This window comes from Salvelinus sp. IW2-2015, unplaced genomic scaffold (genome assembly GCF_002910315.2).
Source record: "Salvelinus sp. IW2-2015 unplaced genomic scaffold, ASM291031v2 Un_scaffold3634, whole genome shotgun sequence".
NCBI classification, from domain to species: Eukaryota; Metazoa; Chordata; class Actinopteri; order Salmoniformes; family Salmonidae; genus Salvelinus; species Salvelinus sp. IW2-2015.
In genome coordinates, this window is record NW_019944911.1 from 31,470 (window position 1) to 89,127 (window position 57,658).

Sequence of the window (57,658 nt, forward strand, 5' to 3'; positions counted from 1 at the left end):
GAGAAGATCCCCAGCTACGATGAATGCCAGCCTCAGTGGTAGTGGTTTCCAGTTACAAGATCAGATAAAGTTCGTTCAGCCAATCGATGTTCTGCTTGGGGAATGTATACGCTGTGATTATGATTGACGAGAATTCCTGGTAGATAATCGGCGACATTAGCACCTTGTGAAGGAGTTCTAGATCAGGTGAACAGAACGACTTGAGTCTTGTGTGTTGTTATGATGGTCACACCACTTCTCGTTATATCGGCAGTAGCGCATACCCCATCGCCCCTGCTTCTTACCGGGAAGGCGGAGTGTTTGTTCTGTCGGCGGCGATTCATGAAGAAACCAAGTCACTGTTTATGTGTAGGAATGTTTCCACTCTAAAGTTTCTAAAGTATTTCATTTCCACAGGGGTTCATGGTCAGACACAGACACAGAGTCTGGAACAGTGGTCAAAAAGCCTGGAGAAAAACCAACTGACCTGTACATATGATGGGTATGGTGGAAATATTGATGCAGCTTGGATCAGACAGGCTCCTGGAAAAGGACTGGAGTGGGTTTCCTATAATAGCAGTGGTAGTTGTTCTACTACCCCCAGTTAGTTCAGGGTCGGTTCACCATCTCCAGAGACAACAGCAAGCAGTAGGTGTACAGTGCATTTGGAAAGTATTCAGACCCCTTCCCTTTTTCCACATTTTGTTAAGATTCCTCATCAATCTATACACAATACCCCATAATGACAAAGCAAAAACAGGTTTTTAGAAAATTTTGCAAATGTATTAAAAAAACAAACAGAAATACCTTATTTACACAAGTATTCAGARCCTTTGCTATGAGACTCAAAATTGAGCTCAGGTGCATCCTGTTTCCATTCATCGTCTTTGAGATGTTTCTACAACTTTATTGGAGTCCAGCTGTTGTAAATTCAATTGATTGGACATGATTTGGAAAGACACACAACTGTCTATATAAGGTCCCACAGCTGACAGTGCATGTCAGAGCAAAACCAAGCCATGAGGTCGAAGAAATTGTCCGTAGAGCTCCGTGACAGGATTGTGTCGAGGCACAGATCTGGAGTACAAAAATATTTCTGCAGCATTGAAGCTCTCCAGGAACACAGTGGCCTCCATCATTCTTAAATGGAAGAAGTTTGGAACCACCAAGACTCTTCCCTGAGCTGGCCGCCCGGCAAAATTGAGCAATCGGGGAAGACCAGGGTGTGACCAAGAACCCAATGGTCACTCTGACAAAGCTCTAGTTCCTCTGTGGAGATGGGAGAACCTTCCAGAAGGACAACGATCTCTGCAGCAATCCAACAATCAGGCCTTTATGGTAGAGTGGCCAGACGGAAGCCACTTCTCCGTAAAAGGCACATGACAGCCTGCTTGGAGWTTGTCACAAGGCACCTAAAGACTCTCAGACCATGAGAAACAAGATTCTCTGGTCTAATGAAACCAAGATTGAAATCTTTGGCCTGAATGTCAAGTGTCACGTCTGGAGGAAACCTGGCACCATCCCTACGGTGAAGCATGGTGGTGGCAGCATCATGCTGTGGGGATGTTTTTCAGAGGCAGGGACTGGGAGACTAGTCAGGATGGAGGCAAAGATGAACGACGCAAAGTACAGAGAGATCCTTGATGAAAACCTGCTCCAGAGCACTCAGGACCTTAGACTGGAGCAAGGGCTCACCTTCCAAACGAACAATGACCCTAAGCACACAACCAACACACTGAAGGAGTGGCTTTGGGACAAGTCTCTGAATGTCCTTCAGTGGCCCAGCCAGAGCCCGGACTTGAACCCAATCGAAAATCTCTGGAGAGACCTGAAAATTGCTGTGKAGCAACGCTCCCTATCCAACCTGARAGACTTTGAGAGGATCTGCAGAGAAGAATCAGAGAAACTCCCCAAATACAGGTGTGCCAAGCTTGTAGCGTCATACCCAAGAAGACTGGAGTCTGTAATCGCTGCCAAAGGTGCTTCAACAAAGTACTGAGTAAKTGTTTTATTTTCATAAATTAGCAAACATTTTTATAAACCTGTTTTTGCTTTGTCATTATGGGGTATTGTTTGTAGATTGATGAGGGGAAAAAAACGATTTCATCAATTTAAGAACAAGCTGTAACGTAACAAAATGTGGAAAAAGTCAAGGGGTCTGAAAACTTTCCGAAGGCACTGTACATGAATGCAGAAGTCCATTTCATGCACTTCATTAMCTATTATGTTTTGAGCATCTTTATCTAAAAAAATTATGCAAAGTCGTATGTAACAAGAATGTTGCTATTGTAAGAAATCTAAAAGTTACCACACATGTATAATAACTTGATGTCGTGTTACTGTATTACCTTATGTCTCATGAATATATGTGTTAGTCATCTTAAAGCTGCAAAAGTGGTCTACTCTAATGTTGATTCCATGTCCCTCACCGGTGCGTCAATCTAAGTAACATAATAAAAAAATCRCCATTGAAATCCGTCAGTTTAAGCTAGACCTYWCTTTTTGCATGGGCTGCATCTRAATTCACCACACCCGCCTATGATGGCCTTCTGCATCTGCGGTGGAAGCTGGCRGAGCTAAAGCGGTGTTTGTCAGAACATGAGACAACCCGAAAATTMTTATTTTCGTGAAAACGTTGCGTCCGAACGATTTGGCTAACTAATATGATCAAGTTGACCCCCCCGGACTTGTCTAAAGGTAAGCAACTGGTACCATCGATGTGACATCTTCTGTTGGTAGCATCCGAACTGTTTGGAATACAAACTAATGTTACCCCACTGTGAAAAGGGGAGAATCACATGAACACAATGCTGTTCTCTGTTTTGCTCTGTGACCCCCAAAAGTGTCACGTGACTCGTCTGAAGGTAACCACTACCGGTTTAAAAAATGAATAGAAGTATGGAGGTAGTTTTGTGCCTACACAATAAAATGGGTTCAATATGTGTCCAAAAACATATACATTTTCTGAGCTTTCTTATATCTCCTAGATATAGGACAGACACTTCAAAACCTCATTCCTTATGATTKATTTTTTTACTGCCTTTTTTGCCATTAATGGATGTGTTATTCAATGCATTTCTATGTGCTACAGTAGATACCTAAAGGGGTCCTAAAATTATAAAACAAATAGCTAAATGATCCATGGTACAACCATCTTAAAAKAATTCCATARGTCATCTTAGAACCRTTAGAAAATACTTACCTTTAGTTGAAACTCGAAACATAACTCTATACAAACTATATTTGACTACCTTGAGTATTTTAAATGTTGGTATTTTCAAATAAACTACAACATACAACTCTTTTCTGCCCAGGTCTGAACTCCACAATAGATTCCCAAGAAGGGATGAGCAGTATTTTTTTATTTTATTAGGATCCCCATTAAGTGTTGCGAAAGCAACAGCTGCTCTTCCTAGGGTCCACACAAAACATGAAACATGACATAGTACAGAACATGAATAAACACGAACAGCTCATGGACAGAACTACACACATTTAAAAAAGGCACACATAGCCTACATATCAGTACATACACACAAAGTATTTAGGTCAAATAGGGAAGAGGCSTTGTGCAGGCAGGTGTTGCTTTATCTGTTTTTTCAAACCAGGTTTTCTTTTCATTCGAGCAATATATGATAATGGCTCTATATAATACTGTAAGCATTCTTGAATTTGTTCTGGAATTGGTGACTAAGACATACATCCAATTCAATACTAATGGTACTGTCCCACATAAGGAAATATTCTTGTTGTTGTGCTGTTCAGCATTGCATAAAATACAAAACATATCTAGTGTGAACATRCCATATGAAAAATCTGAACTACAGAGAGCAGAATAAAGAACAGGGAGGAGAGAGAATCAAGGAATAGAGCAGATCTCTCCCACTCAGTCTGTATTTAAACCTCTAGAGGGCGGTCTATGCAAAGTATCCTTACCCTTCAWCCCTTTATAATCAGACACTKAATTCTGGGCTTCTCATTGTAGGCAGCTTGGACTGATATTACAGCCAGTCTGGTACTAACTAATACTGAACCATGAGGACTGTCTGGACTTTAGTACTTATGGTGGTGTCTGTAAAAAGTAAGTGACAATATTATATGTCAACTAAAATGAARGTACCATCATTTTCATGTGTTTAAAAAAAAACTGCTAGAAAGATTGATGGATTTTTTGTAAATGCATTTCCAAAGGTGTTCAGGGTCAGACACTGACTGAATCTGAATCAGTGGTTAAAAAGCCTGGAGATTCCCACAAACTGACCTGTACATATTCTGGGTTTGGTGGCAACTATTGGAATGCTTGGATCAGACAGGCTCCTGGGAAAGGACTGGAGTGGGTTGCAACTATCAGTAATGGTGGTGGCAGCACTTACTACTCTCAGTCTGTTCAGGGTCAGTTCACCATCTCCAGAGACAACAGCAAGCAGCAGGTGTATCTCCAGATGAATAGCCTGAAGACTGAAGACTCTGCTGTTTATTATTGTGCCAGAGACACAGTGACACAAGAGGCTGCAGCACCATACAAAAACTGATCCAGCACTTCTCTTACTGTGAGAGTCTGTGAAACAATTCTAAGCTCCAGTCTCTGTCAACATKAATCCCACGGCCCCACCAACGCTAGGAGAGAGTAAACACATGCTACTCTAAATTATAACCATCATTATTTGAAAAGCATAAAACACACCTGTCACCTGTCATTTGTAAGATAAATACATAAATATCTTTACAGCCATCCAATAATATATGCAGTCAAATTAATTGTCAATCTCTAGCAGCTAAAACCATTTACTTCATGTCTTTCAATTTGGTAAGTTTATCTGAATGAAACCAAATGCCAAATTTCAGCAAACAGAATTAGTACAATATGTAAGGTCAATGAAGGTCAATAATGTTAAGTATAGATGAAACAAGTTTAGATGGAACAAGTTTAGTTGGAACAAGTATATATGGAACAAGTTGGAACAAGTTTAGACGGAACTGATGACTGTCTGGAGTTTAGTTGTCATGGTGATATCCATACACAGTAAGTAAAGCATTACATGGTGACTGAAGAAGGTATCATGGTTAAACTTGAAATCAATGTAAATATCACATCTTCAACTGAATGTTGATACGTTTTTGTTTCACAGGTGTTTGTTGTTATATCAGGCAGGATCAGTCTCCTCCTCAAGTGAAATGACCTGGAGACACTGTTAAATTGTCCTGTAAAATCTCTGGTTTCTCAATGAGCGGCTACTGGATACAATGAATGAGGCAGACGTGATGTAAAGCCCTGGAGTGGATCGGGAGAATGAATAGCAATTCTCCAGTCTACACAAACTCCCTGAAAGGACAGTTCGTCCTGACTGAGGACGTCTCCACAAGTACCCAGTTCTTAGAGGCCAAGAGTCTGAGTTCAGAGGACTCTGAACAACATGGCTAGGTGGTATACTACTTCCTCGTTTTATGTCACAGTAGAATAATACTGAGTATCAATGCTGTAAAGAATACAACAATATCACAAATCACTACACTATGAAAGAGTCCAAACTACACAATCAAATGATCTCTTGCCCTGTCTGATCAAGCTTTTCAATGCCCAGTGCAGTCAAAAAACATGATTTTCTTGTGATTTTATATATATTTCCAAACTATGAGGTTGGAATATTACTGTGAAATATTGAAAATTAATAAGATAATGCCCATTCAGTGTAAGAGCTTTTTGAAAAGACTGCATGAAATGTCAACATCTTTTGGTGGGAGGTAGTTTTGGCGTTCCATTGTGACATCACCATAATAGACCAATAGGAAGGAGAGTTCCAAACCACCTAGCCAATAACAGGACATTATCTGTTTTCCACTTCCCACTCAAACCACTCCCAGACAGTCTTAGCAAAATAATTGCTTGGCAAATCGGGGAAGAAGCTATTTTTGCTTATTTTTGACCATTAAGTGATAATGCCATAGAAGGCGATGTTTGGAGGATATATTGGCATGGGTGTTGTCAGGCCAGAGACAAAGTCGATATATCCTCCAAACACCGACTTCGAGGGCATTATCACTTAATTAAAATGGTCACTTTTATTCAACGGATTACCAACATATTAAAATAATGATTTCAACATTTTAATTAAAAACATTATTTTGATGAATTTATTCATACTATTTCATCCTTCCACAAGATAAAGTTCCGAAACAATTTAAGTATTGCTACCCAAGCTGGCTGGTCATTCGTTCAATCGTTTCGGTTGCTAAAGACGCGACCCAGTCGTTCAGTCTTTTTGTTCTGTATCAATAGATGCGACCCAGTCGTTCGTTCTAAATGTTCCATTGCCATACTGGCTGGCAACGTTCTTATCCCTTGCTTGCTAGCTAAGAAACTACGGCTAACTTACAGTCACGTCAAAAAGTGCAGCCAGAATAACAGTAAAGTACCTGCATTTGTTTAAGCTATTTTCTAGAGACGTTTATTTTGATACATCCATAACAATGGGCTAATGAGGCGCAATTTCGCCTGGCATAGAAGATGTGCCAAAATGTGTTGAAAATTGTTGTTCAGAGGAGCTAGCTAACAACACAGCTAACACAAAACCACTTCAAACTGAAGCTGGAAAGATTGCAAACTAGCGGCACTTAATTTTGTTTGACCTTTTTTCAATTGACATTTCTTTGTATATATCCATAAAAACGATTCCAGCTGATTCATGATTCGGGCTGTCTGAGGAACGCTGCCTGTCTGTCTCGTCCCATCTCCCGACACGTTCATTACTATGGGACAGCTGGAGATCGAATTTGAATATTGAAAAAATTACGCAAATGTCGGAGAGACAGACAGCAAGGTTTACACAAATATCCGCTATTGAAAACTAAATGTTAGTCTAAAAGAAACTTGAGATAATGTCTGGATGCTTTTTATGGTGGAGATCAAGTTTATAAATAGCTTGGCTGTGCTGATGAGACAGTGGATTGCACAGTCAGATGGAACATAGTAAATAGGCATTTTAACATCATAGATTTAGCCAGTGATAACTTGTGGAATAGATCCCGACGCGAATGCGGTTTTAGCCAATCAACATTCAGGATTAGACCCACCCATTGTATAATTGAAAACAATCACAGCATGGTACATAATTGTTACTCTGAAATTATTTCATATTGAGATAAAAATGGCTGCATTCGACTTTTAACAAACTATTCAGATCATATGAACAGTAGTGTTGCGTTGGTAAAATCACTGGAGAAGCCAGAAGAAAAGAAATGCCATATTACAACCTATGTGTTGTGATATTTGCGCTGTTTGCTCTATAACCTGTTAGTTCATATGCCTTGACACCGTGATATATAGGCCTAAAGGCAGAGACAATAGAAGACACTGTGGCAGAATAAATTCAACCACACCTTTGTTTCATCACAAAATCAGAGAGCAACATCTGTCCTGTGGAGACCACAAAGCATATTGCATGTAACAAATAGTTACATGACCAAAAGCATGGTCAAGCAAGTTAATGTTTCCGTCATTTTTAGACCACTAAACGTTAACTAGACCACAGAGTTAACAGGAAAAACAGAAAACAGAAAACAGGAGCTGCCTCCACTATTCCAGCAACATTTCAACATGTCAAAATCATCAAATTACCTATGCTTAATCTAATACAGTGACAACTAAAAGATACCAATTTCTTTTTAGTCCAAGCAATGTACATTAATTACCTAAAGTTGTATTACAAAAGTAGTTTGAAATGTTTTGGCAAAGTTTACAGGTAACCTTTGAAATATTTTGTAGTCACGTTTCACAATTTGGAACCTGTGTTTTTCTGGATCAAACGCGCCAAATAAATGGACATTTTGGATATATATCGACGGAATTAATCGAACAAAAGGACTATTTGTGATGTTTATGGGACATATTGGAGTGCCAACAACAGAAGCTCGTCAAAGGTAAGGCATGAGTTATATTTTTATTTCTGCGTTTTGTGTCGAAAAGCCTTTCGCCGAAAAGCCTATTTGAATTCTGACATGTCGGCTGGATTCACAACCAGTGTAGCTTTAATTTGGTATCTTTCATGTGTGATTTAATGAAAGTTAGATTTTTATAGTAATTTATTTGAATTTGGCACTCTGCATTTTCTCTGGCTTTTGGCCAAGTGAGACAGTAGCGTCCCGCCTAAACTCTAGGTAAAGCTTATCTCACCTCACTGGTCACGATAACAACACCCACTCGTAGCACGCGCTCCAGCAGCTATATCTCACTGGTCATCCCCAAAGCCAACACCTCCTTTGGCCACCTTTACTTCCAGTTCTCTGCTGCCAAGTACTGGAACGAATTGCGAAAATTCGCTGAAGCTGGAGACTTATATTTCCCTCACTAACTTTAAACATCAGCTATCTGAGCAGCTAACCGATCGCTGCAGCTGTACATAGCCCATCTGTAAATTGTTCATCCATTCTACCTACCTCATCCCCATATTGTTTATTTACTTTTCTGCTCTTTTGCACACCAGTATTTCTACTTGCACATCATCAACTGCACATCTATCACTCCAGTGTTAATTTGCTAAATTACAATTACTTCGCTACTATGGCCTATTTATTGCCTTACCTAATGCCATTTGCATACACAGTATATAGACTTTCTTTTTTTCTATTGTGTTATTGACTGTATGCTTGTTTATTCCATGTGTAACTCTGTGTTGTTGTCTAAGTTCAGTTTAGATTTGTGGATTTTATATCCATCCGATTCAGTTAAAATGCCTGTAAGTCCTGTCATTTAAAAATAGCTAAAAGTTTGAGGTGAAACAAAATACATCATTATTTTCACCGTGTGAAAACCACAATCTCATATACATTGAGGTTTATTAGAGGCAATGAATAAACCAATAAAAAATTGGTAGATCAGTACAGTTCTTTATTACAAATTAAGTTATGCAATAGTTATTTCTCTGAGAGTGAGCCGGATATACTGTATATCTTTTTGCAAAAAAACATGATTATTTGTGTCACGATCGTGTGGAGGAGAGACGGACCAAAACGCAGCATGTGGAAAATAAGCCATCTTCTTTTATTTTACTACGAAGATGAACATGAAACGAAACACTATTACAAACTATACAAAAACAACAAACGACCGTGAAGCTATAAACGTAGTGCACACACACAGGCTACAAACGTTCAACATAGACACAGACACAGGAGACAACCACCCACAAACAAACACTGTGAAACTACCTACCTTAATATGATTCTCAATCAGAGGAGATGAAAACCACCTGCCTCTAATTGAGAACCATATTAGGTACCCATTCACCAAAATAGAAACAGAAAACATAGACTGCCCCAAACTCACGTCCTGACCAACTAACACATAAAAACTAACAGAAAACAGGTCAGGAACGTGACATAACCCCCCCCTAAGGTGCGTACTCCGAACGCACCACCAAAAGTCTAGGGGAGGGTCTGGGTGGGCATCTGACCACGGTGGTGGCTCAGGCTCTGGGCGAGGTCCCCACACCACCATAGTCATCCCAGCTTACGTCTCCCCCTTAGAATGACCACTCCTTATTTCCACCTAATTTAAGGGGCAACACCAAGATAAAGGACAGCTCCGGGACAAGGTAGCTCAGGACAGAGAGGTAGCTCAGGACAGAGGGATAGCTCAGGATAGAGAGGTAGCTCAGGATAGAGAGGTAGCTCAGGATAGAGGGGCAACTCCGGACTGAAGGGCAGCTCCGGACAGAGAGACAGCTCTGGACTGAGAGGCAGTTCTGGATGAATGACGGCTCCGGACGCTCATGGCAGGCTGACGGTTCTGGACGCTCATGGCAGGCTGACGGCTCCTGGGCTCATGGCAGGCTGACGGCTCTGGAACGCATCATGGCAGGCTGACGGCTCTGGACGCTCATGGCAGGCTGACGGCTCTGGACGCTCATGGCAGGCTGACGGCTCTGGACGCTCATGGCAGGCTGACGGCTCTAGACGCTCATGGCGCGCCTGACGGCTCTGGCTGCTCATGGCCTCGCTGACGGTTTTTTCTGGCTGCTCATGGCTCACTAACGGCTCTGGACGCTCATGGCTCACTGGCGGCTCTGGCAGATCTGTCTGGCTGGCGGCTCTGGCAGATCCTGTCTGGTTGGCGGCTCTGGCAGATTCTGTCTGGTTTGCGGCTCTGGCAGATCCTGTCTGGTTGCGGCTCTGGCAGATCCTGTCTGGTTGGCGGCTCTGGCAGATTCTGTCTGGTTTGCGGCTCGGCGATCTGTTGGTTGCGGCTCTGGCAGATCCTGTCTGGTTGGCGGCTCTGGCAGATCCTGTCTGGTTGGCGGCTCTGGCAGATCCTGTCTGGTTGGCGGCTCTGGCAGATCCTGTCTGGTTGGCGGCTCTGGCAGATACTGTCTGGTTGGCGGCTCTGGCAGATCCTGACTGACGAACGGCTCTAGCGGCTCTTGACTGACGAACGGCTCTGACGGCTCGGGACAGACGGGCGGCTCTAATGGCTCGGGACAGACGGATGGTCAGACGGACTGGGCAGACGGTGGCTCAGTGGCGTGGGGAGACGGATGGCTCAGATGGCGCTGGGGAGACGGATGGCTTAGATGGCGGCTGGGGAGACGGATGGCTCAGATGGCGCTATGGAGACGGATGGCTCAGATGGCGCTATGGAGACGGATGGCTCAGATGGCGGCTTGCCGGAGACGGATGGCTAAGATGGCGCTGCGGAGACGGATGGCTCTGGCTGATCCTGTCTGGCGGAAGGCTTTGGCTGCTCCTGTCTGGCGGAAGGCTCTAGCGGCTCCTGTCTGGCGGAAGGCTCTAGCGGCTCCTGTCTGGCGGAAGGCTCTGTAGGCTCATGGCAGACGGGCGGCTTTGCAGGCTCATGGCAGACGGGCGGCTTTGAAGGCTCAATAACAGACGGGCAGTTCATGCGGCGCTTGGCAGCCGGACCAGTTCAGGCGCCGTTGGGCAGACGGCAGACTCCGGCCGGTTGAGACGCACTGTAGGCCTGGTACGTGGTGCCGGAACTGGAGGCACCGGACTGGAAGACACGCACTTTCAAGCCTAGTGCGGGGAGCAGGGACAGGGCACACTGACCTCTCGAAGCGCACTATAGGCCTGGTGAGTGGTACCGACACTGGTGGCACGGGCTGAGTGCACGCACATCAGGACGAGTACGGGGGAGAAGGAGTGCGTACAGGGCTTGGAGACGCACAGGAGGCTTAGTGCGTGGTGCCGGAACTGGAGGCACTGGGCTGGAGACACGCACCATAGGAGAAGTGCGTGGAGGAGGAAACAGGGCTCTGAAAACGCACTGGAAGCCTGGTGCGTGGTGTAGGCACTGGTGGTACTGGGCTGGGGCGGGGAGGTAGCCGCGGAAATACCAGACCGTGCAGGCGTACTGGCTCCCTTGAGCACCGAGCCTGCCCAACCTTACCTGGTTGAATACTCCCCGTCCGCCCGACCAGTGCGGGGGAGGTGGATAACCCGCACCGGGCTATGTAGGCGAACCGGGGACACCATGCGTAAGGCTGGTGCCATGTAGCCGGCCCGAGGAGACGCATGGAGACCAGACGCGTTGAGCCGGCCTCATGACAACCTGGCTCAATGCCCAATCTAAGCCCTACCAGTGGCGGGGAGGTGGAATAACCCGCACCAGGCTATGCACACGTACAGGAGACACCGTGCGCTCTACTGCGTAACACGGTGTCTGCCCGTACTCCCGCTCTCCACGGTAAGCCTGGGAAGTGGGCGCAGGTTCTCCTACCTGCCCTTGGCCCACCACCTCTTAGCCCCCCCAAGGAAATGTTTGGGGTTTCTTCTCGGGCTTCCTCGCTAGCCGCGTACCTTCATATCTCCGGTTCCCTTGTCCGGTTGCCTTGCTCTCCTCAGTGCCTCCAGCTGTTCCCATGGGAGGCGATCCCTTCCAGCCAGGATTCCTCCCTGGTGTAGCAACTTGCCGTTTAATACGTCCTCCATGTCCATTCCTGTTTATTAGTCCACTGCTCGAACTTGCGCTGCTTAGTTCTGGATTGTTGGGGAATTTGTCACGATCGTGTGGAGGAGAGACGGACCAAAACGCAGCATGTGGAAATAAGCCATCTTCTTTTATTTTACTACGAAGATGAACATGAAACGAAACACTATTACAAACTATACAAAAACAACAAACGACCGTGAAGCTATAAACGTAGTGCACACACACAGGCTACAAAGTTCAACATAGACACAGACACAGGAGACAACCACCCACAAAACAAACACTGTGAAACTACCTACCTTAATATGATTCTCAATCAGAGGAGATGAAAACCACCTGCCTCTAATGGAGAACCATATTAGGTACCCATTCACCAAATAGAAACAGAAAACATAGACTGCCCACCCAAACTCACGTCCTGACAACTAACACATACAAAACTAACAGAAAACAGGTCAGCGAACGTGACATAACCCCCCCCTCAAGGTGCGTACTCCGAACGCACCACCAAAAGTCTAGGGGAGGGTCTGGGTGGGCATCTGACCACGGTGGTGGCTCAGGCTCTGGGCGAGGTCCCCACCCCACCATAGTCAATCCCAGCTTACGTCTCCCCCTTAGAATGACCACCCTCTTATTTCCCCCACCTAATTTAAGGGGCAACACCAAGATAAAGGACAGCTCCGGGACAAGGTAGCTCAGGACAGAGGGATAGCTCAGGATAGAGAGGTAGCTCAGGATAGAGAGGTAGCTCAGGATAGAGGGGCAACTCACGTCCTGACCAACTAACACATACAAAACTAACAGAAAACAGGTCAGGAACGTGACAATTTGTCTTGAAATGAAACCATCAATTGATAGATTTTAACCTAACAAATATGTGTATGTCATTGAACAACCCCATGATATGATTAGATAGTGAAAAAACACAAAAATATCCTTCATAAGTTCTTCAATTAATAAAAGCTAATTTACCTAAATTTCTGAAAATGTACACTACCGTTCAAAAGTTTGGGGTCACTTAGAAATGTCCTTGTTTTTGAAAGAAAAGCACATTTTCTGTTCATTAAAACTACATCAAATTGATAAGAAATACAGTGTAGACATTGTTAATGTTGTAAATGACTATTGTAGCTGGAAACTGCAGATTTTTTATGGAATATCTGCACAGGCGTACAGAGGCCAGTTATCAGCAACCATTACTCCTGTGTTTCAATGTCACGTTGTGTTAGCTAATCCAAGTTTATCATTTTAAAAAGGCCAATTGATCATTACAAAACCCTTTTGCAATTATGTTAGTACAGCTGAAAACTGTTGTTCTGATTAAAGAATCAATAAAACTAGCCTTCTTTAGACTACTTGAGTATGTGGAGCATCAGCATTTGTGGGTTCGATTACAGGCTCAAAATGGCCAGAAACAAAACACTTTCTTCTGAAACTCGTCCTTCTATTCTTGTTCTGAGAAATGAAGTCTATTCCATGCGAGAAATTGCCAAGAAACTGAAGATCTCGTACAACACTGTGTACTATTCCCTTCACAGAACAGTGCAAACTGTCTCCCTGTCAGGATATTTAAGCATCTAGACTATTGGCTTACGTCGATCCCGGAGCAAACAACAATTATTCCGGAGCTAGCCAGCTGAAGAGTTCCATCAGCCACTCCTGGGCTACAATCACCTATCCGGACCCGTTTTACTGCCAATGCGGAGCCCCACCGGGCCTTCACGACTGGACTACCGACGTTATCTGCCCGAGGGAGTTATCCAACTGGCCCCTTCGTCGCGACGTTACCTGAACGCCCATCTGCGGCCCGTTAATCGTTAGACTTATTCAGATAGCAGCCGACAAGACAGCTATCGGACAATTCTTCTTGGGTCACTATAACTATCTATTTTGCCAATTGGATTGATCCCCTCTACCACACGGAACCCCACTAATCTACCGGCGGAAACGCACGAGGTGGCTAAAAACAGACCTCCATCCTATGCTAGCTTGCTACCGATGGCCCGGATAGCTGTCTGAATCGCCGTGACCCCAACCAACCTCTACTCACTGGACCCTTATGATCACTCGACTAAGCATGCCTCTCCTTAATGTCAATATTCCTTGTCCATTGCTGTTCTGGTTAGTGTTTATTGGCTTATTTCACTGTAGAGCCTCTAGCCCTGCTCATTATACCTTATCCAACCTTTCAGTTCCACCACCCACACATGCGATGACATCACCTGGTTTCAATAATGTTTCTAGAGACAATATCTCTCTCATCATCACTCATTACCTAGGTTTACCTCCACTGTATTCACATCCTACCATACCTTTGTCTGTACATTATACCTTGAAGCTATTTTATCGCCCCCAGAAACCTCCTTTTACTCTCGTTCCAGACGTTCTAGACAAACAATTCTCATAGCTTTTAGTCGTACCCTTATCCTACTCCTCCTCTGTTCCTCTGGTGATGTAGAGGTGAATCCAGGCCCTGCAGTACCTAGCTCCACTCCTATTCCCCAGGCGCTCTCTTTTGATGACTTCTGTAACCGTGATAGCCTTGATTTCATGCATGTTAATTAACATTAGAAGGCTCCTCCCTAAGTTTGTTTTATTCACTGCTTTAGCACACTGTCAACCCAGATGTTCTAGCCGTGTCTGAATCCTGGCTTAGGAAGACCACCAAAAATTCTGACATTTTCATTTTCAGACAAGATAGAACGGCCAAAGGGGGCGGTGTTGCAATCTACTGCAAAGATAGCCTGCAGGGTTCTGTCCTACTATCCATGTCTGTACCCAAAAAGTTTGAACTTCTACTTTTAAAAATCCACCTCTAAAAACAAGTCTCTCACCGTTGCCGCCTGCTATAGACCACCCTCTGCCCCCAGCTGTGCTCTGGACACCATATGTGAACTGATTGCCCCCCATCTATCTTCAGAGCTCGTGCTGCTAGGCGACCTAAACTGGAATATGCTTAACACTCCAGCCATTCTACAATCTAAGCTTGATGCCCTCAATCTCACACAAATTATCAATGAACCTACCAGGTAACACTCCAAAGCCGTAAACACGGGCACCCTCATAGATATCATCCTAACCAACTTTCCCTCTAAATACACCTCTGCTGTTTTCAACCAAGATCTCAGCGATCACTGCCTCATTGCCTGCATACGTAATGGGTCAGCGGTCAAACGACCTCCAATCATCACTGTCAAACGCTCCCTGAAACACTTCAGCGAGCAGGCCTTTCTAATCAACTTGGCCGGGGTATCCTGGAAGGATATTGATCTCATCCCGTCAGTAGAGGATGCCTGTTTTTTTTTTTTTTAAATGCCTTTGTCACCATCTTAAATAGGCATGCCCCATTCAAGACAATTAGAACCAGGAACAGATATAGCCCTTGGTTCTCTCCAGACCTGACTGCCCTTAGCTTCTCTAGGGTATCCACCTCGTCAACAGCCAGTGAAACTGCAGGGCGCCAAATTCAAAACAACAGAAATCCCATAATTTAAATTCCTCAAACATACAAGTATTTTACACCATTTTAAAGATACACTTGTTGTAAATCCAGCCGAAGTGTCCGATTTCAAAAAGGTTTTACGACGAAAGCACACCCAACGATAATGTTAGGTATGAGCCAAGTCACAGAAAAAGACAGCCATTTTTCCAGCCAAAGAGAGGAGTAACAAAAAGCAGAAATAGAGATAAAATGAATCACTAACCTTTGATGATCTTCATCAGATGACACTCATAGGACTTCATGTTACACAATACATGTATGTTTTGTTCGGTAAAGTATATATTTATATCCAAAAATCTGAGTTTAGGCAGGAAGCTACTGTCTCACTTGGCAAAAAGTCTGAGAAAATGCAGAGCGCCAAATTCAAATGAATTACTATGAAAATTACTATAAAATCTAAATTTCATTAAATCACACATGAAAGATACCAAATTAAAGCTACACTGGTTGTGAATCCAGCCAACATGTCAGAATTCAAATAGGCTTTTCGGCGAAAGCATACGATGCTATTATCTGAGGATAGCACCATTGTAAACCAAGGGAGATAAGCATATTCCAACCCTGCAGGCACGACACAAAACGCAGAAATAAAAATATAATTAATGCATTACCTTTGACAAGCTTCTGTTGTTGGCACTCCAATATGTCCCATAAACATCACAAATGGTCCTTTTGTTCGATTAACTCCGTCGATATATATCCCAAATTTGATCCAGAAAAACACAGGTTCCAACTTGCTCAAACGTGACGACAAAATATCTGAAAGGTTACCTGTAAACTTTGCCAAAAAATGTCAAACTACTTTTGTAATACAACTTTAGGTATTTTTTTACGTTAATAATCGATAAAATTGAAGACGGGATGATCTGTGTTCAATACAGGATTAAAACCAACCATAGCATGCCTTCTGGTCATGCACTTCCAGCTCACAGGACACCTAGAGTGACTTGACTTCAAGATGGCCGTATTTCTTCATTACACAAAGGAATAACCTCAACCAATTTCTCTAGACTGTTGACATCCAGTGGAAGCCGTAGGAACTGCAAGCAAGTCGCTTAAAAATCTGGATTCCCAATGAAATCTCATTGAAAAAAGAGTGATCTCAAAAAATAAACTAATCTGAATGGTTTGTCCTCTGGGTTTTGCATGCTAAATAAGTTATGTTATACTCACAGACGTGATTCAAACTGTTTTATAAACTTCAGAGTGTTTTCTATCCAAATCTACTAATAATATGCTTATCTTATTTTCTGCGGAAGCTGGCATTTTAATTTGGGTATGCTTTTCATCCAAACGTGAAAATGCTGCACCCTACCCTAGAGAAGTTAACCAACACAAAAATATTCTATGGCGTTCTGCATTAGCATCGAACAGCCCCCGTGATATACAACTTTTCAGGGAAGCTAGAAACCAATATACACAGGCAGTTAGAAAAGCCAAGGCTAGCTTTTTCAAGCAGAAATTTGCTTCCTGCAACACAAACTCAAAAAAATTCTGGGACACTGTAAAGTCCATGGAGAATAAGAACACCTCCTCCGAGCTGCCCACTGCACTGAAGATAGGAAACACTGTCACCACTGATAAATCCACTACAATTGAGAATTTCAATAAGCATTTTTCAACGGCTGGCCATGCTTTCCACCTGGCTACCCCTTCCCCGGTCAACAGCACTGCACCCCCCACAGCTACTCGCCCAAGCCTTCCCCATTTCTCCTTCTCTCAAATCCAGACAGCTGATGTTCTGAAAGAGCTGCAAAATCTGGACCCCTACAAATCAGCCGGGCTAGATAATCTGGACTCTTTCTTTCTAAAATTATCTGCTGAAATTGTTGCCACCCCTATTACTAGCCTGTTCAACCTCTCTTTCGTGTCGTCTGAGATTCCCAAAGATTGGAAAGCAGCTGCGGTCATCCCCCTCTTCAAAGGGGGGGACACTCTTGACCCAAACTGCTACAGACCTATATCTATCCTACCCTGCCTTTCTAAGGTCTTCGAAAGCCAAGTCAACAAACAGCATTACCGACCATTTCGAATCCCACCCATTACTTCTCCGCTATGCAATCTGGTTCAGAGCTGATCATGCGATGCACCTCAGCCACGCTCAAGGTCCTAAACGATATCATAACCGCCATCGATTAAGAGACATTACTGTGCACTTATTCATCGACCTGGCCAAGGCTTTCGACTCTGTCAATCACCACATCCTCATCGGCAGACTCAATAGCCTTTGGCTTCTCAAATGATTGCCCTCGCCTGTGTTACACCAACTACTTCTCTGATAGAGTTCAGTTTGTAAAATCGGAGGGTCTGTTGTCCGGACTCTGCATCTCTTATGGGGTGCCACAGGGTTCAAATTCTTGGACTGACTCTCTTCTCTGTATACATCAATTGATGTCGCCTCTTGCTGCTTGGTGAGTCTTCCGATCCACCTCTACGCAGACGACACCATTCTGTATTACTTCTGGCCCTTCTTTGGACACTATGTTAACAACCCTCAGGCGAGCTTCAATGCCATAACAACTCTCCTTCCGTGGCCTCCAATTGCTCTTAAATACAAGTAAAACTAAATGCATTGCTCTTCAACCGATCGCTGCCTGCCACCTTGCCCGCCTGTCCAACATCACTACTCTGGATGGCTCTGACTTAGAATATGTGGACAACTACAAATACCTAGGTGTTCTGGTTAGACTGTAAACTCGTCCTTCCAGACTCACATCAAACATCTCCAATCAAAGTTAAATCTAGGAATTGGCTTCCTCTTCCGCAACAAAGCATCCCTTCACTCATGCTGCCAAACATACCCTTGTAAAACTGACCATCCTACCAATCCTCGACTTTCGGTATGTCATTTACAAAATAGGCTCCAAACCCTATCTCAATAAATTGGATGCAGTCTATCACATTGCCATCCGTTTCGTCACCAAAGCCCCATTACTACCCACCACTTGCCACCTGACGCCTCTCGGTCGCCCAAAACCCACTGGCTCCAGGTCATCTACAAGACCCTGCTAGAAGGAAAGTCCCCCCTTTATCTCAGCTCGCTGGTCAGCCATAAGCAGCACCCCACCTGTAGCACGCGCTCCAGGCAGGTATATCTCTTTCTGTCCCCACCCCAAAACCAATTCTTCCTTTGGCCGCCTCTCCTTCCAGTCTCTTGCTGCCAATGACTGGAACGAACTACACAAAAATCTCTGAAACTGGGAACACTAATCTCCCTCACTAGCTTTATAAACCAGCTGTCAGAGCAGCTAGTACATAGCCCAATCTATTAATTTAGCCCAAAAACTACCTCTTCCCTACTGTATATTATTTATTTATTTTGCTCCTTTGCCACCCCATTATTTTTTTCTGTCTTCTACTTTGCCTTTCTTCCACTGCAAACCAACCATTCCAGTGTTTTAGTTTTATTTACTTGCTGTGTTGTATTCACTTCGCCTCCATGGCCTTTTTATATTTTTATTTATTTATACATATATTTGTTTGCCTTCACCTCCCTTATCTCACCTCACTTGCTCACATTGTATATAGACTTTTTTTTTTCACTGTATTATTGACTATATGTTTGTTTTACTCCATGTGTAACTATGTGTTGTTGTATGTGTCGAACTGCTTTGCTTTATCTTGGCCAGGTCGCAATTGTAAATGAGAACGTGTTCTCAATTTGCCTACCTGGTTAAATAAAGGTTAAATAAAAATAAATAAATAAAAGATCATCCCGTCTTAAATTTTATCGATTATTTATGTTAAAAAATACGTAATACCTTGTATTACAAAAGTAGTTTGAAATGTTTGGACAAAGCTTACAGGCTACTTATAATATATTTTGTAGTCACGTTGCCCGAGTTGGAACCAGTGTTTTTCTGAATCAAACGCGCCAAATAAATGGACATTTTGGATATATATCGATGGAATTAATCAAACAAAAGGACCATTTGTGATGTTTATGGGACATATTGGAGTGCCAACAGAAGAAGCTCGTCAAAGGTAAGGCATGAATTATATCTTTATTTCTGCGTTTTGGGTCGCGCCTGGAGGGTTGAAATAGGATTGTCTGTGTTAGTTTGCTGGGGTGCTATCCTCAGATAATAGCATCGTTTGCCTTCGCCGTAAAGCCTTTTTTGAAATCTGACACGTTGGCTGGATTCACAACAAGTGTAGCTTTAATTTGGTATATTGCATGTGTGATTTCATGAAAGTTACATTTTTATAGTAATTTATTTGAATTTGGCGCTCTGCATTTTCACTGGATGTTGGCCGGGACGCTAGCGTCCAACATTTCCCAGAGAGATTAAGTGTCCAAGGACCATTCCCTCATTCTCAAAAGCAGAAACGTTGTTTAATTCTCCAATTTTGGAGATTTAGGTGTCTCCAAGTGAAGTCCGTTGTTCTCTCTCTGTGCTCCCTCTTTCTGCATGACCAGGGGGGGATCAACACCCAGAAAGGGATACGTCATGTCAGTGTTCGTTACCTCGATATGTGGATTGAGAAATCATACGGAACCCTGTTTACAGCTCTGTAGAGAAAATAAACGGAAAGAAATACTCTATTACGTGGGAAGCTTCCACCATGAGCCATTAAAAAAGGACTTCCAAGATGCCAGGTTTCCAGACTGCACCATATATGCCACTCCAGAGAGGACTATCTTGAAAAAGCAGCAGAGATACGCAATGGGTTTCTAAGAGGCTACTCTCCACAATGTGTGGATGAAACTCCTAAATTGGCATTAGGGAAAACAAGATAAATTGCTACAAAAAAGGCCCACTAGAGCGAAAGGACACTGTAACGTTCACCACCACGTATATCGCCCAAAGTGAGAGATGATGTTGAAAAACACTGCAATGTTTTATCATCGGACCATGAATTTAATTAAGAACCAACCACTTATTGTATATAGTAGAGGTAGCAATTATGCAAAAAAATTGTCCATGCCAACTGCCACCCACAAAAGAAAATGAGCCATGCTCTTTTCCGCCCTCTTATGAATGGTAGCTATAAATGCAGAGGCAGCGCACACTGCAGCAATATGAGGTAGAGCAAATATTTCTGCCATACACATACAGGAAAACGGTTCCAAATAAATTACATTATTACGTGCTCCACCACCTATGTTATCTACATGATTAAATATCCATGTGGCTTGTGTGATGCAGGTAAAACCTCTCGTTCTCTCAAACAGAGAATTAGTGAACATAAAAGTTCAAGTTCATCCCATGCATGTTATGTTGTAAATGTGAACATGAACTAATGCTACCACTTCAGCCTACTCTGACATTTTTTCTTGCACTGTACCCAATGATTTATGAAAATTTACTTGATAGTTCGATGTCCTCATTGTGGTTTTAAAGACACGTTTAATACATTTTATGTACACACTTTATTAGAATACTTATGAATTGCAAATTGTTATTAAAAAAAACTCACAAAAGCTCTGACGAAGGCCTTGAGGCCGATAGGTAAAGCTTAATAAAGAGCAGTGTTACTAGCAAGAGCAGTGCGTGGGTTTCTTATTTTTTCTCCACAGTTCTTTGTGAAAAATGTAGTTATTTGTTTTATTTGACTGTGTAAAAACTAGCAGTACTACTTATTTCTCTGAGAGTTAGGCGGATATATAGCGTTTTGCAAAATATGATTATTTTCCTTTCTGAAATGAAACCAAGTGTGAGATTTTAAACAAAAGCAGATCTGTCAATGAACAACACACAATCTCTTTCATAATTTCTTTAACCTCACTAGGGTAGGGGGCCGCATTCAGAATTTTGGATGAAAAGCGTGCCCAAAGTAAACTGCCTGCTACTCTGGTCCAGAAGCTAGGATATGCATATAATTGGTAGATTAGGATAGAAAACACTCTAAAGTTTCCAAAACTGTTAAAATAATGTCTGTGAGTATAACAGAACTGATATGGCAGGCAAAAACCTGAGGAAAATCCATCCAGGAAGTGCCTTTATTTTGAAATGCCTGTTTTTCCATTGAAAGCCTATCCACCATACAAAGACTTATGACCTAGTTCACAATCCCTATGTTGTTGAAGCCATGTGGCCAGTCTTTAGGCATTGTTTCAGGCTTTTACTCTGAAAAATGAGGGAGGAACACCACTTTCAATGAGAGGACAGTGGAAATTTCCAGACATGAGTCCAGCGCATGACCGGGAGTGCATCTTTCTTGTTTTTCCTTTTCTATTGACGAAGCTATTGTCCGGTTGAAATATGATCGATTATTTATGACAAAAACAACTTGAGGATTGATTATAAACATTGTTTGACATGTTTATACAAACTTTTATGGTATTTTTTTGATTTTTCGTCTGTCTGTTGTGACCGCGCTTTGTTCCAATGGATTACTGAAAGAAACGCACCAACAAAACTGAGGTTTTTGAATATAAAGAGGGACATTATCGAACAAAACAAACATTTATTGTGTAACATGGAGTTTTGGGAGTGCAATCATATGAAGATCATCAAAGGTAAGTAATACATTTTATCGCTATTTCTGACTTTTGTTACTCCTCTTCTTGGCTGCTAACTGTTTGTAATGATTTATCTGCTGGGCGCTGTTCTCAGATAATCGCATGGTTTGTTTTCGCTGTAAAGCCTTTTTGAAATCTGACACAGCGGTTGGATTAACAAGAAGTTTATCTGTAAACCGATGTATAACACTTGTATGTTTCATACATTTTTATAATGAGTATTTCTGTTTTTGAATTTGGCGCTCTGCAATTTCACTGGATGTTGGCCAGGTGGGACGGTAGCGTCCCACACCCCCTAGAGGTTAAACAATAACAGCTATTTTACCAACATTTCTGAAAATGGACAGCGTTTTGGAATGAAACTTTTGCATACCAGATGAAAGTCATTCATGTAAACTAAAATCAGTGATGGACCAAGGTTACATCCTTGAGAAACCCCCAAAATGTAATTATGTTCTGATTTAGAGCTGTTCAGTGATTCCTATAACAAAGGAAGTGATAATAGTAATAATATACTGCACATAATATTATGTACTGTAAAGAAATTGACAATCCAATCCAAGTTCATTTTGACTGTTCACAATGTTCACAATAACAGTCTTATCCTTTTATACCAACTCTACATGCAAAGGAGCCTAACACACCACCCCTCTCTGTATAAAAAGTGGTCTGTCTGTCTCAGAGTCAGTTGGAGTAGAGAAGAACAGCTCCCACCAGTTCAGCTTAAGCACAAACCATGTTCCCTGCATCTCTGCTGCTGCTGCTGCGTCCCGTGAGTCTCTCAAGATTTGGGGGAAGGAATGGGTTGAGGCTCAAGAAAATATTATTTTAACAATATCCTTAACAGTCACACTGAGCTATACTATGTAGCATATGACTAATTATGTTTTTTTTCCTTAGATGTGTGCTGTGGTGGTCTTGAACTCAGTCAGCCAAGTGTAATGGTTGTAAAGCCTGGAGAGTCTCTGAGCATCACCTCTAAGGTCTCTGGGTATTTTGCCACAGGTTAGGTTCGAAAGCCTGCAGGGAAAGCAATGGAGTGGATTTCCCATAAATGGGATAATGGAGATATATACAAAAATGATGCACTGAAAAGCAAGTTCAGCATTTCAAGAGATGCCTCCAACAACTCTGTGTCTTTAAAAAGGCAGAGCCTGCAACCTGAAGACACAGCTGTGTATTACTGTGCTCGCTACCCTCCACAGTGATACAAACGAGTACTTGACCTGAACAATTACCCAGATACCCATGTGAGAATGATGCAAGCACAACATAATATAAATGTATCTCAACACCAAGATATCAACATATTTAAGATTAATGCTCAGTCTCAAAAACAGTTAAATTATAATTTGATAAATGAACATTACAAAAATTGTTAAAACCATACATCATTAAAAGCTTTAAATAAACGTAAACCCAAATAAAAATGTTGAACTTTTGTTCCCGATCTTTAACACATCATACTAAAGCCATCATATCTAGTCAACACATCTCATGAGTAAAATATGAACTACAGAGAGCAGAATAAAGGACAGAAAGTAGAGAGAATCAAGGAATAGAGCAGAAGATTTATCCCACTCAGTCTGTATTTAAACCTCTAGAGGGCGGTCTATGCAAAGTCTCCCTCCCCTTCATCCCTTTATAATCAGACACTCAGCTCTGGCCTTCTCATTATAGGCAGCTTGGACTGACATTACAACATTACAAGTCCTGTACTAACTAATACTGAACAATGGAGTTTATGACTGTCTGGAGTTTAGTTCTCATGGTGATGTCCATACATAGTAAGTAAAGCATTACATGACTGAAGAATGTATGAGTATCATGGTTAAACTCAACATGTATGTAAATACCAGATCTTCAACTGAGTGTCAACATTTTTGTTTTGCAGGTGTTTGCTGTGATGAGATGGATCAGTCTCCTTCTCAGGTGAAAAGACCTGAAGACACGTTTAAATTGTCATGCAAAATCTCTGGGTTTGATATGACAGACTACTACATGCACTGGATGAGACAGAAACCAGGCAAAGCTCTGGAGTGGATTGGGAGTATTAACTCTGGTTCAACAGATGCTCCAGACTACTCAGATTCCCTGAAAGGCCAGTTCACCCTGACTGAGGACGTGTCCACAAGCACCCAGTTCTTAGAGGCCAAGAGTCTGAGATCAGAGGACTCTGCTGTTTATTATTGTGCTCGAGAGACACAGTGACTGAAGCTGGTGAAGCAGCTGTACAAAAACCCACCTAACAACATGGCTAGCTGGTGTACTACTTCCTCTCTTTGTGTCACACTAGAATAATACTAAGTATAATTACTGTAAATAATACAACAACAATATCACAAAAGCACTACACAATAAAAGACTCCAGCCTCTAACATTCAAACTATACAAAAATATGATCTCCTGTCCATTCTGGTCAATCTTACTTGTTCCTTACTCTTTTTAGTTTGAGTCTATTTCTGTATGATGATCACATTAATATAATTCTGTCTGATAAAGATGCTCAAAACATAATAGCTAATATGAAGTCTGAGTTGCATAAAATGTACTTCTGTGTTATTGAAAATAGTATGTTTTTCACTGTTTATAATGTGTGTGGATGTTTTATGTGGATAACATTGATATCAGTGGACAGTGTGTTTTCCACTGCTGTTGAGTTGTATATATACAGTGGGGAGAACAAGTATTTGATACACTGCCGATTTTGCCTATTTTCCTACTTACAAAGCATGTAGAGGTCTGTAATTTTTATCATAGGTACACTTCAACTGTGAGAGACGGAATCTAAAACAAAAATCCCAAAAATCACATTCTATGATTTTTAAGTAATTCATTAGCATTTTATTGCATGACATAAGTATTTGATACATCAGAAAAGCAGAACTTAATATTTGGTACAGAATCCTTTGTTTGCAATTACAGAGATCATACGTTTCCTGTAGTTCTTGACGAGGTTTGCACACACTGCAGCGATTTTGCCCACTCCTCCATACAGACCTCTCCAGATCCTTCAGGTTTCGGGGCTGTCGCTGGGCAATACGACTTTCAGCTCCCTCCAAAGATTTCTATTGGTTCAGGTCTGGAGACTGGCTAGGCCACTCCAGACCTTGAGATACTTCTTACGGAGCCACTCCTTAGTTGCCCTGGCTGTGTGTTTCGGGTCGTTGTCATGCTGGAAGACCCAGCCACGACCCAACATCAATGCTCTTACTGAGGGAAGGAGGTTGTTGGCTAAGATCTCGCAATACATGCCCATCCATCCTCCCCTCAATACGGTGCAGTCGTTCCTGTCCCTTTGCAGAAAAGCATCCCCGAAGAATGATGTTTCCACTCCATGCTTCACGGTTGGGATGGTGTTCTTGGGGTTGTACTCATCCTTCTTCCTCCAAACACGGCGAGTGGAGTTTAGACCAAAAAGCTCTATTTTTGAATCATCAGACCACATGACCTTCTCCATTCCTCCTCTGGATCATCCAGATGGTCATTGGCAAACTTCAGACGGCGCCTGACATGCGCCGCTTGAGCAGGGGGACCTTGTGTGCGCTGCAGGATTTTAATCCATGACGGCGTAGTGTGTTACTAATGGTTTTCTTTGAGACTGTGTCCCAGCTCTCTTCAGGTCATGACCAGGTCCTGCCGTGTAGTTCTGGGCTGATCCCTCACCTTCTCATGATCCATTGATGCCCACAGGTGAGGAGTCTTGCGAGTGGAGCCCCAGACCGGGAGAGTTGTTGACCATCATTCGTTGAACTTCTTCTATGTTGTCTTCTATTTGTCCTAATAGATTGCGGCCAACATGTTCCGTGGGCTCGTCACCGAAAGCTGCTTGCCTATTGTACCGTACCCATCCCAGCCTGTGTGCAGGTACTACAAATGTTTACTCCTGAGTCCTGACACAAGCTCTCTGGTCTTGCCATTGTGGAGAGGTTGGATCTGTTTGATTGAGTGTGTGGACAGGTGTCTTTTATTACAGGGTAACGAGTTCAAAACAGTGCAGTTATACAGGTAATGAGCTGGAGAACCAGGAGGGCTTCTTAAAGGAAAAACTAACAGGTCTGTGAGCAGCCGGAATTCTTCCTGGTTGATAGGTGATCAAATACTTATGTCATGCCATAAAATGCAAATGAATTACTGTAAAAATCATAACCAATGTGATTTTTGGAATTTTTGATTAGATTCCTCTCTTCACAGTTGAAGTGTACCTATGATAAAATTACAGACCTCTACATGCTTTGTAAGTAGGAAAACCGCAAAAATCGGCAGTGTATCAAATTACTTCGTTTCCCCACTGTTATATGTGTTGTGCTGTGTGTGTGTGTGTGTGCTGTGTGTTCTGTGTCTGTGTTTAAAAGAACTGGACACGCATCATTGCCCGTTTTCGTCTAAAGAGACCAAACTGAAACGATAATTTATAGCCTTTAAGGCTATCTGACTATGGGTTCTCCTCTTTCAAGTAAAAAGGTTTCTTTGTAATGTTTCCTAAGTTATGATGGTCGTCTATGTAAGTTGAGAGGGTGTATCTTGGCTATAAAATATACAAGAAATTTATTTTGCACTCAGAGATTCATTTAAGACACTGAATTGATCTGAGACTCAAAAGGCTAGGTGAAGCCGTCATTAATTAAAGATGGACTTGTATAATATAACGCTGACTTGTGTTGTGGTTTGCTCTCGTCATCAATTAGAATACAGGAAGATTACCACGACAAGACACCAGGAGCTGCAGTCTGTACAAAACCGTGTCGACACTGATCTTGTTATGAAAGTCTCTAGCGGCCTAATTTTTTGCCCATATCGTGCAGCCCTACGTAGCAGTTGTGAAAATGGTCTCAAATGAGTACAGGAAATTCATAATTCTGATGAAATTGCAGGAATAATTTTGGGTTTGAAGTGAACTGAACAGTATAAAACAATCAGAATAGGAAAGATGCACTCATATCAGTTATTAAAAAAGCAGTATTCCATCTGTCCTTCACTCGCTTTCTACCAGTTTAACACAACACAAACCACTGTTGCCCTACAGCTCTGCTGCTGCTGGCAGCTGCATCCTGTAGTTTACTCTCCATTTGGGGGATATAATACAAAAAAAAAGCTATGATTATTATTTCAAATAGGCCCAACTAATTAGTAATGCTGATTAATTGGACCATCATTCATTGTTTTCTTTTTTCACAGGTGTGCACTGTGGTGTTGAGCTCACCCACAGCAAGCCCAATGTGCCTAGAGCATGACACATCTTTGGACTGTAAGGCTGAGTTTCTTTGATTACATGATAACTATTGCAACACCTTGGATCCAACAGCCAGCAGGGAAAGCACCAGAATGGTATATTTGGGAGTGTTAAATTATTAGATAAAAAATATTTACTGAAAAACAATGTTCAGCATTTCCAAAGCCCCTGCTAGAAGCATAGTGATTTAACAGGTCAAAGTCTGCAGGACTAAAGACACAGCTATAGCATTACTTTGCTCCGCACCCTCCACAGTGACACAATCAGTCCAGAACTTATTATTAAAACCCTCAGCCCCTTTTGAACAATAAAGTAGATGTAGTGTAGCAGCTTAGCACCACATCAACAGTTAATAGCATCCTCTTTTAAAACAGGAGAATGACAAGACGTGAAAATAATTGTTCTCGGTTCGTGACAACTTAACTTAGAATTTATGAACACATTCTCAAAATATCTATTTTGTATTTTTCTTTTGCGTATCAAAAATAACTCACTCACAATAAACCATCTTCACAAACACGTAAAAATACACTTGCGACCTAATTCTTATTTAACCAAATTCACTCCCTACTCATTCATCTCATTAACCCAGTGCCAAGACCTTCACATGCACACTGGGCCTATCCCCACAGCTTAAAACTTTTCATTAACTAGCATACAGGCTAGGCAACACAGTAATATAGCCACTAAACCCTCCCTGAGTAAACAGATGAGCAGCATTCTGTTACAACAACTTCATAAAACCACTAACAGACCAATTAGTAGTATATTTTACGTTACAAATAACGATAAAGCGCATAACTTTATACAGTAATACCGACCTATAAAGAGGAGAAATGAACTGTAAATTAAGATGTCTGGCGTTCAGTGTTGCCAACTCCTCAGTAAGGAAAAGTAGCTATTGGCGTGTCCTATGAAGTTTGCAGAGTCACTTAACATGACTCAGTCGCCTATTTGCATATTGTGCATGTTAATTGTGATGGCGCTGTAGGAAGAGGAATAACGTGTGGGAGAGACAAAAGTGAGTGAAAAACCACCCTGAATGGTTTAGAACTACAAATAAATTGTCTTTCGTCTATTCTTGTTTTTTTATGGTCAACAATTCCACCCTCCTCCTTTATCCGGCTTGGGACTGGCAAAAGTGACCTAAAGAAACACTCTGGAAGTTTACTTAGTTTTTTAAAATATATATTTTATTTTTTATTTTATTTTTCCTTAATTTGGTTTGCGTTTGTTAACCTCATGCGTCCACTTAGTAGCCTAAAACAAGTCACAGTAAAACAGAACATTTTGACCACATATTTTTTGTTACATTTGTTTGTAATACAACCTACATTATCTTCTTATGGCTGCATTCCCGCTACCGGGACGATATGACAGCCAGTGAAGTTGCAGGGCGCCAAATTCAAAACAACAGAATCTTCATGATTAAAATTCCTCAAACATACATGTGTCTTATATCATTTGTAAAGGTAATCTTGTTGTTAATCCACCAAAGTGTCCGATTTCAAATATGCTTTCAGCGAAGCAGCTACAAACATTATGATTAGGTCACCACCAAACCAAAATTAAGCCAGCCATTTTTTGCCAGCAATATAGCAGTCAGAAAAAGCAGAAAGAGAGAATAAAATTTAATCACTAACCTTTGATTATCTTCATTCCAGAGGACACTCATAGACTTCATGTTACAACTACATGCTGTTTGTTTATGAAAGTCATATTTATATAAAAAATCTGAGTTTACAGTTGGCCAGTTACATTCACCAGAGTTCCAAAACACATCAAGTGATGTTAGCATAGCCACATCGTTTCAACAGAAATACTCATCATAAATGGTAGAGTGATAATAAAGGTATACACATCGAATTATAGATTATACCTCTTCCTTAATGCAACCGCTGTGTCCGATTTCAAGAACAACTTTACGGAAAAAGCAAATCATGCAATAAGTCTGAGACGGAGCTCAAACAATAGCCAAATTAGCCGCCATGTTGGGGTCTAACAGAGAACCAGAAAATACATGATAAATGTGTCCCTTACTTTGATGAACTTTCTCAGAATTGCAGTCCTAGGAATCCCAGTCCACAATAAACTTGATTTGTTCGATTAATGTTCGTTATTTATGTCCAATTAGCTACTTGTTAGCGCGTTTGGTAAACAATTCCCAAAGTCAACAAGCGCGTCCACTATAAACGTGACGAAATGTCCAAAAGTTCCGTAACAGTCAGTAGAAACATGTCAAACGATGTCCTGAATCAATATTTAGAATGTTGTTAACATACATCTTGAATAACGTTCCAACCGGAGAATTAGATTGACTTCAGATGAGCGGTGGAACGGAGGTCCTCCTCATGTGAACGCGCATGTGAAAGCATGGTCAGCTCGTGGCAGTGGTGACTAATTCCTGTCTCCTTCGGCCCCCCTTCAATTAGAGTCATCAGACAAAGTTCTATTGACTGTTGACATCTAGTGGAAGCCGTAGGAAGTCATCAATATCTCGCTGTAGTTTCAATGAGAGCTTGGTTGAAAATCTGCCACCTCAGAAAAAATATAAAAAGGAAGTGGAACTTCTCAGGTTTTTGCCCGCCATATGAGTTCTGTTATACTCACAGACATAATTCAAACAGTTTTAGAAACATCAGAGTGTTTTCTATCCAATACGAATAATAATATGCATATATTAGGAACTGGGACTGAACTGGGACTGAGGAGCAGGCAGTTTACTATGGGCACCTCTCTGCACCTTTCATCCAAGCTACTCAATACTGCCCCTGCAGCCATAAGAAGTTTTAAGAACAGATAATGACCAAATGGAATTCACTGTTTCATTGTCAATCTTACACACAGCACAGCAATCATGTAGACAAAATACAGTACAGAACAAAGACAGTACACTTTTCATATCTGGGGAACACACTATGAGTCATTTCAACTGTTGTACAATTCTATTACATCCCCGAGATGGTATTTGACTTGCACATAAGTTTGGCTCTTGTTGCTAATTGTGTAATAATAGGTAAAATCAACCAGCTTTTCAGTATCCACTAACTCAGTGGCCTGTGCAAGGTGTGGGACGTCAACTTGATAAGCCATGACGTTTCTATCAAAGTGTATAGTTTGAAATGGTTGATATTCCAAACAATAAAGCCTGGAATCAACAACAAATATGTTTTTGACAAGTCCAAATTCTGGCATATTACAATTCAGTACTTCGGCAAAGATCAGGGACTTCTTCTGAGTTATGTATTTATTACAATTTAGTACAAGCCATTTGACTGATACAGCATGGTTTACTTAATTGAAACTAAAAAGTCCCTCAAACAATGTTTAGACTCGAACCGCGTACACATATGTTTAACCATTGGACCAAATAACTTTATCTATGATGGCAAATGTATCATATAATGCTGTTTAGGTGTAACATTGCGGTCTGGAAAAAGCTCCTTTCAATGCTTCAAATGATTTTCAATGAGTAACTTCAACCTAGACACAGTCGCAATGGAAAGAACAGGTGCAAATACTATCTGTACCATCTCTATTAGCTCAATTATTAGTTGTATATATGCATTGACTTCCAAACTCTCCAAAACAAATGGCAATATCCTTAGCAGGACAAGCATTTGCACAGACAACTGTTTTAGTTTACCATCACTTGACGTTAATGTACTAACAGAAATTGGGGATGGCCGATCTCTAACATCTAGGGGGGAATAAGGGAAACCAAGAATAGCTGAATTCACTGAGTCCAGATCAATCTGTACTGACACAAATAGATTATTCAAAACACATTTGATTTCCAATGGGGCTATGCCCTCCATAATTACATGCATAATGTCTTTCATAGTTTGTTGTGTAATATCAAAGGCTGGGAATTCAACTAACTTGTTCCTTTTATTGATCACTGTTACACTGCACGCCTCTGTGAAGAGGGAACGCAACACCCTGCTACAACTCAACTCCCTGTGAAGTGAAAAAGGTTTGGGCTGTAGGTGCGAGTAAGGATGACACAAAACGGAATTTACCGTTTACTAGGATTTATTTCCTTACACGGTAATATGGGGAAAAGCGGCTGGACGGAACCAAAGCAAAGAAAGTAAATATCAAAGCTCCCCCTCTCCTATCTAACCTGCCTACCTGCCTACACTTAACTTACCTAACTTAGCACCACCTGGTGCCCTAACTGAAATACAGGGGGTGGTCCGCCCAGGTCTTACCTAGTGTGCCTAGACAGTGAATATACTACGGGTATATGTATGCCCGCGGGCCTCTTGCCTAAGCACTCTCTAGGTGCCTTCCCCTTCCCCCCTGGGAACAAATGAAACAGTGTCACGTCCTGACCATAGTGCTTATGTGTTTTGCTTGTTTTAGTGTTGGTCAGGACGTGAGCTGGGTGGGCATTCTATGTTGTGTGTCTAGTTTGTCTGTTTCTGTGTTCGGCCTAATATGGTTCTCAATCAGAGGCAGCTGTCAATCGTTGTCCCTGATTGAGAATCATATATAGGTGGCTTGTTTTGTGTTGGGATTTTGTGGGTGGTTGTTTCCTGTCTTTGTGTTTTGTCTGCACCAGAAAGGACTGTATCGGTTTGCCACATTTTGTTATTTTGTTTTGTAAGTGTTCACGTTTATTTGTCTTAATTAAACATGTTGAGCACMGGCTACGCTGCGTGTTGGTCCGATCCCTGCTACACTCTCAATTCTTATAGCCTTTAGCCTTACCCTTATCCTACTCCTACTCTGTTCCTCTGGTGATGTAGAGGTTAACCCAGGCCCTGTGTGTCCCCAGGTGCTCTCATTTGTTGACTTCTGTAACTGTAAAAGCCTTGGTTTCATGCATGTTAACATCAGAAGCTCCCCCCTAGTTGCTTTATTCACTGCTTTAGCGGCACTCCGCCAACTCTGAGTGCACTTACCGGGTCCGAATTCCGGCTCAAGAAATTTCCATCCCCAATTACAACATTTCTATCAAGATAGAACTGGCTAAAGGGGCGGAGTTTGCAAAATTACCGTTAGGGGAAGAGGACCTGCAAGGAGTTCGTGCTCCTACTATTCCAGGTCTATACCAAAACAGTTCCGAGGCTTTCTAACTTTTTAAAAAACCATCTCTCCAGATATAAGACTCTCTCACTTGTTGCCCGCCTTGTTTAGACCGCCCTCAAGCTCCCAGCTGCGTCTCTGGGAAAACCTATGGTAAATAAAATTGCCCCCCATCTATTGTAGAGTTCTACTGTTATGGTGACCTAAACTGGATATGCTTAACACCCCCATTCTACAATCGTAAGCCTAGATGCCCTCAATCTCTCAACAAATTATCAAGGAACCTACCAGGTACTACCCCAAATCCGTAAACATTGGGCTACCCTCATATAGATTTCATCCTGACCAACTTGCACCTCTAAATAGCACCATGCTGTTTTCAACCAGGATCCACGATCACTGCCTCATTCCTGCGTCCGTTATGGGCCCGCGGCAACGAGAAGCCCACCCTCATCACTGTCAAACGCTCCCTAAAACCCTTCTGCCGAGCATGCTCTTTCTAGACAAACCTGGCCCGGGTAATATCCTGGAAGGGATATGACCCATCCCTCAGTCGAGGATGCCTGGTGGTTATTCAAAAGTGCCTTTCCCAAGCATTGCCCCTTTCAAAAAAATGGTAGAACTTAAGGAACAGATATAGCCCCTTGGTTCACTCCAGACTTGACTGTCCTTGACAAGCCACAAAAACATCCTGTGGCGCAACTGCACTAGCTGAATAGTTTCTTTCAGGAAGAAGTCAGGAACCAATATACACAGCAGTTAGGAAAAGCAAAGGTAAAGCTGTTTCAAGCAGAGAAATTTGCATCCCTGGCCACACTAATTCCAAAAAGGTTTTGGGACACTGTAAAGTCCATGGAAATAAGAGCACCTCCTCTCAGCTGCCCACTGCCACTTGAGGCTAGGAAACACTGTCCACCACGCGATAAATCCACGATAACTTGAGAATTCATAAGCACTTCCCTACGGCAAGCACTTCCCTACGGCTGGCCACGCTTACACCTGGCTACCCCAACCCCGCCCAGCAGCTTTGCACCGCCCACAGCAGCTTGTCCCAAGCCCCCCCCCCCCCCCCCCCCCCCCCCCCCCCCACCCCCCCCCCCCCCCCCCCCCCCCCCACCCCCCCCCCCCCCCCCCCCCGCTTCTCCTTCACCCAAATTCAGACTGCTGATGTCCTGAAAAAGCTGCAAAATCTGGATCCCTACAAATCAGCTTGGCCGCCACCGCCATTGTCATAAGCTCTACTTTTAGTCTGTTCAACCTCTCTTTCATATTGTCTGAGATTCCTAAAGATTGGAAAGCGGCCGCAGTCATCCCCCTCTTCAAAGGGGGAGACACTCTAGACCCAAACTGTTACAGACCTATATCCATCCTGTACTGCCTTTCAAAAGTCCTCGAAAGCCAAGTGAACAAACAGATCACCGACAATTTCAAATCCCACCGTACCTTCTCTTGTCACGGCCGTCGTAAGAAGCGGACCAAGGTGCAGCATGGTGAGAGTACATATTCCTTTTATTAAGAATGACGCAGACAAAAACAATAAACAATACAAAAACGACCGTGAAGCCCAATAGTGCCACAAACAAAGACAACTACCCACAAAACATAGGTGGGAAAAGCTACCTAAGTATGGATCCCAATCAGAGACAACGATAGTCAGCTGTCCCTGATTGAGAACCATACCCGGCCAAAACAAAGAAATACAAAACATAGAAAAGGGAACATAGAATGCCCACCCCAAATCACACCTTGACCAAACCAAATAGAGACATAAAAAGGCTCTCTAAGGTCAGGGCGTGACAGTACCCCCCTCCCCTCCCCCCCTCCCAAAGGTGCGGACTCCAGCCGCAAAACCTGAACCTATAGGCGAGGGTCTGGGTGGGCATCTATCTGCGGTGGCGGCTCAGGTGCGGGACGCAGACCCCGCTCCACCACTGGCTCACCCCACTTTGGTGGCACCTCTGGTGCGGGGACCCTCGTTGCCGACCCCGGACTGGGGACCCTCATTGCGGGCCCCGGACTGAGGACCCTCGTTGCGGGCCCCGGACTGGGCCCCCTCGCTGCGGGCCCCGGACTGGGCACCCTCGCTGGGGGCCCCAGACTGGGCACCCTCATTGCGGACCCCGGACTGGACACCCTCGTTGCGGGCCCCGGACTGGGGACCGTCACTGGAGGCTCCTGATTGGAGACCGTCGCTGGAGGCTCCGGACTAGAGACCGTCGCTGGAGGCTCCGGACTGGGGAACGTCGCTGGAGGCTCCGGACTGGAGGCCGTCGCTGGAGACTCCGGACTGGAGGCCGTCGCTGGAGGCTCCAGACTGGAGACCATGGATCATCACTGGAGGCTTCTTGCCATGAATCATCACTGGAGGCTTCTTGCCATGGATCATCACTGGAGGCCTCGTGCCATGGATCATCACTGGAGTGGGGAGACGTATGGGCAGTCTGGTACGTGGAGCTGCCACAGGGCTCACCAGGCTGGAGAGACATACAGGAGGCCTGGTTCTGGCAGCAGGCACAGGACTCACCAGGCTGGGGAGACATACTGGAGGATTGGTTCTTGGCGCTGGCACTGGATACACTGGGCCGTGGAGGCGCACTGGAGGTCTCGAGCGCAGAGCTTGCACAACCCATTCTGGCTGGATCCCCACTACCACACGGCAAATGCGGGAAGCTGGCACAGAGCACACCGGCCTGTGAATGCTCACTCGAGACACCGTGCGCATCACCCCATAACACGGTGCCTGACCAGTCACATGCTCCCCACGGTAAGCACGGGGWGTTGGCTCAGGTCTAAACTCCGACTCCGCCAATCTCCCTGTGTGCCCCCAAAATGTTTTTGGGGGAGCTGACTTCCGTGACAGGGTCTTGTCCCATGCTATTCTCTCCTCCCCAGTCCAGCTCGTCCTCCAGGTTGGCGCACTCTGCTTGGTCCCTTGGTGGTGGGTAGTTCTGTCACGGCCGTCAAAGGAAGTGGACTAAGGTGCAGCGTGGTGAGCGTACATATTCCTTTTATTAAGAATGATGCCAAAAAAAACAATAAACAATACAAAAACGACCGTGAAGCTTAAGGGCAATACACAAACAACGACAACTACCCACAACGAATGGAGGGAAAAAGGGCTACCTAAGTATGGTTCCCAATCAGAGACAACGATAGACAGCTGTCCCTGATTGAGAACCATACCCGGCCAAAACATAGAAACAGAAAATCATAGAAAACAAAACATAGAATGCCCACCCCAAATCACACCCTGACCAAACCAAATAGAGACATAAAAAGGCTCTCTAAGGTCAGGGCGTGACATCTCTACTATACAATCCGGTTTCCAAGAAGGTCACGGGTGCACTTCAGCCAAAGCCTCCTTCAGTCATGCTGCCAAACATACCCTCGTAAAACTAACTCTCCTGCCGATCCTTGACTTCGGCGATATCATTTACAAATTAGCCCTCCAAACACTCTACTCAGCAAATTGGATAAAGTCTATCACAGTGCCATCATCTTTGTCACCAAAGCCCCATTATACTACCCACCATTGCGACCTGTATGCTCTCGCTGGCTGGTCCTTGCTACAATTCGTCTACCAAACCCACTGGCTCCAGGTCATCTATAAGTCTTTGCTAGGTAAAGCTTTTGCCTTATCTCAGCTCACTGGTCACCATAGCAACACCCACCCGTAGCACGTGCTCCAGCAGGTATATCTCACTGGTCATCCCCAAAGCCACACCTCGTTTTGCCACCTTACCATCCAGTTCTCTGCTGCAATAACTGAAACGAATTGCAAAAATCACTGAAGGTTGGAGACTTATATCTCCCTCACTAACTTCAAGCATTGTCTGTCCAGAGCAGCTTACCGATCGCTGCAGCTGTACACAGCCCATCCAACCAACTACCTACCTCATTCCCATATTTTTTATATATATTTTTTCTGCTCTTTTGCACACCAGTATTTGTACTTGCACACTCCTATATCACTCCAGTGTTAACTTATTTTTGTATAGGTGGCAGCATTTTCATGTTTGATGAAAAGCGTGCCCAATGATAAACGGCCTGCTACTCAGTCCCAGTTGCTAATATATGCATATTATTAGTAGATTTGGATAGAAAACACTCTGACGTTTCTAAAACTGTTTGAAGGATGTCTGTGAGTATAGCAGAACTCATATGGCAGGCAAAAACCTGAGAAAAATCCAACCAGGAAGTGGAAATCTGAGGTTGGTTCGTTTTTCAACCATTCCTATTGAAGAAACAGTGGGATATGGGTCATGTTGCACTTCCTAAGGCTTCCACTATATGGTAACAGTCTTTAGGAACCTTGTCTAATGCTTCTACTGTGAGGGGGGCCGAATGAGAGGGGAATGAGTCAGAGGTCTGGCAGAATGCTTTGAGCTCGTGACGCGCGTCATGTGGAGAGGTAGCTCGCGTTGCATTGCTTTTCTACAGACAAAGGAATTCTCCGGTTGGAATATTTATTGAAGATGTATGTAACCTCTCTGGATAGATGGGACGCTTGCGTCCAACAGCCATGTCAAAATGTAGGCCAAATTCAAAAAATATTAAATTAAACTTGATTAAATCACACATATAAGATATCAAATTAAAGCTACACTCGTTGTGAATCCAGCCAACATCTCAGATTTCAAAAAGGCTTTTCGGCGAAAGCAAACGATGCTATTATCTGAGGATACACCATAACAGAGAGAGAGAAGCATATTTCAACCATGCCGGCGCTACTCAAAACGCAGAAATAAAATATAAAAAACGCATTCTTTATGAGATTCTTTTGTTGGCACTCCAATATTTCCATAAACATCACAAGTGGTCCTTTAGTTCGATTAATTCCGTCCATATATATCCAAATTGTCCATTTATTTGGCGCCGTTGTACCGGAAAAACAGCGTTCAATTTGAGCAAAATCACGACACAATATCTAAAAAAAATTACCTCTAAACTTTGCCAAAACATTTCAGTACTTTTGTAATACAGCTTAAGGTATTTGTAAACGTTAATAATCGATCAAATTGAAGACAGGTCAATCTGTTTTAATACAGGATATCAACAAACTCACGGAACATTTCATGTGTTGCCCAAATCTCAAACATAAACAAACGACGTCACTCCACTTCCGGGTTAATATCTTTTCACCTCACATAAAAAACCTTAACCATTTTCCATACAATGGCGACATCCAGTGGAAGCAGTAGAAACTGCGCATTTACTGATTAGAATTCTTTTTTGCCCAACACAATCCATTGAACATAGAGGAACTGAACAATAAAAAAGTTAGTCCTCAGGGTTTTGACTGCTATATAAGTTCTGTATACTTACAGATATGATTCAAACTGTTTAAAACTTCAGAGTGTTTTCTATCCAAATCTACAATTATATGCATATCTTATATCTGGGATGAGTAGCACGAAGTTGAAATTGCGCACGCTATTTTTCCCTAAGTGAAAACTCTGCACCCTATCCTAGAGAAAGTAAGCATCTAAAATTGATTTATACTTAGTTTGACATGTTCTACGACCTGTAATATAACTTTTGTACTTGACGTCACTTTCCGCTGGACTGCACACGTGTCGTAAGTTTGGATTTGTTTACCAAACGCGCTAACAAAAGAGGTTTTTGGACATAAATTATGAACTTTATGAACAAAACAAACATGTTTTGTGGAACTGGGATCCTGGGAGTGCATTCTGATGAAGATCATCAAAGGTAAGTGAATATATAATGCTATTTCTGACTTATGTTGACTCCAACATGGCGGATATCTTCTTGGGTTGTGTTGGTCTCTGAGGGCCGTACTCAGATTATTGCATGGTTTGCTTTTTCTGTAAAAAAAAATTGAAATCTGACACAGCGTTTGCATTAAGGAGAAGTATATCTTTAAATCTGTGAAAAACACTTGTATCTTTTACATGTTTATTATGAGTATTCTGTGATTTTTTGCTCTGTGCAAATTCACGGGATGTTTTGAGACAAAGCCAAAATGTAAACTGAGGTTTTTGGATATAAATATGAACTTGATCGAACAAAACATACATGTATTGTGTAACATGTTGTCCCGGGAGTGTCATCTGATGAAGAATATCAAAGGTTAGTGATTAATTTGATCAATATTTCAGCTTTTTGTGACTCCTCTCTTTGGTTGGAAAATTGCTGTATGCTTTCTGTGACTAGTTGCTGACCTAACATAATGATATGTTCTGCTTTCGCCGAAAAGCTTTTTTGAAATCGGACACTGTGGTTGGATTAACGAGAATTTTATCGTTAAAACGGTGTCTAATACTTGTATGTTTGAGAAAATTGAATTATGAGATTTCTGTTGAGTGAATTTGGCGCCCTGCAATTTCATTGGCTTTGGCGAGGGGTTCCGCTAGCGGTCCTAGACAGGTTAATTGCTAAATTGTAATTATTTCGCAACTATGGCCTATTTATTGCCTTACCTCCTTACTTCATTTGCACACACTGTATACAGATTTTATATTGTGTTATTGACTGTACATTTGTTTATTCCATGTGTAACTCTGTGTTGTTGTTTTTGGCGCACTGCTTTGCTTCATCTTGGCCTGGTCGCAGTTGTAAATGAGAACTTGTTCTCAACTGGCCTACTTGGTTAAATAAAGGTGAAATAAAATGTACATTTAAATTCTATCAGTGATGATAGCTGTACCACAGACTGGATTGGACATCCTGTAGATAAAGCTATGGAATGGATCGGTGACTCAGATGGAAACTGCAAGGATTCTTTGAAAAGCAGGTTCAGCATCTCCAAAGATGGTTCCAACAACATAGTCATTGTAGAAGGGCAGAGAAGTCTTACTGAAGACACAGCTGTGTATTACTGTGTCAGATATAATGACACACAGTTGTGTGAAGCAAAGTATGACCTGTACAAAAACAACAAAGATGTCTGTCCCATGAAAACGTCATTCCCTAAGGATTACCCAGTTCATATTGTCACAGTCAAAATGGACACTTCCTGGGAATGTGAGATAAACTGTCTGAAAATATTTACATATAATTAGAATAATGAATAAATACATGCATCTGCAGTCATATTTAAACCTTGAATAACAGACATGTACATGTAAGTTCAAAACTATTTCATGTTTATAAACAGATTATGAGCAGATTTTTTAATGAGGTAAAATACTTTTTTTATTTTACATGTGTCATTCTAGTGATAGAAATTATGACCATCCAAATGCACAAAATGTGCTTGAACACCTATTATTAAACAGAAAGGTAAAACCATTCATAATGACGCTGACTAAATAACAACTATTAAAGGTTAAACCATTCATAATGATGCTGACTGTCACGACTTCTGCCGAAGTCGGTCCCTCTCCTTGCTCCGGCGGCGTTCGGCGGTCGACGTCACCTGTCTTCTAGCCATCGCTGATCCACCTGTCATCTTCCATTGATTTTGTCTTTGTTTTCTACACACCTGGTTTCATACCCCAATTACATGTTCATGTATTTAACCCTCTGTTTCCCCCATGTTTTTGTGCGTGATTGTTTCTATGTTCATTCGGTAAGTTATCGGTACGTTATGGCTGGTTTTCGACGGGTGCTGTTTTCACCCGTGCGTAATTGATTACCGTTTATTGTTGGTCAAGTGTATTGTTACCTTGTGCCTTTATTTTGAGTAAAGTACGTTGCTCACTCATTCTGCTCTCCTGCGCCTGACTTCATGCACCAGCTACACCCACCTTCTGACACTGACTAAATAACTATTAAAGGTTAAACCATTCATAATGATGGCGACTAAATAACAACTATTAATAAAGGTTAAACCATTCATAATGATGGTGAATAAATTACTTTGAATGAGTTGAAAATGAAAACATTATAAACCTTATTATAAGGAAGGCTCATACATGTCTATTACAGTTATAAAGCATTGTACAGACAGGATTTAGGTCAAATGTTCTAATTAACTGATGGTTAAAATATTCAAAATACATTAATTCAAATAAATAATAGATGTGTGTATTATTACCTATCTACAACCATCTGAATGTGTTGCTGTCCTCAAAGAGCAGGTGTGTGGTGCTGGTGGGAGGTTTTTGTTATGGTGTGTATCACTGTGACTTTACGGGGGTCACAGTGATATTACACCGTACAAAGACCCCTTTGCTCCTGTATGGACACATCAACACTGAACAGGTCAAATAATCACCCCCCAGGACAATGTAACCCTAATGAAACCTCACCATAAACATGATTTTGGCCATAGCCATGATATGTGTGTCACGTTCCTGATCTGTTTTCGGTTGTTTTTGTATGTGTTTAGTTGGTCAGGGCGTGAGTTGGGGTGGGCATTCTATGTGTTGTGTTTCTATGTTGGGTTTAATGTGTTGCCTGATATGGTTCTCAATTAGAGGCAGGTGTTTGACGTTTCCTCTGATTGAGAACCATATTTAAGGTAGGCTGTTCTCACTGTTTGTTTGTGGGTGGTTGTCTTCCGTGTCTGTATGTATGTTCGTACCACACGGGACTGTAGCGTTTGTTTGTAGTCTGTACCTGTTCGTGCGTTCTTCGTGTATATGTAAGTTCTCATGTTTTAGGTCAGTCTACGTCGTTTTGTTATTTTGTATTATTCAAGTGTTATTTCGTGTTTCGTCGTTTGTTTAATAAATTAATTATGTCTACTTACCACGCTGCGTGTTGGTCCGATCCATGCTCCTCCTCGTCTGAGGAGGAGAACGAATATGACGATCGTTACAATGTGGTTTTATACTGCAACATAAATCCCAAAATGTGCAAACAACTGTTACAAACTGGCAATGGATACACCTTTAGTCAAAAACAATAATACCAAACAATTAAGATGAATCCACCAACTCATAGATTCATATGATACTGTAAGAATATTTAGTATTGTTATAATATATTGTATTATGGATGGTTTTATGTTTCTTATACCTCACTGAGAGCAGAGTCATATGGAATCCCTATGGAGATGAGAAGGAGGTGTTTTTGTGCTGGGGTATATCACTGTGATATGGACTGGGCTGGGGGGCACAGTGAAATGAGGCTGAACAAAAACCTCAGAGACAAAACCTGCATTATATCTGCCTGGGGATTGGGACAATGGGGAGAAACCATACTATATTCTTCAAATGGTCGTCTGATATTGATATAACCCCATTGTAAATTGTTTAAAAACATTTTTAAGTATGTTTTGATGGAGTGATGTCATGACATGGACCTGAGCATCAGTGTAACGGTTTTCGTCTGGTGAAGAAGAGGACCAAGGTGCAGCGTGGTAAGTGTTCATTTTAATAAACAAAATAAACTGAACACTGAAATGACAAAATAATAAAGAGCGAGAACGAAAACGAAAGTTTTGTAAGGAATACGCACAAAACAGAAAACAATCACCCACAACCAAAATGGGGAAAACAGGCTACCTAAGTATGATTCTCAATCAGAGACAACGATGGACAGCTGCCTCTGATTGAGAACCATACCAGGCCAAACATAGAAATGGAAAACGTAGAAAAACAACATAGAATGCCCACCCCAACTCACGCCCTGACCAAACCAAAATAAAGACATAAAAAAGGAACTATGGTCAGAACGTGACAATCAGTTTTATAAGGTATACAAAACTGAATTCACAACATCTGTCCTCAAGAAATCAAGTGTATGATCATATTGTGATATTGCATTTATTTTCATGTTTGTTGGATTCAGTATCAGGACTTTAAAGCGACCTATTTAGGTGCAGGGTTTTTGTACAGGCAGTGAATGGAGACATAACATTGTGATGCTTTTGACTACTGGGGTAAAGGGACTCAAGTCACCGTCTCAACAGGTAAGCAAAGCAAAATGTATTATTTCCATCAAATGTTTCATTTTTCCCATTCTATTTTGTGTGTAGGAATAACATATTTTGTCAAATGCATTTTTCAGATGCAAAATGTCATTGAATAGACCTGTTCATAGTCCACTAAAGAAATGGTTTACCTCAATTTGCTTATTTCCTTGAAAGTCAAATAGTTCCTCTATTTCTAGATTCTGCTGTTGTAGAATAATGCAGACGTTTGTTTCCTAAAGAAAACAATTTGTTCCTCAGAAAGAAATTTCAGTCTAAGAGAAAATGATCCATATTGTGGGAATATATTGTTGACCAAGTGTGACTATGTCAGAATGTAATATCTATTTAGAAATGTTTTGTTACAAACCAAATGACTTTGGTTCAGTGATGAAGTTATCAAGATTAGTTGAAACCGATTGCTGTAAAGAGGGTAGTTTTTGTATTGCTTGGCATATGCCCTTGTCGCACTGTGTATGGATACTTCGACTATTGGGGAAAAGGAACAATGATCACAGTATCATCAGGTAAGTCATTGCATATATGCTTTTTTCATGCAATCGAATTGTTGTAGTTTGTAGATAATCATTGTTTTATGGAGAAAAGTAGACATTATTACTTGGATAACGTTGCTTGTGTAGCACACCTAGAAAAAGCAGTATATTGTTTGTTCATCTGTCCACATACGTCTTTCACTTTTTGCGATTCATGTTTAATTAGTTGATTATTTAGGCTTTGCTTTAGGTCAAAAATGACCATGTGAAAATTAAAATGTAGGCTATTCATATGGGAGTCAAACACATAAACTGACTATAGGTATAATAATAAGAGTTCATCTTAGCCTATATTGAATTGAGAGTTAATTGGCATCACCTTAATCCATATAAATGATTTATTTAAAAGGTTTTATTAGAGAAACAGTATGTTTTATTTTACAGTTCAGTTTTCACTGGTAAATGTGTCTACAATTTAATGTGTTAATGTGTACTTAATTGTGCCTTTCTGTATTATGCCTTTTCTAAAATGTTTATTCTATTCTACTGAGCCAGTTACTTTATGTTCGTATTCTTATATTGTATTATTTCTTATTGTTGTTGCATTGTTGAGAAAGAACCTGCAAGTAAGCATTTTGTTAGACAGTGTATAACATTTGTATCCTGTACACTAATAAAACTAGAAACGTAGTGGTAGTTATACCTCAAAGAATACAAGACAACCAACTACATGAAACTAAATGGTGCCTTATAGTGCAAGATTAAATGAACAAGTAGTTATTAGGTTATAATAACTGTGTAATGATAATTTTACCATGGTAATTCCTAGTAGTTACCTGGTCATTTTTGTACATTCAAATAAAGTGTTACCTTTCTTTCTTTCTTTCTTTCTTTCTTTCTTTCTTTCTTTCTTTCTTTCTTTCTTTCTTTCTTGCAGCAACCACAGCCACCCCTACTCTATTCCCTCTTATGAACTGTGGAACCCCTACTAACGACATCTACAGCATCGGTTGTCTCGCTACCGGCTTTTCGCCTTCCTCAATCACCTTCAACTGGACAGACGCCAGCGGGAGTCCACTGACGGACTTTGTCTAGTACCCGTCGGTTCAGAGCGGGGGAGCCTACATCGGAGTCAGTCAGGTCCGCGTGGCTAAGAATGACTGGGAAAACTCAACGTCTTTTATTTGTTCTGTGGAACATCCTGGAGGTGGAAAGACAGCAGTCATCAATAAACCAGGTAAGATCTGGTCATTATATTGTTTTTTTCTATAGATTGCATTTTAATGTTTGTGGTGTAAACTATTTCTGTTTAGAAAACCTGAATATAAGGTTTTTACCCTGGATGTCTTTGAAAATATCAGCATTATTTCAATAAGCGGTTAAACTAACATGCAGACATTTTTTTAACCTCCCGCTACTCAGTCCCAAAGTCTCCAACAGTGTCTTTGCTGTCAGCGCCCATTGGCACCACCCAGTACCTGATGTGTATGATTGAAGATTTCACCTCCGAGACAGTCAAGGTCACCTGGAAGAAGAATGACATGGAGGTGGAGGTCCAGACCCCTACTCTAGGCAAAAAGCCGTCAGGCCTCTACTCAGGCAGCAGTCTGCTGAAGGTCATCAACAGTGACTGGAACAACAAGGTCAAGTACAGCTGTGTGGTGGAGCACCAGGATCAAACCATCAGCAAGACGACCTCCAAAACAGGTCTGTATATAGGAGTAGACTGTACTACAGTTGATATCATAGTCACATACAGGATCTCTATTATTTAGTGTAGTTCCTCATCAGTAACATGTCCTGCTTTCTTTCACATTGCTTCTCTCCCTTTCAGAACCACTGACGGTGACTCTGAACCCACCGCGTGTGAGAGAGGTGTTCTTGGACAACCAAGCAGTGCTGGAATGTGTCATCACTGCTACAGACCAGGACACAGTGTCTGGTACCAATATCACCTGGCAGGTCAATGGACGGGACAAGATGAATGGCATCGATCTGAAATATATTGACTCAAAGGGCAACCTGAACAGCAGGGTCAGTACTCTGACCATAGACCAGACGGACTGGACCAAAGTGAAGACAGTCCAGTGTTCTGCCATGAAGAGTGGTGAAGACACACCGGTCATTCAGGAACTCAGCTTCACCAAAGGAAGTAGGTCACTAAGACATCTCAATGTGGTTGTGATAAGTGGTCACATACTCCAGGTTCTTGAGAGGGAGACACAGGATGTGCAGACTTTTGCTCCAGCCCAGCGCTAACACACCTGAGTGAGCAAATCAACTAATCATTAACTAATCATCACCTTTGCTTAGTTGAATCAGGTGTGTTAGTGCTGGACTAGAACAGAAACCTGCACACCCCCGTGTTGCTCCAGAACCAGGGTTAAGGACCACTAYGTTGATTTTAWACTYATATTCACATACTGGTTTTCATATGTACCTACACATCCATGAGTGTAARGTTTCTCCTTKAAATCAATCCTCTTGCAGGTGAAGCCCCTTCAGTGTCCGTCCACCTTCTCCCGGAGYAAGACACCAGGGAGGAGGAGACTGTGACTCTGGTGTGCCTGGTGGTCTGCCCGTCTCTCTGTGACGTCTACATCATGTGGCAGGTGAACAGCAGCCAGTACCAGGAGGGGGTCACCAGCCCTCCTCAGAAAACCCAGAAAGGCGACTACTCTGTCACCAGCGTCTTCACCACCACCAAGGATAAGTGGGACACAGATGTGCTTTTCACATGCGCCGTCAAGCACGCCGGCTCGGACAACAACACCGCACCTAAGGAGAGGAGTGTGTCGAAGTCCWTGGGTAACTCATGTGAKGACAAGTGATTWTAACCTGTGTGTGTTGTGTRYTTGTGTCTCCTTATTGACTCCTCTGTGGGTCAGAATAGCCAATTACCAGGTTTGTGCTCTGCTGTCCTCAAAGATGTCATTCATTGTTGTCCTTGTTGAGTTAAAGTTAACATGTTYGTGTTGTCATTGTTTTGTTGACTGTAAACATATTGTCTAATGTGATATTGTCCAGTCTACTGTTTTGAAAAATTTCAGTCCTATTGCACAGTCTTGTGTTGCCATTGTTGTCCTTTGTCATTGTTTAATGTGTCTTCCTAATGTGGAGGCTGGCTAATAAACAATACCGCATATGAGATCACATGGTTTGGTGTTCGTATATCAATTACTTCAAGTCTTAGAAAAATATACTGGTCTATTCTACATAAAAAAAACAGAATGAAGACAATTGTTTGGCATGAAAATACACAACAGTAATGAATAGCCTACATAGTAGTTCTATGCTTCCAGTCAGGTAGTCATGGATGTACTATTTAGTGTATAGGTGTAGCTTGATATAATGTGAGTGGGTGTGCATGTTAATATTAGACCAAGATATGAGTCTCCACAGATCAGTTTTATGTGTTCTCTGTGGGTTGATGTGTGTGTCTGTGTGTGTACATATCATTTGAACTCAAGTAGCTGTATTTGTTAGAATATGATAAAGACTAATACAATACAGGTTTACAATACACAGACAAACATGAACACACAGACACAAATGAACACACACAAACACACACACAAACACACACACACACAGACACATGTGTATGTCCGTTCCTCACCACCTGTCTCCCTGTTCTCAGCGAACATCCTACTGACTGAGCCTGAGGCGGGCTTCGCTCTGAGCTGCACGGACAACGTTGAGGATGAGTTCGGCAGCCTGTGGTCCACCACCTCCTCCTTCATCATCCTCTTCCTTCTCTCCCTCACCTACAGCACAGTACTCAGCCTGGTCAAGGTACTGACACCATTTATTTCATGTAATTGTAGACTTCTGATGAAGGCCATTGGCAGCTGAAACGTCATGATTTTAAATAAAACAATTATGTATCAAGTGTTTAATTGAACACAAGCATTTTGCTACACCAGCAATAACATCTGCTAAATATCTGTAAGTGACCAATAAAATTTGATTTGATTTGATTGTGAGCGATAGTTGCTCCTTTCCCTTCCAAATATGATTATATACACAGAGGAGAGATGAGACACTTCAAAATATGATTATATACACAGAGGAGAGATGAGAAACTTCCAAATATGATTATATACACAGAGGAGAGATGAGGACACTACGATTGCTACTCACTATGATATTTGAGCCAATAACACGTTATAATTTTGCTATTGATGCAGAGAAGAGATGCAGAGGAAATATATCTCTCCATCACAAGAAATCGATCTTTGTAGTCCTCTCCCAATGTGTACAACAGAGGAGGACGTGCACGAAAACTCCGTTGACTACCATGACTATTTTTGAGAATGAGTATAGTCTCATCTCATGAGGGAGAGGACTAAGTGGACACTCCTCTTCTTGCTTGAGCAGCTTCCAGAGTATATATTTAGTCGGAGTATATATGTGAATACACGACATGTGTAATAACGTGAGATAAATACTTGACCAAACTATGTATTTGAGTATAACCTGTTGCACCTCCAGCATCTTCACAGCATAGGTCTAGATGCTGAGTATTCAGTTCCTCCGAGCGAGTTTAAGGAATTTGGACCTTGTTATCTCATCAAGAGCAGAGAGGAGTGTACGAAGTTCAACACTTTCACTACTATGAGTGATAATCAAGAAACGTAGTCTCCTTCCTGAACGCGGAGTATGAGGACGGATAGGATAGCGTCACCTATTGGCTGAGATATTAATGAATATAAATAAAAATAATTACCCCCAGCCAGGCACAGATCGGAGACCCACTATACCAAAATAATGAATTATATGTCACGCACTTGAGTAGTAGATTATGTAGATATTGTACATTCCACAAATAAGATATTGATCGATGGTAACTCAACTGTCAGGGCATTTGAGAAGATGAGCATACACTTCAGATGTGACATTCATAATAGACTCATCATGAGAGGAGATCGTGACGAAATCTTTCCATATTATTACCTGAGGTTTGAATAAGATGTGAGCTGAATTACAGAGGAGAGATGAGACCTTCCAATATGATTATCATAGTTTTAATCATTTTCACCACGCAATAGAAGAGTGAAAAGAAAACACTTCGCAAGAGTACTGCATAACTGAAGTTTATGAAGGGTATGGAGGAGCCTATAGAGAACTTATCCAAATCACTGACAGGTACTAATCCATTCTCACAGTATAATTCCAAAGAGGAAGTGAATGGATGAGATACAATTCTAAATCACTGATATCTAGATAGCTCACACGATGAAAAGTATGAATGACAAGAAATCCTGTGGTGCTCTGAGGTTAATCTTTATCCTTCAAGCTGTTTTGAAACTCGCCGATCATTTACATGTAAATTAGTGAACTATGCTGTTATACTCTGTCTCCTGTCGACTCATCTGTGCAGATGAAGCCAAATTGAAGAAGCATTGATGGTACAGCCTGATATGATGAGAGTGATAAATAATGACTTCGCTTGTATGTAACAAAGATTTGAGGATGGAGAAGAAAATAGATTACTTGGGATGCATCAGAAGATATGGAGCAATGGTATATTAACCGACTATGCTCAAATAATATAGTTTATGCATTAATACATCTCACACATAATATTGAGAGTTGATGGGAATGGTAGGTTGGAGATAAATAATCGAGTAGTTTTGTTTGATATTGACCTCCATACCTTATATAAGTGTAGTAACACATAGCTACTCGAGCGTGTGATACAGTACCTGATCTCTATACAGTTAATCTGTGAATTTGACTAGCCTATTATTTACCATTCTTTGTGAATAAATCAGTTATTTAAACAACAGGTCGGAGTATATTTTTGAGCTGTTGTTAACTTCATTTCAATCATCGTTTAATGGTATAGGTATGAGAATTTCAAAAATATTTGTATTTTACATCTGCCTGGATACTAAGATAGTTAGGCAAACCACAGACTAAAACTCATTGAACCTACCTGATTGATTTCCATAAGGATGTCTCCCCTCAATAGCAGACTGCATATACTTGAGGAGGTTTGGTATGTGACCAATCTCCTTGACGTAATCAAGAGCCCAGAGCAGGTTCAGTATTTCTACTAGGGAAGAGATAAGCGTTCTCCGAAGATCTTGCAAACGCTTCGCACTCTCAGGAGAGGATATAAAATACACACGTTAGATCTCCACTCTCTCAATTATTATCAGCAAGCCGCATAGAGACGACATGTACATTGACCGATCTCTATACTTGAGTTTATCAGTTTGAATCTGAGAGGGTGGGATGGTTTCTGTATAAATTGGAGAGATTTGTCTCATAACCATCTTTGTCGAGTCAGAGTACCACTGTAGAAGTAATCAAACGCTCGAGTTATAGTCATGTTATACTGTTCATCTCCACCATGCAACATGCCCCACGTCCATATGATACACCCAACCACAGTCATATTGAAGTAGGCATTGATGTAGTCGAGAAAACTGCTTCTCAAGAGAGACGTGCTACTCCAGTAGCCACCTAAATATTGACAAGCAAAAACATTCTTTGAATATTATATAACGAGATTACCGACTAGAGCGTCCTCTGATACGAATAACGTGCACAAGAGTGTAATCAAGTCAGTCGTACATCGGATGTAGACACACCAGAGCCCACTCCACTATAACCTATCACTAATGCTGTAGTGAGTTCTTATCAGATAACTTAGGGAGACCACTTGAGATTACATTGTTTTATTTCCATGTCGCGACCTCTGTCTTGATGGAAATACCATAGTCGACCGTTGTGATTTGTCAACAAGGATTTCACCTCATCATAGACTCACATGTTCGAAGGGTTTATATAATTGCCCGACTGTCGAACAGACCCTGAGAATGTTAATCTCACAAGTTTTAGAAAAATTTTCATCTCATGTATGTTGTGTGAGGGTCGCACCCATTTATAGTAATTAGCGAGAGCGCAACCTAGTGCTATAGCTAATAAAACTATTCGCCACCAGATACAAAATGCTTTTTGCATTGAGGAATAGCTAATCCCTGCGCTTGTATGTGGATTATAATGAAGGTCAACAATACAGGGTCTTGTATTGTGTGCAAAGTATGTTTAACACAAAAGCCATGTATTCCTTTACCGCTACTTTAGGTTCACCAAAACACCCTCAGTCCAAAGCAACACTACCCAAGGAGGTCAATTCCACGAGCAGATAGAGCAATAACACAATTGCCCTCTAGCTTGGGCGCAGCTTGAAATACTAAACAGCTATTAAATATAACATAAATTTCATGCAGCTTAGACTAGTATACCTCAGATCAAGTTATTTAGACTCTTAAGAATTCAACTATCTGCCTTTCCAGCGGAGATGTTCGAGTATTATAAGGTGTTTAGGATAAAACTCATTGCTTGCGCTATGTATAAATTATGTATTGAATTTCTCTATTTCAAATTCATGTTCATGCGAATAAGACCCACAATATCGGTCTGATACAGGGCACTTGCAACTGTGATGGTCATTTGGCCTAAGCAGCACGTGGTTCACAGTACTAAGACTAGTGTTCTCCGATCTTGTTCTGGATGCAGCTGGAGATTGTGCTTTTTTACATGTCCTCCACTCCTCGAAGTCGAACTGCGTGTATCAGCATTGAGAGCAACTCGAGTCAACAGCTTAGAGGTACCCTTCAATATAGCTTGGTGCGAGCCTGGCTTCCGCATGCCCATCGCGATCACACACTCTGTTCTCCGATTTCCTCTCGCACTGATCCCTGATGAGAGTAAGCCGTACTTGTGATCAGACCATATTGTCTAGTACAGAGACATTTGGAACTCGGTAGTGACATGTGTGTGCTATCGCTTCCCAAAACATACCCCTAGAGGAAAGCGAAAGCAAGAAGATGAAGATTTCATTCTTATCCAAACGAGCACTCTTAGCGCAATTTTGCCCATCGTCTGCGAGCACTTGGTCCCGTAATTCACACTCACACACAGGATGCTGGCCTCGCACCTTATCAGGGCCTAACTCCGTTGCTCTACAGGAGTGAAGACACAATTCAGAAGGCAATCGATACCCACTTCACACAATAACCAGCGAGCATTATGACAATTGTACTACAAGTTGCGCAGCTACTAGCTGGGCACAAGTTAGAAATTGCCGTGCAATCCTCGCCGTAAAAGGTGGCATCTAGTGATGGTGATCGGGTGAAAGTCACTGACATTTCTATAAGCCATTATTGCTGCCAAATGTTTGTCTATGGAGATTGCATAGGACCAAAGTGTTGAACATCAAGGCAAAGTGTGGTCCTATCTTGAAGATCTCAAATATGTTTAACTCAGATTTGTGTTAAGCCACTTTTATTGGATTATAACGCTAATATCAATGGTTATTTTCTGATTGTTTTGATGTCTTTCATCTATTTCTTACATTTTGATAGGAGGAAAAGAGAAAATAAAAAAAAACCTTGATGAAGTCAGGATGTTCTAAAGTATTGACGATAGGTTATTTTTTATTTTTAAGTATCACTAACATATACATTCATTCGTTTAAAACGAGTTTATATCCCCCGACTTTCTTTTTGTTGCGCATAACATAACCAAATAAATATCACTTATTAGTCCATTCTTAATTCTTAATCAACCAGTAACCTAAGCAACATTGAAAGCCTGGTGTAGAATATATGCAATTGTCCAAAGGTCCTAGTATCACACTAAAAGTGGGTTACCTTCGTGAGACTTTGGTGGGGTCCGTTAGTAACAAGACTAATCTGGAGATATAACGATTGCTGTTTTATATCAGGCAGGTTTATTGACACGTCTCGCAATCTTGTAGGCACACCGAATCCAGTGATAGGCTGCTTAAACTGTGTTATTCGGGAATGCCATCCTGGTATGGTACCAGAACCCTCCTCTTGTAGCATAATTATACTTCTAGACTTTAAACTGACAGAGTTCGAGGTATTTTTTGTATTGGGAATGTTTGACTTACATTGACGCACACGGATCAATAGGACTTTAAGGATATCGACGAGGGGGTTAACACAGCCAAGATTCACTCAAACTCAATCGAGATTTAAAGCTTAAACTACGAAAAATTATTATCAAATACTAAACTCTTTATTGTCACATTCCCCACCGAAATACATTGTAAGTGACCTATTTACCGTGAAAACCTGCATTACAATTCACAAGTCCCTACACCCACTAGTAAAGTTCGCCGGAAAAGTAAATAATAAACTCACAGTAAAAAATATCATATATCTCAAAAAAAGTTGAACACAACGAGGATACTTGTACCAGGGGGTAACCGGTAACCGAGTCAACGTGTACGTGGGGTAACAGGTTAGGTCCAGACGGTAAATTTGGTGACAAAACAACTGTACCAATAGGTAAGGTTGAAGTATGAATAATGACACTGAATATATAATAAAATCAAGCGGGAGCAGCAGTCGCTACCAATAGATAACAAAATAGGGACGGGGTCGGTGTCAATACTTGTGAGAGTAGTACTGAGTGTTTTTGAGGGGTCGCTCTTCACATATTGATTAATTGTTGTACAGTTGTGCTAAGTCTCTATTGGCATTTGGGGGTAGAATGCTGTTATGGTATGGTTACCTTCTTGGTGACTCATGAAGGGGCAGATCTTTTTTACTTTTAATAAATAAGACTGGCCTTCACTATCTCACTCACTGAGCTCAGCATTAAAATTACAGTAAGCCTATTATTGCAGGGATGAGGAGAAATGAATGTTGAATGGTGCAAGAAAGCTCAAAAATCATACATCCATAAGTTTAGCAGTTGGTCATTCAATGATATAATTTGTACTCTTATTGCAGTTGTGTTTTTATGCGTCTAGTATATGGTCTGGAAGAGTCATAATGCTCGCTAATTCAATATCCCACTCTTTTCAGAATTATGGAAAATATTGTAACTAGAGTCTAATCCGTATGGCAGTCCATTCGATAATAATGGTAAAGACATTTAAGTGATATTATACTCGCAACCTATCACGCGAGTGAAATAGACCCGTAGCTGTAGGCACAATACCTCTCAGCAGGCAGTGACGAACTATTCGCTAAAATCGGTAAATCACCTTACTTCCCCTCTGTCAAGATAAAGCAGCATGCTTGCCGCATTTACTCAACCGCATAAGTACACATCCCATAACCCTCATAACCAACCCGTTAGCTAGGTAACAGGCAGGAGCACTATATCAGCCACAAGGATATTGAACAAGACTATGTTGGTGAGTTGAGTAATATTATTCACCACTAGGCCAATAGTGACATATTCCAGGGTGAGTATATGAAGCCAGTTACCTTACCATTAAAACAGTGGAAAAAGTTACATCTATTTGGAATATTTATAGTAATATCTTTTACAATGGCTTGGTTCCTGTATGTTTTAACATGTGCAAGATGGTTGCTGTCGTACGAAGATGAATCAGCTCACCCCTTCGTCAGATGCAAACTCTGTTGGACGATTCTATTGTCCCTGTAATCCCCTTCCTGGGCTGTTCAGGATATAGCTTAGAACTATCTAACACTGACCTGAGTAGGCCACTACAACCAGAGCATGAGTCTCTGGAGTGCATTGGAGAGACATTAAATCACGGTTCAACAGATGCTCCCAGCTTGATCTTCACAGGAATCCACTACCTATGAAAGGCCATTATCACCATCACCGAAGTTGTATGCGACATCCCTATATATAACACCATGTTCCTAAGGAAGTGCCAAGAGTTCTGCACAATGATCGGAGGTCTCGTGGTGTTTTTAATTAATTCTTAGTAGCTTAGGAGGCACTTGCTGAGCTAGAGTTGATTGTCGTGTGAGAGGCAAGATTTCGAGCAGCCAGAATACCAGTCTAAAAACTTACTCGCGCGAGCAGTATTCATTAACACAGCAAACTATCTGTGGGCCCACCTAAGGGGTTCATGCCCCTTCTTTAGAAAATATCCCAACTGTTCTATCTTAGTATGAATTCTGCCACACTCACTGGTATCAGACTCAATAGAAAAATGTTAATACTCAAACATTTATCACAACATTGCAATTTAACAAATTCGCCATATCCATATTCCTGTAGTCGCAAAAAACATTCTATTTTTACCAACCTCAAAAGATGCTAAGCCTATGTGTTGAATCTACCACACATTCTAAGGTAGTATTTTATATTTGGTATTATTCCAATGACTAGTCGCTCGCTCTGCTGCCACTCTTGTCACGTACAACACTAACGGACTGTGAGAAGACGGATTGGCAATTTTTTACAATATAACTGGTTACGTTTTAGGATTATAAAATCCTGACAAGATCAATCTCTATTGGTCTGAGAGTACAAATTGCCAAAGTAAAATAGTGATTATTACATCTGACTCAATAGAGATTTCGTGATGACTCCAGGAGAATTATGAACCAGGCTATCCTGAATGAGAGTTGTTTGGCCCCTGGTGGATAGGGGAGAGTTTATGTAATGGGTGTGTGTCCTGCCAGTGATAACTACCGACACGCCGCACCCGCGGCTACCAGTTTGCACGCCTATACCCACAAACCCACTGTGGTGGGAAAATGGCTACCATACCTATTCATCTCATATGTGCAATTACAAAGACCACAACTATTCTTTAAAACGCTAGCTTCTAAATTTTTGATATCACTGAAAACAGATGAAGTTATTTAAATAAAAAATTGTATGTGCTATTTTACATCTGTTAAAATACATAGAACTAAAGAATGAACTTAATTACTGTCTAATTAAAACTGCACCAGCAGGTTTTCATGTAATCCTTGCTTATGCTGTCCAATTCCTGAACGAGTAAAAGCTGAAAAAGAAAAATCTCAATTTAAAAACTTTAAAGAACAAATTACATACAAGATCATAACACACTGGGGTAACAGCTAATATTCTGTCACAACCTCGTGAGAAATACATAATGTGATCATATAAAGATTGGTGGACCTTTTTAATTGACTGCAAGCTCAATAGGTTGTTGTTAAATGACAGGAATTAGAAAAGCTTTATAACATTGTTCTCCCATGCGGAGTACATTTGAGCGTTTTCGAGGTGAGTTTACTGTGGAGTGAGGGATTCTGTGGGCCTGTATGTGACAAGGGTTATCTGTAATGGACCAGGTTCGAGTACATGTGTTACCGGGAAAGTGGCCTACAGTGAAACAGAACTACAAAAACCTCTCCGATGGACATGAGGGTTTGGGCAGGATTGTAGCTGTCTGCACACTGAACTAACACTCACGACCCATAATTAGCCAATTTTCAGACTGCTATATGAAGTGAATGGTCCCATCATATTGCTCATCTTCATTTTTTCCTGTCTTAATTTTCCTCTTCATTGGTATTGCTATTCTTTCAATTGTGTCCTCAGTCTTCTTAGTAAATAAGAAAACCAATGAATGTTTGAACACGTGTCGAGACTTTTGTTTAACAATAAAAAAACTTCACGCCCCCAGTCCTATCCTGTCTTCAGGACCTACTGAATAGGTAAACAGAGCTCAAAACACTCCATCCACCAGTGTGCACCTGAGACTTACTCGTGCAAAACAACACTGCTATCATAGTATGCTCGTTTAAGACATGCAATATAATAATCACGAGAATGAAGATGCAGATGTTAGCTCTCAGCCTTGTTGGTTTGTAGCATCCCACACAGGGACCTATGTGTAATATCTTTAGTTCTCTATTTTATTCTATTCAACCGTTTATTTTGAAGTCCAGGATGGCGCAAATATTGAGCATACACGTTCTCATTTACAATTGCGACCTGGCCAAGAATACAGCAAAGCGTTTCGACACATACAACAACACATAGTTACACCATGAGTAAATACAAACATACAGTTCAATAAATCAACATGTGATAATAATAAGTCATCTTTACACTGTTGGATGCGTACGCTCATGTACCTGGAATAGAGAAAAATCTGAACCAAGGAGGACTTTTACCTCGTAAGAATCTGTACTTTTCTGGGCCTAAGATATTGAAGACTGATAAACATCATTATTTATAGTAGTCCACAATAGTCAAAATTTCATGCAACTCATTACAATATAAGACGGAACTAGTACTCAATATTAAACGGAAACTAATTTTATCGTACATCTTATGATGTGATGGGAATAAAACATATATTTACGTAGTTACACTTTATATGTCAATATATTTGTAATGCCCGTCCACAGCTTGTGAGAGATCCACAACAAGATAACAGCATATTCTACCATCATATGTTTTCGAGTCAAACTCACTAACAAGTAAACTATTTAAATCGACAGTTCCATCATTCCCATAGTCCAGAAGTATAGGGTTTATGTTTGATAATCCATTCTGTTCCACACCGGCCCTGCTCTCCTTTTCTCAGTGGTGTCTGTTTCTCTCACACACCCCACCCCTCTCTCTTCCCCTCTGTGACACTCACAGCTGTGTGGCACCACGCTTGGTGAACTCCAGTCTGTCACCTGGGTGTTTCAGGGTCCCAGTTTAGCATCTCTGATGATTCAGATAGACAGTTAAAGTAGTTAAATAGCCCAGGGACTGCAGGGACTGTTCCTATACACTTTCATGATCTAATTCTCACTACCTTGTTTCAGCTGAGGATAAAAAGCTGTTTTGCATCAACCACATGAATACAATTTAAATTTGATTAAATGGTGAGATGGATCAACTTATTTAATTTTAATTATTGGTTTGTCAACAGTTGTATTAATTGTATTATTTTATATTTTCAGTCATTCACTGCTACTCATCACAGACAATGTTATTGACAGACCATATTCATGGTTTGTGTTGGTAATAAATATAACACACTTAACACGAATTGCATTGAACAATGAGTCCTTAACTAAAACAATAAATTGCTCTATGTGGTTTCTCATATCTGTCCTGGGATACTCCCCCTAAATACTTTAGTATGTCGTCATTATAATTGTTTATAGGGTAAAGAGAGTTTAAGAATGTGTTTTTATCAGGCGTATCTATCAAAATGAGCATTGGGCACAGTAGTTCAAAGCTACCCAAGCATAACTTCTACCCCAGGACTCACCTGCACCCTGATGAAGCCATTTCCCTGATATATTATCTTCATTAACCCTAAAAAGGATCAATATATCATTGTGAAAGTGCAGTAACATGTTTAAAAACAACACACAACAATGATGTATTGCAGATGTGGGTTAAAAATACAAATTGTGAATTGAAAAAGTTATCGAGTGAAGTTTCGCCATCTAAGTGAAGTAGTTTGGTGATATTTGCTGACCATATGATTTTGAAGCAATGTGAATACATTTCAGGGTACTTCAGGATGGGAATTATTCCTTCTTCTTTTTTAGTTTTATCTTGTTTTATGTGTTGTTTTAAAAATCTATATTTGTAAGGTATTTTCTGACTTTATTGAACAGATAGAGAGAGAGGTAATGTAATGAAAGATAGAGGTTGTGTCAAAGGGCAGTAGGCCAGATTCAAAACTATGCCTAAAACGTGTGACACAACATACCACAATTTCTTACAAGGGCCATTTGTGATATTGTTGTGAGAAATATCAAAATGTAATATGATTTAATATCAATTATTTAATGACTCTTCTTAATACATGAAACACTTTTCGAATGAGAGACGTGAAAAAAAAAAACATTTACTTTACTGTGTAAACAACACAGAAAATGTTTGCTGATTGACAGTGATCACTGATGTCTGGCTTTGTCTTAGAATTGATTGCCTTGAAACATATTTTATATGCATGTGACATGCTACCACACAACTATGGATGTCATGCAAATTCTGTCCCTCAAGTCTGTGTACTTATATGATGTTTCCTACCATGGGTGAATTGTCTTCCACCCTGAAAAGATGAGAGGCAAACCACACCTCCTCCTGGTCTTGCTGGGCCTCTGTAGTATGCACTCAATAATCTAGCATCTTATTGGAACAAAGTATTTTACGTATAGAGATAATTATAATATCCATTGAGTTAACATATTTGTGATCTATTGTCTTCATTCTCTTTTCTCTATTAGGGGTGTTTGGTCAGAGTCTGGAGGACATTCCCTCCAGTCCAGTCCTGAAAAAGCCTGCAGAACCTCTCAGCCTCTCCAGTAAGGGATCTGGGTTTACATTTAGTAGCTACCAAATGGGCTGGATACAACAACCTGCAGGAAGATCACTTGAATGGATATTAATTATATGGACTAGTAGTGGAACTGCATATGCAAAAAGTGTTGAAGGACG

General features: G+C 41.4%; 1 gene segment (V, D, J or C); it reads left to right on the forward strand.

Annotated features, from left to right (window-relative positions):
• The first annotated feature begins 23,597 nt into the window (after nucleotides 1-23,597).
• Nucleotides 23,598-46,345, forward strand: LOC112076222 (immunoglobulin gamma-1 heavy chain-like). The segment is given in 8 exon segments: nucleotides 23,598-23,678; nucleotides 23,786-24,085; nucleotides 42,446-42,508; nucleotides 43,413-43,712; nucleotides 43,898-44,182; nucleotides 44,310-44,627; nucleotides 44,966-45,283; nucleotides 46,116-46,345. Coding segments are annotated over 8 exon segments (1,851 nt in total).
• Nucleotides 46,346-57,658: the final 11,313 nt, after the last annotated feature.